Source organism: Calliopsis andreniformis, chromosome 2, assembly GCF_051401765.1.
Source record: "Calliopsis andreniformis isolate RMS-2024a chromosome 2, iyCalAndr_principal, whole genome shotgun sequence".
In the NCBI taxonomy this organism is placed as follows: domain Eukaryota; kingdom Metazoa; phylum Arthropoda; class Insecta; order Hymenoptera; family Andrenidae; genus Calliopsis; species Calliopsis andreniformis.
Window position 1 is genome coordinate 7,054,063 of NC_135063.1, and position 60,948 is coordinate 7,115,010.

The 60,948-nt window shown below is 37.2% G+C and overlaps 1 protein-coding gene across 1 annotated transcript; it reads right to left on the reverse strand.

The window, feature by feature from the left end:
• Positions 1–17,382: 17,382 nt before the first annotated feature.
• Positions 17,383–60,342, reverse strand: LOC143185330 (uncharacterized). The gene is made up of 6 exons (XM_076388280.1): positions 60,017–60,342; positions 34,625–34,754; positions 29,582–29,724; positions 25,344–25,485; positions 20,149–20,263; positions 17,383–18,822 (listed from the first exon to the last, which is right to left on the reverse strand). The coding sequence occupies exons 1-6, from the start codon at positions 60,078–60,080 to the stop codon at positions 18,706–18,708; spliced, it is 711 nt and encodes a 236-aa protein (XP_076244395.1). The 5' UTR covers positions 60,081–60,342; the 3' UTR covers positions 17,383–18,705.
• Positions 60,343–60,948: the final 606 nt, after the last annotated feature.

Genomic DNA, 60,948 nt, shown 5'->3' on the forward strand with positions numbered 1-60,948 from the left:
TCAAAGGTAATGTAGGTAGATATAGAAAGTGGTGATAGAGTTGGTCTACATTTCTTCTTTTAGATATAATGCACAAACGTTTTCTTTGCAAATTTACTCAATTACAGTATTATGAAATATTCGCTAGGTGCAATTTATTAAAAAATTTCTTGGTTAACCATAGAAGGACACGTTTCTATTTATTCGACGTAAGTAAAAGTAAAAATTTTCATTTTTAACTATTTTAATATTAAATTATTTTCCTATTTAAAATAACATTTTTTATTTTCGAGAAATTCTTTCTCCATTCTTCCTTGAATATCTTAAGAAACAGTTTATGCACGATCTGATTCCTGTTCACAGAAGAAAACAAAATTTTTAAGTTATTTCAAAGTGTATGCTAAATAGATCTTCAGGTCAAAAAATTTAGAATTAAAACAAGTGGTAAATCTATTTATTAAAAGATACTCCACTTGATTAAATAAAAATTTTAAACCGTTTATAACTAAACTATATTTTATTAAAACTTACTGCTCGTAAAATCTAGTCGTGGCTATTAATTCACCCTGTACTTTATAAAGTCCTTGATACGTGAATAATTAGAGAATTACTTGAAAATTAAAAATGTAAATGGAAGCTTTCTTCTTCTCTACTGAAATACATACTCTGTGATAATGCTATCGTTTGGGGGACGACCGAAACAGTAGAAGAGGAGGATCCTCTGTGCTTCCATTTCACTGATAATTTTCACAAATGAACGAGCATATTTTATATATTATCACAGCGTAACTGATACAGTATAAATGCGAATTGTTAAAATATGCGGTGGAATGTAGTAACGCCGGTGCTAATATCAGAAAACAAAAGGATGAAATCGTCGACATTGCGAGTCGAGAACGATTTTCCTTTGGGAGCAATCCGAAAAACGGCAATTCTCCGCGATATGGGCTGGATACGTATTCAAATGCACGTCAGGGATTTACAGACCAACTCACAAAACGTGGCTGTATGTTACAGGAATATCCTCTCCGGTTCAAACATCAAAAGAACCTTTATGCATCGTTCAAATTATATTTTTGGAAACAGTTTAACTCATTTAACACATTTAACTGTACAAAATGTTGCAATCCTCAGTGGTAAATTTAAGTAGCGTACAGAGAAATTCAAGAGAAGGAACAGAGCTTTCGGTAATTCCAGCTTGTATATTGCTCAATTTAATTTGGCCCAGAACTTCATTTCAATTTTCAATAGGTATATTTAATAATTTAATTTCGAGATGGTAATCAAATAATCATTTGCACCAGAGGACAATATGATATAATTTAATCCTCTTTTAACAAGTTTGCCTGCACGCGGCATTGAATATTCAAAAAGCGAAATCTCAGAAATTCCCTAAAAGTTTCAATCGCACCAAAGAGCATAAGGCAACTAAATTTTGAAATATCAGACTGTCAACAAAAGTTTCCCCCTCAAAGTGATAAAAATTCGCTTACATAATCTCTTAAGAATTTCCAAGCCATCGATAACAATTTATTAATAATGACTCCTGGTTCATTGTTTCCAAAGCCTCGGGCACCTGAACAAGCTCATAAAAGCTGAAAACGAAAACATATTTCAAACGAGTCATAGCGTAAATCGAGATTTAACGCTGCGCGCGTGCAAGCCGCGATAAATTATCCATTTAAATCGAACAATGCGATACACGACGTGGCTGAACGAACTTCATTACATATTGCCAGCGTTGGCGAACCATTCGAACCGCTAATGATTAATAATCGTACGACAGTGGGGAAACGGTCCTGTTAGCATTCGTTAAAAAACGATAAAAATTCAATCGGTTTTCAAAACACGGAAATTCATCGACCAAAATTCATGGGCACACCTCGTCTCAGCGACCGCCTTATATTTTTTGATTTGTGATTTCGACCAGTTTACGTAATGCGTTTGCCGATAATTCAAAGGAAAAACGATTCCACCTGCGGCCTGCTTCATAAAACCAGCAAACTCATAATACCGTCACTTTTGCCGCGATATATGTGGGTTAAATCTGAGAATTACGTGCCTCTGGGAACACCAGCGCTACACGAGTAACGTCTTTTTACTTTTGCTCGTAGATCGTCACAGTGGCGTTAAACTGCTCAACGAGGTATTAAAAATTTTCGATAAACGCCAAATGCCGCGACGTCCGTAATATTTTTATCAAATTTTTATTATAGGTAAATGCTGAAGTTTAATTTTCGTGTCGCATTTTGGAAAGGCGTAACGTTTTATTTATAGTCAGAAGGTGCTGTTTCCACTGAGCGAATGGAAAATTTCAGTTTATGGATTTTTGGGAATTTTCTCGGCTTTTATGCGGGTATATCGCATTTATCCGCTTTTTTAATTGAAGAAATGAAACTCTGATATTAAATAATAGTTCAAACTAATGAAGTAAAGATATAGGTATTACATTAAATTTTCATTATAAAAGATATTAATGAATAGTAAAATAATAAATGTGTTAAGTAATATAAGCTAATAATATCCAAACGATATGTTTTCTCATGTTCTTAATTTTATTCTAATCAGTGACCACTAGTTTCAATATATTTTGCTAAATCCCTTAAACTACAATTGTTTTCTACCAACTTCATACAACACTCTTCATAGTTTCTACAACTAGAAATACTATCTATAAATCCCTTGTACTCTCTAAATGCTTTCACAAAACTTCACACAAACTCCCTGTGCCAGCTTCCAGCAACACCTCCCCAAGGACTGACTCCAGAACACACTTTCGCCATCCATTTAATGACACCTAATTAGCCCATTTCACATCTGCAACCTTCCCTTTCAATCTCATTAGAGAACAACCCTCTCATGCACCTTCATCTCCACCCTCAAAAGGCGCCCTTTCGGTAGCGCTTTTCCAGATAACGAAAGAATCCCTATTGACAAGAATGGGACCAAATATGCTCTCGTCCTTGAAAGATTACCAACCTCAAAAGACAGCGTTAAATAGAGAAGGGCAGAGAGTTAATATCCCAGAGTTCCGCTGGCATTCAATCTTACTTTTCGCGATCCCATCGCGAGATTACGCTCAATCAAACGCAGCTCGCATCCGATGGAGAGCCGTGACCAGGGCCGATCGATTTTTCCTCGTTACCTGATTGATACCGCCAACTCTGTTCATGTTGGCCCAACTTCGAGATAATGCAGCTCGTTCATCGATCAGCCGAGCATAAAAGATGCAGCAACGTGGGACGCGATGTAACAGGCTCGCCTCGAAAACGCACGCGGGTTCTCGGGACGATCGAAATAGCGAGGTCGGGCACAATCTTCCTTTGAAGCGGCTCGAAAGCTGGAAATTCAACGACGCCCTAACACGACTCGCTCCCATTCAACGGTAGGTTATACTGCACGTCGCTTTTGTGACGCGCGATTTCGGCTAATGCGCGTAATATGCTCGCGATCGTGAAAGACCCAACACCGTTCTTAGAACAATGTGGCGTGGACGAATTCGTGGCGTGGATTACTCTGGATCGCGTATTTCGTTGATTAACTTCTGGGATTGACTGTGGATGCAGGATGAGATTGATAATGATGAGGATTTGGTGAGAAGTTTTGGAAACTTGAATTGGGGAATGTTTGGAAATATTCTGGAGGAGTTCTTTGAGGAGTTTTTCTCACTACCTGTTATTAAATTTCACGTATAAATATCAAAATAGGTAAGAGCTACCTATCTGATCACTTAGTAAGAGATGTCGATACTTCTAATGAAAACATACGTTTAAAGTGAAGAAAAAGGAAGAACTTCTTTACTAACATCGTTTAAATTAATATTTACTAATAAAGAAGAATTTAGTAGCTATATCTAAGGAAGTCGACTCGATACACGATGAATAAATAATGGTTTAAGAGAACTTATTTATTTATTTATTGCATACTGTATTGTATACTGTAGTGAGATGTCTTTATTGTGTGATAAATTTGAGAAAGTAAATCTATTTTATTATTTATTGAAGTGATTGATTACTGGATACAGATCGAGTACCGGAAAAACAACCTTATCAAATTGTTTTAGATATTTAGTTAGTGAATTCTTTAAATATCTCTGTTACTGTTAAAATATATTCAAAGAAATCTACGTAGCTGAAACTTAGAAAGCCTAGAAAGTTTAGAAAATTGTAGGAAGCTCATAAGCAGTAGTAAGAGTAAAAACTTCTTTCTGCAAGTAGTCGAGGTCAGCCATTAGTTCGTCATATGAAACATTCTCCTTATAATTTTAAAATAGATACGAAATATAATTGACTATCACTTCCCAAGTTCTAAAAATAAGTAGAAATATAAATTAATAAGCAATTTTAACAAAATTAAAATAAACTGAAGTTCAGAAATAATTGTGAAGTTAATTGGACCTACAGAGTTTAAGACTCTTCCAGATGAAATAGAAACCAATTTATTACACGTCGCGTTTTTTCCCTACAATTTGTTAGAGATTAATCAGAATACACTATGTTAAATAAATTTATCGAATATGCATCCATGAAAATATTTGCCTTTATGTAACAACACGAACTAATATTTCTCTTCAAGTGAATAGTGGACGCCACAGAATGAAATGTGTATCACAATGTTTTTCCACTTTGCATTCCTCACGTAGTTTTTCGCGCTCATAATTTATTCGTGTGCCCATTAAGAGGCAAAAAATAAAGTTAGCAGTAGGATATTTCAATGTGAACGCGTCTAGGAATGCAGCAAGGATTGGGAGTAAACAAAGCAATGAATGTTTCCTTCGCCAGCCAAGTATGATTCAAGGCGGCGTGGTTTTGAATTTCAAAGCCCTTAATCTGGGAGTCTAACTTTACCATTCCTCTTTTCTGTGAATTTTATTTACTTTCGAGTGGATTCACTGTTTATTATTGTTGACGTAACGCGATCGAATATTTGAACGTTGCTGAGCAAATAGAGGCAGTAAATATCAGACGAACTAGAAAATAAATGAAAAATATAATGAATGTAATGAATATAATGAAATTATAAAAACAGCACACAGCGAAATTTAGAATTTCAAAACATAGAAATCCGGAATATGTTCTGAGAATTGATATCTTATTATTTAAACAAATTTTAAACCATTTTGGGTATAAATAACACTGATTTACATGAAAATAAACGATGCTAACATAATTTCAACGATGGCCCATAAAGTAACAAATCAGATTACGAAATGTAGAAATCAGAAAACAGAGGTCATTAAAACAACACATTAAATTACGAAAGAGGATAAACCAGAAATGAAAATAATCACTGGACCCGTTTTAACAATACTATTAGTGAAACACAAAGCGACAGCTAACGAAGTACGTCTTCGAGTAAAAAATAAACGTAACCAAACAAATAGTATCTACTTGAGAACGAATGCGTAGTAGTTACAGGAAACATTAAAAAATATAACGAGAGTATACAACAGATTGGAACGAATAAAAGAAAAAGTGAAGAAGCTATGGGAGAATACAAAAGGAAAGCTAGCTTTTATGAAGAAAATTCTAAGAAGACAGAAATAGAAGGAAAAAAATACACTGTACTTGTTGAGACACAAGAGACCATACATGCAACTTTCCAAGGTACTTTCTGGACATTCTGTATACTAGAATTACCTCTTGAGACTGTCACGTATTAGAAAGTGGAACAATAGGTCCACTACAGTCTCGTCTGTACACACCCCTGCAGCCACTTCCTGCATATGAATTTTTTAACACATCCACTGCTTGCAGTTTTATACCATCTACTAACTCTATTCGTTGAGATTGCAATCGTGGATTAGTAAACAGAATTCTATTATCTAACTATGTTGATTAAAGAAACCAATTTGCACCTTTCGTTTAACTATCAGTTATAACTCTGGGATATAACTTTATAATTAATATCTGTACCTTATTTTATAACGCTAAAAAGCCGATGACGAGTAAAGCTATTACCATAAATTGAAATTCAATTTAGTAAGAGGAGAGGGTTTTTGTCTCCATATTGTACAAGCTATACATCATTTTTCACGTGACATGTAGAATACATGAAATGAAGAAACATGATCCTACGTCGCATATATCAACGACAGCGTTGCATTAACAGTATTATCAATTTTCATGCCCGTATATTCGCAGGGAAACATAGTTACTGGGTGATTTTTAATAAAATTTTATATGACCAGGCAGATGTATTAAATTAAATTGTACCACTAACTTGCAAATTGTGTAACGTTACTGATTTTTATCAAATGTATTAGTTATTAGATATTGATCAAAATGTACAAGATGTATGATTTTATATTAATAAATATCGTACTATGGCATTCAGTCTATTTTTAATGAAACATGATGCAAAATAGAAAATATCAAAACAAACCACTGTATAAATACTCGCCACAATAATCACTTCGTTGAACCAAACAATTGTTTATAACATTTGCTATTTTATTACTCGTTATTTTAAGATAGATTTACTCAATTAACATTTCACTTGCTCTACTCACAAAATTATACAGAGTATTCAACAACAGGTATTAGAAATCTAAAGGAATGATTCTAAAGAGCTTAATAAAATAAAAATAAACAATAACAAAACTGCGTTCGAGGTTTCATTTCTGCGTTATTAATTGTCAAAGATGCACCTAAACTGTGCGCGAAATGTGTCCGACGTCGACTAGACTTATTCTACTGCCGACGTACATTAGTTAAGTCGGGCGTAGCGATGCCAGTAGAATAAGTCTAGTCGAGCGTCAGACATATTTCCCGCGCACTTTAGACGTATGTTCAACCATTAATATCTCCAAAACGAAGCTTCGAACGCAAATTCTCCATTCTACATTTTCGTTTCATTTTGACACAGAGAATCACCTCTTAAAACTTCTGACGCCTGTCATCGAACATGTTATACATGTATTAATTCTTAACTGCTCTTGTGAGGTCCTGCAAATCCCAAGTGTTTCATAATATGTGGGACTCGCTCCGGGAGTTGATTGTCTTCGTTTATGAGATATAATGAATTTTCTGTTGTAATTACCTTAACAGAAGATTCTTAAAATGGTCACCTTGTATCTGAAGACAAGCCTGCAGACATATTGTTATCGATCTGGTTATTTCTCATTCCTAGTGTTTCTCGAATTTGTTGGAAGCCTTGCTTTATTCTATATAATCTTCTCTTAAGTCACATTGTTTCGTGTATCACTTCACAACTAGTCAATTCTTACTAGTTATCAATTCTTACTCGTAAAGTGTATCGATAATAAATCTTGTAAAAGTATTTCACCAGAGCAGTCAATCGTTAACCAAGTTCCAGACCAAAGTAATTCATTCAGTTATGCACGATTCATATTAATTAAGAAACCACTTGTAGTCAAACATCCCGAGTACTACGAAAGCTGGCACAGATACACTACCACCTTACAGTATCCTCTGAGAATAACAATTTCGGCGTTCGAGTCAGCTTCGAATTGATGGTTGGCCGATTTCCGCGCGGAGGGCGAACGCGAAAATCGCCAGGCAAGGGGATATGCTTTTGTCCGTCGATCACGCGCTGTCGGATTTGTTGTAATACCTCCGGGAAACTCGTAAATTAACAGCAGTCCCGACTTTCGAATGGTGTCACGCTCGCGCGGCAGTATAACGCCGGATAAACCGAAACGCTTTGACGGGGCACGACGCGAGGGGAGCTTGGAAAAAGGTTAACACGCGGGAAAACCGATTTCGGCGACGGATTTCGAGCGTGTCTGAAGCGTATTTTATAGGCACGAACTATTTTCTCGTTTTGTTTGTCGCCTTCCCTCGACGCTCTCTTTCCTCCGCCGATATTGTTTTTTAATATCCGCGCGAGAGGGTCGTCTTCGGACGGATTTAAATCGACAGACGAAAGCTCTTGGAGAATTATTGCCTATCATGTTTCAGCGGGGATTTTTCACGGTTTTCTTTTTCTTCCCTCTGCGTTCGCGACGTTCGTTTTTGTAGGTTTAGTTTAGCTTCAAACGTGGAGTTGTACAGGATGAGAAAGAGTGACAAAGCGAATATCGCAGGAGTGTATTTACCCATCTCTTTCTTGTGGAAGGGACATTTTTTTGGAGTATTGCTTCTTTGATATTTACTCGGTTTTTGTTGAGTGGAATAACGCGAGGCAGTCGTAGATTTTTAACTTGAATTTCTGGATAGAAATTTATTTAAGTTTTCTTAGAAATAATATTAATTTGAAAAAGAAATATTCAGTGAAGAATGCTCAGAATATTTTCCTATTATTAAGCCTCTTTATATTGTCTCAAAAACTAAAATGAAAATCATAACTTGAAATCGAGGAAGAGGAACAGTATCAGTATCATATCGCACAGTATCAGTGCTCCTCTAGATGGATAAGGAAATGAGCGACAGCAATTTAAAGAAAAATAATCGACATTTATTGCGAATGTATTAAGTTATCTTACATTCCGTTCGGAGCATTCGAACTCGCGAACGAGACACGGTTTCGCACGCTTTCTCTCTTTCTCTCTATCGATTACATTACAAATAAATATTCTCGCTTCCACGCTGATCGTGGCATTTCCCCGTCGCGTTAAAAGGATTCCAACGAGCTCCTTCGCATGTCTAATTCCACTTCCGTTCGAACGAAACGGGGTTTCCTTCCTTCTTCGTGCTCGAGGAAACGAAACGACCAGTGTTCGCCCTCTTTCTCTATACAGTTTTTAACGCTAAAACATGGCGACACGAATAAAATGTACAGAGGAGTTTTGTAAACGATAATACCTTTCAGTGATGAAAATATGAACGTGCAAACACGACTCATCCTTTCTCCCCTTCTGTAAACATGCATGTACATGGACAACTCGCGCGCACGCACACTCGTGAAAAGAACTCCGTATCAACGATCGTTAAATATAATTTATGTATGATTAACGCACACGATAAATAGCTTTTCTATTCGTTGCGAGACTCTATCGATTTAATACACATCTTTTTACTTCATACTTTTTTCTCGCCGATCTCTTTTATAGAAATATATTAACATTAATTTTGTTATCTTAATACTTCTCATTCCCGCGAAACAACCTTAGACTCTCTCGCTCGATCCATTTCCTTTAACTTAAGGAGAGATTTAATTTTGTAACGCTTCAACTCTGTAAGTAGTACGTGTCAGTAATAATATTTATGTAAAACAGTGTAACTGTAATTTGGGCTATTTCACGAAATGGAGGCTCTGATGACCAAACGTATTTATATTTTTCTATATTTACTTCAAATGTATCAAATATATCAAATATAGAAAAATTGTTACACAAATTACTGTGTATTTTTAAAGTGTAAATATTTATTTGGGTTAAATGCAATTCTATTAAATAAAACGTAATATCAGTAAAATAAGTCATAGTTCATTGTAGAGGATGTTCTCTTCTTCCATGATGTAAAATAGTCCTACTACTTGTTCACATTTTTATAATTTACTATTAACCACAAAAGTTGACACAAATATTACCACTGATGCGTAGCACTCTCGAACAACAAATAAAAGTAGAATTGAAACATCACAAACTTACAACTCCCCTTGAAGGTAATTTCACAGCGACACGACCCTCAACCCCCTTCCCTCAACTCGACAACCACTATGAAGTAACATTCATTCTTGATAAAATTATATCAACGAACAGCTATTATAATATTCGCAACATAATTCTCTCGACGATAAACTACACACATCGAAAACTTAATGTAATAATATAAATAATGATTCGCGTCTACGCATCCATTCGCTCGAGGACCTCCGACACATGAATCATGATGGCTGACAGAAGTCCACGAACGACTGGAAGATGATGAACGTGAATGCGTATGGATTCTCTTTTAACGCTCTCTCGTGTGATCTTAACGCTTTACTATGTACAGAACACGCTACGAATGATTAAATACGCGCCTGCGACAGAATGGGAATAAGTTGGCGACTTTGTGGAAACTTTTCGTCGTAGAACCACTTGCAACTTCCATACGGGTGCTGTAATTCAAGTTCCGAGGATCTATGAACGTAACTCGTGTGGACGTACCAACTTTTCACGAATTCAGGACTTTCAATGGCGCGTCGTTCTTCGACGAATATACTTGCATTATCCCATGGCTGTGTTCACCTGTATAGACTCTTCATACGTACAAGTGCAATTCGAGTAGCAGTTCGTCGTTTTGTTTCGTGTATTAATATGTTATGAGAACTTGAAATTTGGAAGGTTCATTTAATGGTAAATAATTAAATATGGTGTTGATTTTATATTTATAGAACTAATTTATAACCCCGTTATGGCTATATATATGTACTCTGAACGCTATTTCAAATACAGTCATTTAATAAATTGCATCCATATAGAGATATGTATAGCTTGTGTTTAATTAAATTGGCGATGCATTTGAGGCTGCGCGATCGCGATCAAAAACAATTATACTTATTTTTTTGAAGCTACCAAAGAAATAAGATTTACACGAGTGACTGTTTAGATCTATTGCATTCTTATTTTTTAAAGTGCATATTTTAATTTCTCGAAGTGCATCTCAACAAGAATGATCGTTTATTATATTATGTGTTCATATTTTTCCTCCGCAGTACATAAACGCCTACACTTTAAGGGTGCATCTTCATATAGAACGTAAATGGACAACAATTTTTTCTCTTGGTAAGTATACATAGTTTTAGTAAACGGACGTTATATCGCGATGAGAATTCCAGGTGCATTTTAAAAATAGAGTCCAGTCTCTCCGAGTGCATGTGCACACCTCTTGCAAGTGAACATCTACTTTATTACACCGACACGACCGTGCATTTTACACTTCACGGTGAGTGTTATACACTTCTCAAAACACGAACTGCTTTTTTGAAATAAATATAAATATGTCTCATAATTATTCGAACGATGATAAATTGCAATTCTTTATCCTGAATTATTTATGGAAATATTTAATTTTAACGAATAAATGTATCTTCTTCTCATTTTTATATAATAAAAACGTAGATTAAAGTAAAACTTATCGAAAGTTTTCTTAATTATTCCTGATTAAAGCTTCTGTATTATCAGATTTCACTTTACTTTTTGAATTAATACATGAAACAATAGAAAATAAAAAATAGGTAAACAATTTTACGATTTCAAATAATACTATTATATTGTGACCAGTATATCATTTCAAATTTGATCAATTTCTTACGTTTCCTGATGCATAGACTCATTCAAATGATTATAAGTAATACTACCACAATAAATAAATATCCCTTTTCAACTAAAAGATCCAATAATAATACCCATCTTCAGTCCTGTATCGTGCCTCAACCAGATCTTCACAATATCCATAATACTCTCAAAATTGTTCGCCAATCTATTCACCATCGCAGACGTTTCTAAATTACAAAATATCGATCGGAGACTTTCAACAGTCCTCATTTAGAGTCCCCGATCTTTGAGGCAACGCAAGCCTCATTTAATCGACGTATATTTACTATATACAATGTTAATAATTACCAGTCGAGTGTGTGATCATCCAGACTACAATAATAACGTAGGAGATGATGATATCAAAACTGTTACCAGCGGGATAACAAAAATCAATCGATACCTACAGTGACCAGTAATCATAAAAAGGAACGTTGAGTTAAAAAAGACGACGAAAACTGTAAAGTACCGAAATCCAGGGTACGAAAGCTTCCAGAAGCTTCTCCTTGGATCCAGGTACTTAATAATCTTCGCCCACAATCTGTACACGGTACAAAAATAATTAGAATAGCTGCGACCGTTTCCAACGCCAGACTCGAGGACCACCCTTTTGCTGTTCCGCCCGCCTGATCCTTTTCTCTGCTGCCTCACCACTAAAAATAATTTTCGACTAGAATTTATTCCTCTTTGTTCGCGATGATTATCGTTCTTGTTTCTTCCTCTAGGATAATATACTGTAAGTTTCTCTTTTTCGTTTGTGGTAGCATGGTCGAATTCATACGATAGCGAATGATAGATTTATTGGTGTTCATCAGAAGAATAATCCATGATCTTTGGCTATCGTGTTTTCCTTACGAAAATCGAGTATCTATGTTTCGCTATTATTGTGTCGCAACTGCTATCGTTTGTCGAAACTTCAACTCACAATCAGTGATTAATTAATACATCGAAGACCGTGTTAATTAGAGGATGCCCTCTTCGTAGAAGGAAATTAGGCATTTCGCGTATGCTGAACGTAAATCCACAAAAATTTCCACGCTACTGTAGTTTATAATGATTTTCTATGATGTTCAGACTGGTTACGATGGATGGATGTGATGAACGAGCATGCAAAAGAATATTTAATAATGATAATAATTTTTTTTTGAATCTTCGATACGATTCTTCTTTTTAGAAATTTAAAAGAAACTTAGATAGTTTATTAGAGATAGCAGTGGCTAATAAGATTATTAAAATTAAAAATAAATAGGTGTGGATATAATAAATTAAATGTTCATTTCATAGACTTAATTTCATAGGTCAAGACCGTGTCTCGACGAAATCCTTATTGTTAGTTAATGATTCAGCGTTCAAGAGTTGATGTTCTTTCACGATCGATATCCGTGAAGTACATTACTTAAACTAATGATTAAAGCTTGAGATTCTGCGCCATGGAAAATTTACTTCGTGATTTATTGCCTGTGTACGATTCTTTCCTACGAAGAATCGGATCGACAACTTAATTTGTTAATCATCGAATGTATCGCGAAATGTATGCTTGTTGTATACACTTACACGTTTTTTAATACTTTTTTTTTTAAGTAGATATTCTCATTCTCTGTTCTTCGAATAAAGGTATTTCATTCATAATGTGATGAATGATCTTGAGTGACTAATATCTTTTGTCCTCAGTATAATCGTTTCAGTGTTTCGACTATTATCGCTAACTTCTCTTGTCAGTTATTGAGTACGAAAAATTCGGTGGGGTTCACTATTAAACAGCTAACTAGTGACAATAGTATCAGAGAAATAGTGTCTTCATTTTTGTCCTTCTTTTTAATACTTCTAATTAACAATTACTATGTGCTTGTCAGGCAAGAATTTTATTTTCGAATTAGGAACGTTCTTAAGTAGCAATCGATAATAAATTGAGAGACGATTGACTAGCAAATTTCGAACAATAATTTAAAGAAAATAAATAAAGACACTAAATAAACCTTACGCGATTAAAGTGATTCATGAGGCAAATTGGTAATATTATCGAACGTGATCGTTCAGGCGAACGACAGAAAAGTAATAGAAGTCGACTTAGGACGACTTTATATTTCTCTGGAATAACGCAATGCGATTTCTAGAGGCAATTTATCAAAATTTCGCATAAAATGAATATATCTCAAACTTGATATAGAGTAGCATGGAAAAATAAACCTGTCACAGTTTCGGTTTTAAATTGCTTTCAATGAAAACTAGCAAATTATTAACTCACTAGTGCTACCAATCACGTATTACTGACTTTCTAAATTAACAGATGGAATAAATTTATATAATATGTACCTCAAAACTGAATTAAAGAAGAAATTGTAGTTATTTTAGAAATTCGATTATCACAGATAAAGAGGACTGAAAATTCCCTTCAACAATGAAAACGAATAATGAATTTCTAAAGGAGTTCTCAAATCTGAAAAAGAATCTCAAACATTTCCATTTCAAGAAATCATTTGCAGAGTAAAGTACAAAGTGTATCGCGTAGTTTCTCGTAGAAAGAGAATTCTAGTTCATGTTTCTTGATAGGGGATTCGCCTAACTCGCTCTACAGACAGTACAAAGATGAACAGGTTCCTGTTTCACGATCCCTCTGCAGGACTTTGAAATCGACTTCCCTATTGACTCAACAGATCAACAATAGTGACGCATCAAAGGTAACGATCTATTTGTCACACGCTGCAAGATACGTTGCCAGGTTTATCACATGATGGAAGTGTGCATAAATTACGCACACTAGGTACACTTGTGTCGTGTTGAGAGAATGTCGCACGGTGGATCTCCAATTTGTATGCTGTCTCTACGTCCAGTACTTCGAAAACAGTTGCATGAGAATTAAAATTTTAATTTCTACGCGCAATGCAGTTGCACTTTACAAGTGCAATGCTCTGTTTAAAAAATATGTTACTGAAAACTCCTTTAGTTTCGAGATAAAGTCTTTTCATAATTCTACTAACAGAAATATTAGAATAGACTAATAAAAAATTGTTTCTCGTTATCATCGTATTCTGTCGCCAACAAAATATGATAAAAACTATAATCCACTCACGTAATCTAATACACTTGATAGCAGTAGTATACATTTGGTAGCACTAATAATTTTATCTACTCAATTTTCATTTTTATTATTACTACTCAAAGACGGTTAAAGCATCTGTTCTGTCACCTTCAATCAACATGACAGGTTATTTCTAGCAGTGAAAGAATATCGCGTTAGAACAACAAAAAGGAAAATATAGTTACTTCAGAGATAGAAGATTACCGCTTGATAGACGACGATATTTCCTCCTGCCACGAACAGATCACGTTCTCCGTTAAGATAGGAACGACACGTAGCAAAAGGGCAGAATTTCTCCTTCTTTTGCCAGTGATTTTTCTGTGAGCGTAACACGTGTCGTGCGAAAGTGATTTTTCTCGACTCGCGTGCTGCTTGCTATTTAGAGCGCGTTTGGGGCCGAAGTAGAAACAGTACGTGCGCGAAAATCACACCTCGTTGAAGCAGCTGACATCCGATCTATTGCTTTCCCTTCCTCCACTGTCTACTTCCGCCTCGTCCTTTGTTTGAGACTTTCGACGATCATTCTCGAGAATATTTTAGAAAGCGATATTTCTCGTCAAAAATATTTAATTCGAGTTAGGATTCTCGTTTCCCTTCGTCCTGGTTCATTTCTCGAATACCATAAATACGAAACATGAAACATAGTCGTACATCGCATTGTTTATTTATTCCTGCAATCTTCTCTCAGCGTTTGAATTCTTTATTCAATAACGAGTGTTTCGTCGGCCAAATATCTGCAACTTCGAACAACAAATTTCCTCGGTTTCCTTTTGTTATGCTCTTCCTCAGAACGTAACAGCCACTCTCATTCCTCCCCTTCGAACTGCAACACTCGTTATCGTTCAACCGAGCAACCTTATCGCAGCAAGTAACAATATTCATTCGAAGCTCAGAATCGGCTTCTTTCTTTTCGAATACCATTAACGACGTTTCTGCTACTTTCCCTTGACATTCCATCATTCTTTCACTGCTGCTGCTAAATGGCCTCGAGAAGAAAAATGGGCCACGTCCGCGCCAGTGGCTCGTTAGTCGGTGAATGTTCGAGTGGCATCTTTTGAAATCCATTAATGGAGGAACTTGTACGTATTGTTAAGATACTTCTGCGAAGAATCCAGAAAGTCCTGTCGAGGTAGTCGCAGGCTCATCAGACCGCGCCTGAGACCTCGGATTCCCTTCGACGAAACTTCCATCGAATCACCACACTGGAAGTAATTCCTTTTCAGCGTGGGAATCGACTTCTCGAAAGCTCGACCCGTTATCTTCGCCCCTTGCAGCGATAGCCTCTGCACGTACCGGAAGTCCACTGTCCTCCTCCTGTCAGCCTGACCGCCTGGCGTCCTTCTTCTCGTTTCTACTTCGCTTGCGACGCACGATGCACTCTCCCCTGGAGCGCATAGGGAATAGGGTTCCATTCGATTCTAGCCTTCACGGTGCCTTCGCAGTGAAAGGTAAAGTCGAGGACACAGGGAAGCACACAGTGATGTTGACAATCTGTTTTCTTGTTACTGGCTTGAGAAGTAAGATGAAGGACTGGAAGCTCTTCTTCTTGAGAACGTGTGCCTCTCTTTAAATAGAGGAATCTCTACTTCTGTTATCTGTTTCTAGATCAAGTGCTGCATACTCGGTCCTTAGTCCCTGCAGATTAATATGAATCCCTGGTGCCTTGTCTGGTAACACCAGTAGGAAAGATCGGGGAATTTGGGTCACACTGAAGGAGTCAATTTTTTTAAAGACGAAGGGATGATCCAGGGATTCTGTACTCTTAGAAGGATCCCAGGGTTCTGTGTTTGGTATCTTTTTGAAAATTAGATACCGTAATTCCAGTAAATCCTAGCTATTGTTTGTCTTGGATTCTTGCTGTCTGGTCTTGAAATTGCATGAGAGCAATAAAAGGAACGAGGAATCAAGTAGATCTGGCTCCTAAAGAATAGGAGAAGTTTCCAAGAGTTTCGGGGATTCGGAACGACTATTGTGATCTTGAAGACGAGTAGTCCCGTTAGCAGCCCCCAGGAGCTTAAATTTCAGCAAGGGAACATTTCCCAGGAAACAGTCTGCGGGTATATCTCCATGGGAATAGTTTTGCACGCGATTGTAGGCTATCAGTTCCTTGTCAGCGCCGCCCACCACCCCTCGATTATCCTACCCCGAACGTGTTCACTCGAAGACTGCATAAGCGATCAAGGAACCGAAAGGGTCGGAGCGTGCTGCATCGGAAACAGTTCCCCATCGCCTTCTCATATTTCACGTTCGCCGCCGTGTCGAGGCGTAACATATCGTTTCGAGCCGAACGAGGGTAAGAAATTCATCTCAGCGTGATCGTCGATCCACGTCCAGCAGTCTATTTCGAGGCCTGCCCTAACTAACTCAATGGCCTTCGGCCAAGAGGACAGACAAAACGAATTCCCTTCGCGTTTTCCATCAGCCTCGCCTTTTCTCCTTCGCAATTCCGAATCTCTTTCAGAAACTCCGAGTCTTGCCTCTCCATACGAGTTACGCGATTCCAGGAAACGTGTCTTACCTCCTTGGCCCTCCCTTTCAGTGCCCGACACTTCGCTTCGTTTCTCGAGCATTTGTCCGTTGCTGCAGGGAAAACTCGCTGCGAGGACTCCACTTTGCTAGGATGATAAGATGGAGTATTTCTTGCGGCGATACAAGTTTCGTTTGGCGAAGTTTGGCAGTGCTTGTGACAGTATAGCGATTGTGGTTTTCAATCACTTTTTGGTATTTGTTTATTTGGTGTTAAGTGTCTTTCACTTTTTGGAGATTGCAATATGAAGAATACGTGATACACATTGTGGTATAAAAGTTTTTGTAATAATAGGGAGACTTTATGATTTTTTAGAGAAGTTTGAAATACACTTGTTCCCCTTTTCTATGTTTCCTCTTTTATTCTTGTGTTGTCTGCAAGTGACTCATTGATTCAATTATGGGCCATAAACACTGTAATGTATTTCGATTTAGAAGTCTTCACTTTGAATTTGTTTTCATGTTTTTTATCCATTTTTGAACGTTTAGATCGTCGATGACCAAAATTGGAAAAAAGGTAAGAAGTCTCTATATTTGTAACATATTCACAGATCCATTTAGACAACATAGAAGTAGTCTAATTTGGAATTTTCAATTCAATAGAGATCGAAATCAGGCTCCGATGACAGAACCATCTCACCCAAATCTCGAACGATGACACATTCTCGAAGAATGTCCCCAGACAACTCTGATCGACCTCCAAAGAATAAGAATCGGCATTTTCATCCTCTTTTCGAAGATAAAACTTTCCCTCCATCCGCAAGTCGCTTGAATCTCCGAGACAGACAGCGCATGAATCGATAACGTAATTTTGCGTCACCTCAAGAAAGGAAGACTCAGCTTCTCGAGGTACTCTTGCCTTCCCATAGATTCACTCCCTCTCTCTTCTTGAGATTTTCTATTGAAACCCTCCTTTCGTTGAGAATTTCATCTTCTTCGCGAATCTTATGTGAGAAAATAAATCAGGCTGTTGACGTGTGTTCCTTCCACACTTTGTAGGTCACAGTTTCTTTCTAGCTCAACACTTGGACATGAACTCCAACATCGGACATGCCTAGAATATCTTCTTCCCCTACACTGAAGAAACCGCCTTTGGATTTACCATCTGGGGATTATTTCAACCACTATTCATGGCCTCCCATGTACATCCTGATTTACACGAAACTCCCTTCCCAGACTGCAGCTTAATAACACGATCTTCCACGCTTCCCTTCCGCAGGCGTTGAACACTTCAATAAAAGAATTACTCGGTAAATAAAAGATGAACGCAACGAAAGTACGGCACGTCGTCTTCACCGCCGATGACAATTCATCACACTCTTCTTATCACCGATGTTCGAGTTCCTCAACGTCTTCCTGCGACCATAACTCGATCCCAGGATAGATCGGGACCGATCCAAGCATCGAATCGCGGCGAACACTTCAACAGACACGTTCACCCTCCGACACGTGTCTCCTCATCGCTTGATTAAAATCGCTGCGGCGCTTGGAACCACGTTCCCTCCCTTGGTCTCCCTCGAGTCGAGAGTTTCGCGTCAAGGAGAAACACTTGCTGCACGAGTGCAGGCCGGAAGTTACGTACAGGGAGGCACGTGAGGAACTTTCCTCTCTCTTCAGATAGTGTCGTTGCTCTGGTCGTTCCCTTCCCTTGTTTCATCTCGCCTCAACTCTCCTCTCTAATTCTTTCTCCTTCTCAACCCCCTCTCCTCCGCCATTGTCGATACTCGAGGTGTCAGCTCGCCCGTCGCGTGCCTCTTTCAGTTGGACTCCTTGGCTTGTTCTGTCTCCCGTAGAAAATAAGAAAATACTCTGGCGAATCTGAAGCGGAAAACGAACGGAGGGTCCCCGGGTTTCAGCATGGCGCTCGTGGTGCACGGAAATCGTCCCCTCTTTCCGGCTACGAGTGCTGCTTAACCACTTACGTGAAGTACCTTGCGAGGAGCACCAGCGCCAATGGCACTATTGTTTGCGCCCTGAAGACGCTCGCGTCGCTGCCGATGCCGCACACCTCGTTGGTGAAGGGCGCGCAGGACATCTGGAATATCAAACCATCACATGTTGGCCAGGTTAATTGCGACGTCTGATTGGGACACGGTTTGGGACGTTTGGCACACGAGGATGGTTAGATTTTTAGGTGATTGAAGGAGTTAGAATTGGAACGATGCAAGATATTTTGTATATTTTATATCAAGTTTTCTATAAGTAATGACCTTAGATAGCACACATCTTCAAGACGTCTGTTTTACGTCTGGAGGTCTTACAACATCATTTGGACGTCTTTAAAATATCCGACAGTGTAGGTCTTGAAGACTTTTTACAAATTTGCTTCTGTATTTCATTTCAAATACGTCATTACTTATATGAAAATCTGATAAAAGGATTTACTATATACAGTGATGAAAGCAGAGCTGAAAACTATTGGATGGATTATACATATGACAGGAATATTTCTTGAGACTAGCAACGTGGCAAATTAGAAATCAGAAGATAATAAATGAGTATATTAAACAGAATAAATTGGAATATCTCAAAGACTGATAAATGCATAACTGATAAATGCATAATGATATGAGTTTTTATAAATTATAATTAACTGATACCTATGTGCTTCTACTATATAGTAGAATGAAAAGTCATTTCCTGATTTCTGCATTTACAAATTCACACGAGTTCGAAGTAAGCATAAAGCAATGAACTATACATATAGCACAGTAGACTGATGCAGTCAATTTGCATTCATTATACAGGTTTAAATAAAATCGAACAAGAACAGTACTCAACTTCTACGAGGCTTGATCTTTCATATAATTTAGTATAATCTAATTACTGTCAGTGCATATCAAGGTAGCAAAAAATATATTTCTATTTTTTCCTTACACTGAAAAGACTCCTCAACCCTACTAAACAGTATATAAAGTATACATATGTCTAAATATTATAAGTTCCAGTTCTCCATTTCTACCACACACCTTCCATCCCCTATACTAAATATTGCAACGTTAACAGCACTCTTCGACCATAAAAATGGTAGAAAAAGAGTATGATTCAAAGTCCCGACTCGCAGAAGTTGAATAAAATATTTTCCCACGATTTTAATTTCACATGGAGAGTCGGGGAAGGCGTCGTTGGTACAGTGAATTAGAAAATTCTCCTTAAAATTTGATCACCAACGAACTGCAGCTTCTTCGCCAAGAATGTAACCTCGCAACGAGATACGTACTTATGTATCTTACAATGCAGCTCGAGCTACCCAGATCCATATTTTAAGGAACTCCAGAAACGCTGTAAAGCGCTGAGGGGACCGGGACCGTATCTCGTTGCGGTAACAGTCTCTTCCCAAGCGGTAGCGGCAAATATTTACCTTCAAAAGCGAGGTCGACATTCTGTCAAGGAACTCCTTTATAAATTGAGCTGTGTCATCGCCACAGTGCCGACGGATCCTATGATGGGAACACTCCAGGTACTCCTTGAAGCCGCTGCAACAGACACATTTCAACGTTTCTCATTACTATCGATAATCGATCACTTTTCCTGCTTTATTCCGACATTTCCGCGAACCACTCCTCTGTTTATAATTATTTTTCTTTCCTTTCTCCATTTATTTTCCGACATTGCTGTATTTGATGTTTAATGCGTGCTTGGACCCTGATTGAAGGTTATTAATTATTCTTCGTACTGCCCTTTCAATGTAATAATTTCATAGATGTATAGGCAAATAGGAGGTCGAGATAATACTTGATTGGAAAATAATAAATTTAATGACAAATTTTAGTAAGAAATATTAATAACGAATTCTAACAATAATGCGTGTTTAATTTATTATTCTGGAAATTGATTTAGTTCTCAATCTTTTAAATATTATCCGTGGTTTTTTACAAATTGGGGTACAACTTTTTACGTAACATTCAGTGATTAGTAATTCTTGTTAATTTATGAGTAAGTCCATTGGCATATATAGACCAAAGATATGGTAAAAGATCAATAATTGAATAAAATATAAAGCGAAATAAGTCTATAAAAATGATGGTGTCAAATGCAATATCACAATACAATAAGAATAAAAAATATCTGAAGGATAAAATGAAATGATGTGATATAAAGTGTGAATAGCTACTAGAAATAGAAGAACGAAGAAAAGAAGTAAGTGGAGTATGTGTAATAAAATTTTGACGACATATGTGCATCAGAAAGTCTCGAATATCAGAAATAAAAATTTTAGCGAAAAACATTAGAAAAAGACAATATTGCAGCACACATGAAACATATACATAACACAATTTTCTAAATTATAATTTGATATGCCTTAACGAAAAGCCTGAATTAAAAGCTCCCTTCATTTAAACTTGTTCGATATCTGACACGTGTCTCGTTCCTCGCTCGCCGAAGCAAAATGAATCTTTTTGCAACTGGAGACTGCGATTTCGTATTACAACCGAAAGTATCTCATCTAGAATATTATTCGCGGAACGACGCCACTTCGACAGACACATGTATATCTGGCTTTTAATTAAATGTATTTGCCCGACTTCGTCCTGATCCGTGAAACCACTTTTTTCATTCCACTGGCACTCATTGTAATGGGCTTTGCACAAGGGAACTTCAACTGAAATCGTGCAAAGTCTCTCTTTGCACGAAAAAGATTAATTCTCGGAAAAATATCTAATAATTCTCTTTTTACCTTCTTCTTTCGACTATTTCTGTTATAGAAGTGCCTACACAGAATTTGAATAACTGTGGCTCGCTTAATTAAGACCGTCTTTCAATTTTTAATATTCAAATGCCCATGGATTTTTCTTACAGACAGAGTCATCAAATCTGACTATAGAAAGCTGAACGCTTTTCAGAACTAAAGGTATTTAGAGAAGATAAATAAACATTTTGTTAAGCCACTGAAAATCGAAAAAATCTTTTTATCTAAACAAACTATGAATCTTTGAAAGTTCGAAACTGACATGAGCTTACAAGATAGAAAGCAGACTGATTTGAAGATGGATTTACACGTTGTTGGTATAATACATCAGGTGTCCGCGGTGCCATAAATCGACGTCACAATAAGACAAGCCTGTAATGCCGTCTTCTCTTGGAATAAAACTTCCCATCAGGGTTCGCGTATACGAGGCATTTATCAAAGTGTAGCAGATTGAACGAGACAAGTACTATTGTGTAAAGTCGCGACATTTGAACAACAGCGAGTCGAACGAAATTTCTTTGAATATTCTACATATAATATTTTCAAAGCTATCAATTATAGAAATTATTAGATTCGTGGTTAAATTAATTAGCTATTTAATATAATTTGATTATCTAGATTTGGGTTCCCTTTAAATAAGTCTATCTCTTAATGAAAATAGATTTCATTAGAACGAAGCCAATTATTTATATTATATATAATACTATTTTTATTATTATTATGTATAATAATTATATATAATATTATATAATATATAATAATTTCACTTTTCTATGTTAATTACTGTTACTGTTATATTCATATCTAATTTATAATACGTATATGTAATCAATATTTTATGTTTGTCATTGCATTACTGTACAAGTTATTAATGTACTATTATTACTGCATAATGTATATTCTTAGGTAAATATTTCATTATTTTTCTTAGTGAACGTTTAATAATCTGCGAATTACTACGTAAATATTTACTGTTAACTATTACTTAAAAAACAGATGTTATTTATTCGTACGATGCAACCATCAAACCTCGATGTTTTAAAACACAACCTCGTCAGCAATATTCGAAAAAACGTAAAACGTTAAAAACTGCTTCACCGCATTTACCGACAATATAAAAAGTATCCGACTTTTTCGTTCGAACGGGGCAGCAACAAAATTTGATCCCGATCTCGAGACTCCATAAAATATAAAATTCTTTTGCCGTCCATAACAATATACAGCGCCACGAAATAAAAGAAAGAAAGTAAAGCATTTTTATGGGTGGCGACTTAAAAACTCGACGAAGGAAACGATGGAGGATCATAAACATTGATGTCGAGAATCAATACGCGAGAAGGGGGAGGAAAAATAAAGAAATAATAATAGAAACGCATTTGCGATTGTCCTTTTCTGTGGATCTTCCCTTTCTATTTTGCTACGAACTCCCATGTAAACACGAAAAGAGGGAAGAGGCTTTTCACGATCCCACCCTCCAGATAGAACGTAATGTCATTAGCTTATCTCCGCCACGGTCTGTTGCAGCTTTTGAAATTGTGCATTGCTCGCTGGAAAAAGGAGAAAGGGACTCGGGAATGTGAAGCACAACGAGGAGGAAAAGATAGAGAATGGGAATGGAGAAAGGGAAGATGAGGATGAAGGGCATGAAGAGAAAAGGTAAGAGGGAGGAGTTAAAGTGGGGAAGAAAAAATACAGAATGGGTAAAAAGAGCAGCATTTCGAAACAAAAGAAAGAAGATAATAGCGAATGAAGGAGGGCATATATTGTACCGAAGAAATGGAAAAAATAGAAAGGGTAGAAGGATAGACGGAGAAAAACAAAAAAAAAGGAAGTTCATAGCACAATTGGGAAGTTAAAGATTACACAGTAGAAAAGAAATGGAAATAGTGAAAAAAGAAAACGAAAGATAGTCATAATACACAAGTCCTGAGGGTGATAAAAAAGGAAGAAACGGTAGAACTACGTGAAAGGAAAGAGAAAAGGGTGCACTGAATGAAACAGAGGGAAAAGTAAAATAATAAGTAGAGTAAGGATAAAAAGTATGAGTGACAAAAAGTGAAACAGAAAGGTAGAACACAAGAGCAAAAGAGAATACAGAGAAAATCGAGAGAAAAAATGACACGATAAAGAACAAAATATTTATCATAAGACAAAAAGAGACCCACGAAGAAAGAAAAAAAAGTGGAAAATATGACACTGAGGAATTGTGTAAAGGAGAAATCGGAAGAGGATGCAATTACATAAATAAGAAAATAAAGTCACGGATGAAGCACAAAAGTGCAGACGCGAGTGACACGCAAAGCGACAAAAGAGAGCGAAACAAAAGAGGAAAAAATGTGTGGGTAGAAGAGGAAGAAACGCGGAAAAACGACGAAGATGAGAAAAAGTCAACACTGAGAGTAAAGGGTAGGAAAGAGAAAGTGAGTGAAGGGAAAGCGATAAAGGCTAAGTATGTGAGAAGAGGAAAAAAGGTTTCAAACACATCCTCTGCGTATGAATACGTTTCTTTAACACTCTTATCGCGTAAATTCAATTGCACCCTCCAGCTGCACACGCTCGTTTTTACATTAAATCTTTATGCACGTCCTATGAACGTTTAATGCGCTTAATGGAATGACTTATCCAAAGAATGCACTTTCAAGCCACCGCACGGTACATTTTCAACCTTTAATTCATACCACGATAAAAAAGTGCAGGGACGCGTTAAGACTATGCTCACGAAATTCCTGCTTTAATCAAGCTGCCCTGCGTTGCTCATCTATAATTAGTGATATGACAAATTAGTGACCGACTTATCCAATCATTTCAGGGTAAGGGGTGCTGGTAACAATTATTGACACTGTTTCAGGCTTCTCTCTTTCTGTATTTAGTATATACATAGTAGACATTCGACTCTAGTTTGTTAATTTCTTCTGATCAAAGCAACGAATTGAATTAAAAGTCTATGTAAAAGAGGATCCACTGTGCACGTAGAAAATGCATGGTGCAAAGAATGAAATTTAATCGGCGGATGCAGTCGAGACATCAACAAAAGTCAAGGCTACGGGCATGTGTACATGCAAGCTTATTCAAGTACATATTCTCTGTCGATCCATTAATATTAATTATGATATGCATATAATAGTAACCTGTATCTGGAGCGCAAGGAAAAAACCGTGTCGTGGTAAGGAGACAGGAAACGTTCTGATGCACGGAAATCAAATTATTAAGAAACTTCAAGAAAATAAATAGAAATTCATTTTTATCATTTCTCTTAAACATGAAAAATTTCAGTTTCAAATTATTTTCTATCTTTAATCATTTAATTCGCGAAATTCTTCAATTTCTATATTCCGTACGAACAAAAATATTTCACGTCGAAATGCGTTTAATATTGAAAATATGTCATGCATGAAAATTCCATGTCACATGTTTGTTATTCCAACAAGAGAATAAAGAGCATACAAGTTTAAAACAACATCACCTACATAGTTCATTGAACATTAAACAATAACAGATACTACTATAAAAAAAAAAAATTGCAATTTTCATTTGTCCCTCAGAAAATTCCAGTTCGGGTATGAATAAATAGTGAGGTTCAAAAATTTGGTACGGCTGAACATGCAATCGCAATCTTTCAACTTCGAAGACAGATATAAAAAAAGCAGGAAGAAACACGTGCCATAAAATTTGTAATAATTATTATTTTTCAGTTATTCTATCTGATTTTAAATAAGTATATCGTAATTATACTTGAAGAATATTTTTATTTCAAATAATGACTTATTCAAATTTAAGACTCGTTCCTAAGTAATGAACCAGCAGGAAATTATTCTTGCTTAACAGATTGAAAACAGAGTTTAAGAATATCGAATTTTTTCACTCACCAGCAAAGAGATTTCAGAGATTCGTTCAGGCTCAGCGTGTGGTTCCTTCTTTCAAGCTCCTGGGTTGTTCTCTGGTATTTCTTGCTGCAGAGCTCGTACTCGGGCTGTACTTTCTGTATGCAAGGCGCGTGTTTCAGGAATTCTGTAAACAGAAAAAGGAACAAGTGTATGAAATTAGTGCGGCAAGACCATAATGTTAAAAGAAAAGAAATCGTAGCATACTTCGTGTAATACCCAAGAACTTTGCTACTACAAGATCCAGCAGTTAAATAAATTACTATAAGAGAACGAACAAATCGTCTCAAGCTTTCTCCTCAAATTTTGCCCTTAGGACTGAAAAGCCACTTCTAATTGGCCACTCACTTTACTGACAATAACGACTTAATGAACGACAGATTTAAGGGTTCGAGTTTAATGGTACCTAATGTCCAAATATATTCAAGACCAAAATGTCTCTAGTACAAAGTACAAAAGCTCGTCCCAATTCTTGGTGGAGTTAGTGGAGTTGGGATCAACACTAGTTCTCATGCTCAAATGAGCTCTGCTAAAGTTCTTGTACTAGAGAGTTCTGCATGCTTTCTTACAAGGCCCTACTTAGTCCTAATCTTAGCACTGGCACTGGCGTTAAACCTTCACTAAACAACCATCCCCTTTAGATGTTCTCGAATATTTGCAAACCTAAGTGGAACCCACAGAAATTCTTAGAAGTGCTTCTCAAATTTTGTAATACAACCAAATATCCCCTATATCCGATAAATAATATTTTACAAGATTTTAAGAACACCTTTGTAATTTAATTATCCACATCCACAAATCTTCGTAAAAAAAAGAAAATAAATAAAATTCCTCCACAATTGAAATACATGAACTTGAAAGTCTTCTACAAATAAAAAATTCATAAGTCATTATAAGTGCATAACTGACATAAAAGACAATCGTAGTCACTTTTTCAAATCAAAAGTTTGTTAACCTGCCTGTCCCACAAAATCTAATGAATCTACGACTGTCCTCGCAATTACAGTCGCGCGTTCCATAATGGCTCAGTACAAAATTAACGAGGGATCGTGTCGTCAATGGACGCACCATTCACCGATAAATTATTCACTGATCAGCGCGTCACAGTTGTGTCACGCATTGTCCATCAACACGTCGACCGAAACCTTAAGCAAAAGCAATAACGTTAATAACAGGGACAGACGTTGAAGGTAAATCGAGCAGTCCATCCTTCCTCGAGTCGATTATCAATATTGACGATCGCTTCTCTCGTTTCGCCTTCTTTGGACCACGTCGATCTTCGACGCCCAGTGATGGGCCAGAAAATGAAAGAATTAACTCGCGGTATCGCGAAGGTGCTCGCGGCTGGAACAAGCAAACTCGTTGGACCACGCTCGATATCGATAATCGAGCTCATTACCACTCGCGTGGCCTGGTATCGCTTTTAACGAGGCGCTAATCGCGTAACCGATTTCGAGATATCGGCCAGCTGGATCGATAGTCGGCCAGTGCACCGTGGACCAATGCGACTCGATGATCGCCCTGCTCAATAATACAGCCTGCATCCCCAGGGGGTTGAAACGATATTTAGTGGGACCCAATTCGTGCGCTTGAACTTGTTTTCTTCTTATTGTTTTGCGCAACGAATCGCTGCGGTTGCTGGCTGGATTATTTGAAAATATCGCGAGGAAATATAGATATTTATGGGTAGAGAACAAGTTGAATAAACAAAATCCTGGTGACTGGGGGAATTTAACGTGGGAGAATAATTAAATGAGGCATTGAGAGCGTGTTTAATTGTTTCTGGAGAATGGGAGCAGCGAATAGAGGAAATATTTTCTAATAATGGAAATGGTGAATTCTAAATTTGTTACTAGGTTTTTTAAAATGGTAGTAGATTATTATTATACTTTATAATACTCGATAAGTCATAATGACAAGAAAGGTTCATCAGAACGTCTGATATATAACACTAGAAATGTTTTCGCTGAGAAAGAGAAACCTTCAGACTCACTGGTTTAAACTGATCATCAATTATGTATACATTCAAAGACACTACTCAAAGTTAGAAACGAGATTCTCTCTGTAAGTGAGATTGTTACGCCTTTGAAGTCAAGTCAGTTACAACACACAACTGAATTTGTAGTAAAAGTACTCTGTACTGAAGTACATAGCAGTTTCTTCCCTTTTTGTGCATATTTAATCAAAGCATCAAGATCGAAGACTTTTCTTCTCCAAAGAATCTACTAATTAAATCGAGCACACAATATTACTACCACTTAAAAAAATCTACGTCAAGTATTTCGTACAAAGGGGATGAAATTTATTAACGTTGTCGCGCAGAAACTTGAATTAACCTACGAAGGTAAACACAGAGGCACATTTTGCGTGTATAAATACGCGTTCTCGTAAATATTCGCGAATTTAGCTGAATCTAAGTGTAATTGAGCAAACAAATAAACATTGCACGCGGGGGCGGGCTATGTACAGTTTTCCAGGATGCAGAACAGCGGCGTCGAATTTAAAACGACAGAATTGGGGAAGGAAACGAACTGGAATGAAAATATGAAATTTCACAAAGTGTGACAAATTCGTGCAAAATTCAAGGCAAATTGTTTCGCTGGGAGGTATTACAATTTCCCAATTGCAACGAATTTCGTGATACGTCTGCAATCCAGCGCATAATCTGCTTCGGCTAAATCCATCGGACATTAGACTCAATAATGCATTCAGCACTCTCGAGATTATAGGTGTATCGACAGTAGCTACCTCTGCTATTCAAGGATGAACTATAATTCCCCTCACTCCTATGTACGCTGATTATTTGCGCGAGTAATTACAATTGTAGGTGATATTATAATAGAAAATCAAATAGCTCTTATGAATCACGGGGTGAGTAGAATATAAAAATTAAGATAATAGTAATGCAAAGAAATTGTTAAGTTGAAATGAACTGTAAATGACAAATTTGTGAAACAAATTGAATAAAAGACTGCTTATTCACTTTTCTGTTATTTGTACTCATAAATTTATTGCTCATAAATTACGAAGGAAAATTGTGCTACTTCCTCATTTATTTTAATTGAAATTTTACTGTAGGCATTACAGTAGGTAGTACTGAAAAGAAAAATATAACCACTCCTGGAATATGTACTATCGATACAAGCGTCTGCTGATTTCAGATTTTCATAAAATTATATTAGATTTGTATTCTTGCAATAGTACGTATTCCAAACTTCAACAGCTTCAAATTATTTGTAAACTAAAACAAGACGCACTTCGTATAGTTCTGTTTCTGCCATTTGTCAAGGTACACGTTACTGTCTCGATTTTCGAGGATAATCCAACTAAGATTCGGGGATTTATTGAAAGACCGACGCTGACGGGCGAAGGTGAGCCACGAGGTAGATATTCGGCTCAATAATGCAATTCGGCACTCTTGAGATTACACGAATATCGCGGCTGTTTCTGTCCCCAGATACATTCAAGAGGCGTTCCCCAGCTATCTGAATGGAAACCACGAATATCCAACCACCGTTCGAATTATTAGCAGCTCGCGTGAATTCCGATAAAAATACTTGAATTCGGATTCCAGGATCAAGAGGATGTCCCTCTGCTTCGAGAAAATCTTGCGTTTATAACGAACTCTCTGCCAAGTTAAGATTAATCTCGATCAAATCGAGGAGACGATTGGCGACGAACCATATAAACGAAATTCCTTATTCTAACAAGAGCAAATGTAATAAATTGATCGGAGATAGTACAAGATCTCAACTACTCGTTAATGCATTGGTCGTTTGAGCGTGAAATATCTGGTCATCGGGGATAAATCGAATTTATAGAATTTGTTCTTCTCGAGGCAAGTAAAGATATGTGGATTAAGCATGAGACGATGAATACATTGAAACTCTTAAATTCTTTAGAGTTGAGCAATATTGTAACATTAGAGATTTCTAAATTTTGAAATTTTGAAATTTTCAAGCTTTGAATGTTTGAAATTTTCAAACTTTGAAATTTTGAAATTTTTAGATCTTCAGATTTTTAGATTTTCAAATTTTCAAATTTTCAAATTTTATATTTTCAAATCTTTCTATTCTTCTCTAATTTACTCTGTAGATAACCAGTTTACTTGTAATAACCTCACTAGTTCTAAATTGACTATCAAGGAAAGTTTCATTCAGCTAACCTCCACCCTCAACTACCTTCTAACAACCTTAAAATACAAAACAGAGTGTAAAACTTACCATCCTGATAAGGGCCATCATGACAGAGCTCTATAACCACCTTGTTAGTACCAACGTACATAGAGTTGAATTCCTCCCGTTGTTTTTCTTGCATGCAGTCAAATGTGAACGCCTGGATGCACTTCATGCTGGTCTCCAATTCGCTGCAAGAACGAGAAAGAATCCTTGATGCAGGCATGAAAGCATAATGGTAATTAGGATCTGGAATTGCACGAGTGTCTTCAACGACGAAACTTCGTGGATTTAGTTTAGTTTAGTAAGTAACGAGGGAATGGAGGACCCACTTCGCTGAATCTATTTTCAACGAGGACCAAAGATACACATTGCTCCACGCGACGAAGGAACGTTTCGACTAGAGCTCCCTCATCATCCCCCAGAAAAGAATATTTTGTAATGGGCTCGCGAGACTTTCCTACTTTCCGCGACAGTTAATTGCAGCAACTACGTTCATGACCAAGAACTCCCCTAATTCACGGATCAGACGATGTGGAATCGGGAAGAACGTGGAGTTTAAAGAAATTTCTTTTTTAAATTAAAATATCGAGGGCATACCACTTCCGTGAATTATAATTACATTTTTCTGTTCAATTGAAATTTGAAATTTTAATGGGAAACTCTGTGATTATAGACCATGCTTGGGCCGCCTTTTATTCGTAACGCCACTCGTAAAATGGTTACGTAAATTCAACACGCGAAACAATGCAGACGATAATCCAATAAAAGTGAATTGAAAGGTTCCAACGTGGAAGTTTTACGATCCGCTGCGTTATGGTTCATCATTAAAACTGTGAATAATTTTTCTGGCAAAGGGAACGTATCTAAAATCTACATTCAATTTAATCGTAAAATACTGCATTTACGTATACTATGTAAGAAGATTTATGGAGTTTCTAGAACGATATTTAATAGAACTTTAATACTAAGAGTAGGTACTTTCTTTATTTAAATAATATCCAATACGTTTAATAAATGATACTCAAGTTCCCTTTTTAAAAGGGAAAAGTTTCTTAGAAGATCTTAGGGATCGTCGTCCCTAGAGGATTTTGACGCCTCTTTAACTGCTCGGGAGACGTGAATAACAAAGGTTGTGAGAAACTTGCGCGAAACTTTTGTCACCTATCCTCTGAGCTTTTAAGAAATTGCGTATTCAGGACTGCATTGCTTCGAATAGAGTGAATTCAATTCACGTCGCCTTCAAGTTTGAAAAAAGAAGAGTGTAGACCTTAAACAATGTCTGTCTACGCTGGTACAAATAGATTTATTTAATAGATTCACTCAATCGCATAATTTTGCATTGGTGTGTTAACCCACAAATAATTAGCTTCAATTTAATTAAAATAACCTATTCTGGTAATCCCCCTAATATAATTACTAATATTATCCATTAAAATAATTGTTTAGATACAAGGATAGTAGATTACAAGTAAAATATAACCCAGTTTGTTTAAAACACGAGAATTCATTAATTATCTATAATTACCTGCAACTAATTAACAATATTCGTTTATTTGAGCTTTCTAGTGCAAAGAATAATATTAAAGAATTAAATTACACTAAAAATTACACATAGAAATAAAATTGTTCGATAAGACAATTCGTAAAAGTAATTTTAAAAGCTTCACGAATTTAAACAATTGTTTTTTAAGCATTCATCAGTAAACATATCATTAATTATAATATTTATAATAATACTACATTCATTATTAGAAATTCGATATTTATTGAATTAACACACCAATGCAGAACAGGGTCCATTTGTACCTCATCAATTATTTTACTTCTATAGTTTCACAGATATTCTACTATGTACCGAATACTTCATCCATGTAAATGTAGAAATAAAACAACTGATAAGTCTTCTTGTCAGTAGTTAACAACAATCGACAAACTGTATTCCTGTACTCTGTGGATCTGTATTCTTATAAATTAATTTCCCTCAAATCCACAAATTCTATTTCTAAAAGAACACCGCCCAGCTAAAATTACTTTACTAGAATTGCCTAAGAAACGTTCCTATCCCGGCATTTTATTCGACTGAAAAAAAAAAAGAAGAAAAAAAAACTGAGTCAGTAAAAATGTTCAGCTTCCGGGTGCTGGAGCACACCCCTAAAGTTCTTTCCGGTTCCGTTTATTTCACACCGTTCCGAGATTACTATTGTCGGATACCCGTTCCCGTGGAAAGCAGCGGAGAGAGCAGAAATCGCGGCAAAATTTCCCGGTCATTGGGAAATTTATGGTTTTCCGAAACGGTTCGCGCGACTCCGAAAATCACGCGCGATCGTACGTTCGACCGTTTTATGTACACGTGAGCACGCTATCGTTTCGCCGCCCGATTTCACAGGATTCCCAAAATTCGCTGAACGCCGTGCGAATATTTGCCGTTTCGGTCCCGTTTTCAAGGTGGGCGCGAACTTCACACGCTCAATTCCAGATTTCGTTCAGTGAAACTGCCAATTGCATTCAATGCACTGCGCTTGTAGATAGTATTGTAATTCATTTAGCAAAAGGTACTGTGCAGGGCTGGTGAGGTGGCAGCCGAGACACGTTTTGACATGGTAGTCAATTTCTGTGTGTAGGGGATACGTCAATTCGGTTAATAGTTGTGATTAGTTTGGCCAATGATACGTTGTATCTGAAAGTGTGTGTGAGATCAGGCGATTCTGTCTACTGTGACCATGTGGATCCACATTTTTTCCAGGTGCAACCTTACCAGCTCTGTACAGTACCCACAGTGGCGGACAAAGAAGTTTGAAAAGTAAGTTCAATGAGGAAACAGTGATTTTGGGAAATAAAGTTCTGTACCTGAGAGCCAGACTATTTTAAATACATTTTTTTGAAAATTAAGCTTTTTACAAGATCTTACTGTTTTCTTTTTATTTTATTAGACTATGAACGAAGTGTCTCTCATTCTCTGTCATTTTTATTTTATTAGAATATAGAATGAAGTGTCCCTCATTTCATTTAATTTTATACAATTTTATTATCCAATGACTATACGTGGTATTTAACGACAGGTGTCAGAAATTTTAAAGGGTGATTTTATAGATTAAAATAAGACGAAAATAAACAACACCGATACTACATTTGAGGCTTCCTTTCCAAGTTATTGATTATTAAAGCTGCATTTAAAATGCGCGTAAAATATGTCCGACTTGACTTTCTTCGACTGACGTCAATGTGTTTGACCTGGCTAATGCTCACTCGCAGTAGAATAAGTCTCTAGCCAGACACACTCCATGTGAACTTTAGACGCTGTCCTAATAATGTAATAACTCTCCAATGAAGCCTCAAACGCAAGCTTGTCATACATGATTTTTGTTCTGTCTTAGCATAAAGGATCACCTCTTCAATTTTTTGACACCTCTTGTCAAACATTTTGTATGCAGATTTTCTAATCTTGTTGTATGCATTTCATTTTACAAGTTGTTGGTATCTCGACACCATATTTCAAATACTGCACTGTGGTACTCTTCAAAATAATTATACTCGATATTTTTAACAATATTATAATAACAAAAAACAGCGATTTCATGTTAATACTTTGAAATGATCCTGGGAAAATCACGTAAATAAGAAAAAGCATATCCGTCAGGTGAGCTCGGGTTATTAACGAAATTTAAGGTTGATGGAACAATTTTGATTTTCAACGAAATATTGCCCAGAGCGCTCCACTGTTATTAAATTTTTGTTCAAGTGTTTAATATGCCTCGAATATCGTTCCAATACCTTCAATCTCTATCAGTGACGATATAAATAAATAATTATTAATATCGAAATGCTGCCACAGATTTCATTTATTTCTCTTGAAACCGAAAAACCCTGTATTAATATATTTCCGCGCGAAGAGCGCAACATTTCAAAATTGCATTCGCGAAAAATAAATTCCCTCTAAATGGTCCGTCCATAATTGCTAGTCGTATAAATCTATCTCATAAATAATAATCCCATGGATGCCAGCGATATCGAATTTCGCTATTTACATTCCCATGATAATTTTTATTATACGTTAATCCGCGAGGCGGGATGAAAATTTGCGAGAAAGGGAATCTCTCGTTTCACGTTGGAAATGGATGGAGGACCTTCGCAGAAAGGGTTAATCATCCAAGTTTTCAAAAATTAATCAGGAAAGGCAATCCAAGAGGCTATTTAAAACTCCGAAGAAATCCTGCGGTCCTTCGTTCCTCAAACTTTCCGCGAATTAGCGGACAGACTTATTAGAATTCTCTTTCAGCATTCGAGAGCTCGTTCCCTCGAAGTTCCCCGATCAAGAAAATAAACCAACGGACCGATGGAGCCCGTATGAGTGCGCGGTTAAAAAAGGAATTTAACTTGTATTAAAGTTTCAGTTGATCGATCTAATTATGAGCACATGGTCGACCCCGAAAAATCTGCTCCATGGAAATCGTTCGGGTTTTAACGACAAGGGTAAGCACAAAAGTGTTCTCGCGCGTTGAAGTTCGACGGTGGCTCGATCGAGAGTTTCTGTAAACTTCTGTCGCTAGAAATGAAGGAAAAACTGGAATATCTCGTGAGAAAACGACGAAAGGAGTTAGCGATTAAAATAAAAATTGGGGAGAAAACCTGAGTATGGTAGAATTAAAGTTCAAGAACTTCTTTACTTGTTGTTCAATTCTAGATTACGATAGTTTCTCTGGTGTACTTGCAACACAAAATCCAGTTCTCAATTTCTATGAAATTCAAATATAATTGCGTTAAATTATCATGAATAAAGAATTGAAACTTATAAATCTCTAATTTGTGTGCAAAAAGATTTCTTAAATTTGAATAAAAACCGAATTTCAGAGAAGAAACTTCTTTAACGTTCTACAAAATGAGTCACAGTTATTCAGCATTTGAAATAAATTTTCAAAGTCGCAGAGAAAGATCGCTTCATCAGAAATGTCTCCTAGATCCTAAAACTTTCCTCCAACTGGATCAAAAAGCGGCATGATCGCGAGAAATAATGGACGAAATGAATTCATTTTAAGGTAGGGAGCGAAGTTAAACGATTCGGTTAATAACGAAGAGCTTTTGAAAACTTACGGGCATATTCGCTGCAATTCCTCCTTTTCCATAGCGAAGCCTAGATCGTAGTTGTTAATCCTTTCGAGGGGCCTTCCGCACTTCACCAATCTCTCGTGGCCACACTCTTGGCTTCGACAACTGCCGAGCACTGAAAAGAAAATAACGATATTGTTATTATACAATGAAGACAGGACTGAAGTACTTCCATTGAACTAAATCATTTCTGTGATAACGTACTTAATGTACTGAAGTATTTCGAAACACATTGAAGATTTTAAAAACGATTACTACCTAAAGCTGACTTTTGAAATAAAAATTAACTATATTCTAAATTTTATATATTTTATAAATGTATGTATATTGTAAAGATTCTATTTAAAAATTTACAAATGTTAATTGTACTGTTTTATTATAAAATTTTTGGTATGAAAAAATTGTAGGAAGTCGTCTTTAACTTTAATCCTTCTATTGTTTGATGAGAAAGATTTTATGCTCTTTCTAAAAGAATGGATGGAATAAAGAATTTTAAATGAAATTACTGCACAATGATACAAAACTATCCTTCGAAGTACTTGAAGCTTCTAGCAATTCCATTTAATGTTTTTAAATCGTACCCTCATTTACGTTATTAAGAATTCTAAATCTCTTTTCACGTGGAACAGAAGGACTTTTTACATGGCAAAATTCTCTTGAAAACTAATTTCAAAGTCGCAAATGAATCCGTTGAAACATTTTGCGAAGTCCGTCAGAAATTCTCATTTTTCCAAAAGAAATGACTAAAAATAGAGTTGCTACAATAATTTACTTATTTATTTAATAGTACACCGAACACAGCATTTAATATTTTACGCACAATACATTATAAGCAATTTGGGCAAATGTTCCCAGCACTTGAAAATTGAAATTTCTCCTACAGTTATAAATACAGTTTTAATGAGATGGGGGCACACCGAATTTTAATTGAGCTATTACAAAATTTTTATAAATTTGTTTCTTGTTTATCCTTTTCTTCCATGTAACTTTTAATTAATTTGTCTGTTTGTAACGCAGCGAATTTTATTTCATATTGTTTGGTTGTTGATAGAAACCTGCATCAAAAGTTTAGCACTCATGCTATTGGATGTACCAGATTCATTAGTTGCAAAGAGTTTTTAATTTCGCGAGTACACGTAATTTATAAGTTGTGTTTCAATTTGCAACTGTTTAATTAATGTTTCCTGGCACGACAAACTGTTAATTAATTTAGAAAATGTTTTCTTGCCAATCAATTCGAAATTAAATATGGATGTTTGCTGTCTCACCACTTACAAGTGTAGAATGTAACAAACAATTCATTCGAATATCAAATAAACCTGAGAGGAAATTTTCATGATAACAGTAACAGTTTGTAAATTAATATTTCTAGGAACAGGAACCAGAAATGAAAGGAAAAGAGAAGTAGAAAACGCTTAGTGGATGGTCTTCAGGCGCTTTCAATTTGATATCACGAGTGGTGCTCCTGGCTAATCTCTCCCGTCATCGTCTACCTCGAAAGTTATCATTATTCTTCAAGAGGCAAGGCCACAAAAGGAAAGACGATCTTAAATTCACTCAAACTCACACCACAGCTAATCGCATTGCCTTCTATCGGACCAACTACGTGCCATGGTTGTCAACTCGAAGAGAAGAACCAATTCTTATTCTTTTAATCTTGAAATTAGTTACACTGTCAATATTAAATATCCCAGAAATACGTAATATAAAATAGAAAGACCATTATAAAATGTGATAACAAACAAAAATAAATCTTTATAAAATTTGTGTAACATAGCAGATGAACCATAAAAAATTCCCGCTTTAACACAACTGCTCTACCCTAGAAAATGAATAACTTTTTTCTCAATGTTTAATAATGTAGAAAATATAATCTACCAAACAATTTTCGTACAGAGACAACAATAAGTGATTTGGGTATAATGTTAAAAAATTGAAAGTAGAATTTCTTTAAAACAGTAATTATTTCACAAACGGCAAAAGAATCAAGTGCACCTGATTTCATATTTCATTTTCATTTCTCGTTTCTATTATTCGTCGCTAAGTTACAACACGACAAATCGATGAGTCTCATGGAGCGTGGAACACGTTGTGAGGGAGGACGAGGATAGACAGTGCCAGGACGAGAATAAATCCACGTTAGCCTCGACATCGAGTCGTCGTGCAACGGAGCTGTGTCGCTGTGGACGCACTACTGCGCGTCCGACCAATGCTGGCTTGATCTACTTGAGCCTCGGCTCGTCTTTTTGCAAGGATTAGGCTGGATTACACACGGTCCAACATGGCCACCAGTGTAACGAGAATTTAGCTAACGTAGCAGAGACTACTCCTACGCACGCATCTCAGTGCTTACACGTGTGTAATATGCTCGAGAGATGCTCTACCGACGTTGACGAAAGCTTCTCGAACTTGTCTATCGCTTAGCCTGCTGTTCGAGAGAAGTACAGTTTTCATGATATGAATTTAATTGTAAAGTTAGGATACAGTTGTATACACAAATTCGTAATCTGATGGTCGTTACGAGATTTTGATGAATCAGAGACATATTTTTGCGATATTAACTTGGACGTTTTTCCTTGCAAGTGGTGCTCAAGTTTACTTATGTATATTATAACTGTTGTCAATTAGTTTTTGCTTGTTCAAAAAATACTGTAACCTTCTTGGGAGATTTCAGGATTTGGAAATTTCCTAATATTAATATTTCTTAATTTCTGAACTTTCAAGTTTTCAAATTTCAAATTCCAAAATTTTCAAATTTTCGAATTTTTAAACTTTCAAATTTTCAAGTTACTAAATAATTCAAACTCTTAAACTTCGAAATTATGAAATATTTGAATATTCGGATTTTTATATGGTAATCTAATAGCCGAGACTTTGGAAAAGGTTCTACAAACTGGTAAATATTTTCCAGAAAAGTAAATGAAATAAAAAGATAGTATAATTCCGAAAAATGGAAGAAACAACAATGAGTTCATAACAAGAAAATATTGTACCTCATAATTAGAATTATTTGTATTAAATGGCTTCTGCCTTCGTAAAATAAAATTAAGTTACTAGTACATAGTATTAGTAGACTTCAGAACAATTCATCTCGCTATAAACTCGCTGTCAATAAAACTCCAGCTCGTAACAAAGGTACTCTGTAAACTGATCTCAAGGAACTTACGGACAATCAACTTTATAATTATTTAACTGTAACATAAACCTTCGACACTTTTTTTTCTTAACGATTAATAGTTTCACTGCGCGTTGTAATCGTTTGAAACATCACAACGTTACGAAAGTGATGTTTTAGTCCAGGAAACTTCGAAAGTTCCTTTCTACAACGCGAAGGGCTGTTAATTAAAAATTCAATTAAGAACCCTCGTTACAACTTTTTCTCCCATCTAAACTGTACCGTAAATATCGAAGTATTCGGAGGAGAAGGGAACTTCGCTGGCTCAATTTCAACCACGAGCCCCGCGTGCAGGGGATACAATGTCAAAGTAAAGGGAATTGAAAATGAGAGTCCATGTATAAAATACGGTCCCAGCGTTGTGAATTACATAGAAAAATAACACGAAACGCGGGGTGAATGGCGAAGGAACGGGAAACCACACAGTGAAGTCTATTCGTACCAACCAAACAAAACACCATTAAATTCAAATCAACTTCTTAATTTGAATGAATGGTTTTTTGCAGGCTGCACCACTGGCCCACGAACTTCGTTGCAATAATAACAGAGCTCGTTCGTCATCGTTAAGCATACTGGAAATGCGTTTTCTGTGTTTTTTATCTGGATCCACCGAATTTTTCGTTGGGGAGCCGCGTTACAAGCGGTTCAGGGGCAGGTCAGCAATCGGGAGTCTAAACTCGATGATTTGAATGAGAAAACAATTTTAGATGCTGTTCTCGATATTTAGAAATTCTGTTCTTTTAGGCTACGTGTCCCCGTGAGATTAAAACTATTACCTGTTGCTTCTGAAAGTAGTCTTAGATGGTATATTCATCTGGGAAAGTTACTCTCAGTTACTCGAAGTGTCTGATAGTAAATACACTGTCTGAGAGTACTTTCAAGAGTAACTGGTGATAATATTAATCACTAGTGGACACGTGCCCTTATAAAAGAATATTTAACAGCTAAGGTACATGTCCCAATACCTGAACGATTAAGATGTCAAATGTCCCAATAAGTGAACAACCTAACACTGTACATCCTGATGTTTAAATTATAAGATTCCAGTAGCTAAGTATACTATTTTATGACACTAGCTTCTAGTCTGAATTAGGTATGCATAATACATTAGAATTTAAATCTAAACTTGAATAAAATTAACGTTAGTGTTCAGGTATCAGGATATGGTCAACCACTGGGACATTAACCTTATTTTGTGTTCAACGAGCTACACATTATTATAAATAAAATTCATCAAAATTTCGTGAACACTAACCATATAAAATTCAGTTGATACGAAAGATATCAGCATACTATCTAAAGACCCAAAAACCGAGTAGCAAAGTAGGTCCAGAAAAAGTGACGACCCTTTCATCTATTTCAGTGAGAAATTTGAAACCGTTATTAACACATTAAGCGTGACGTCAGTCCCTGGGAACTAACAGGGAACTTTTCGTTAGGCAGTGTCAGTCCACGGGGACTGACAGCATCAAGGTTAAACAATAAGCGACACGCTATATTACACGAAACGAAAGGTCAAACGAGGGTTGACAAACGGTCGGGAAGATATTTCACGTCGCAGCGTTCTATCTCGGCAAACAAAAGGCTCGAGATAGTTTCCGTGAGTAAGGCCACTTAACACGATCGCATTGTCTCCATAAGAGCAATCATTTCGCCCAGTTATTCGTTACTTCTTGCTGGGAGTAAAAAGCAACGGACTCCGTGGCCGAGTTCCATTTGTCGCTGGACGACAATAAGAAGCAACCCCCGACGACATATCGTACAAAAGCGTTCCGCCATTCTAGAGAGGGAAAAAGCGCGCGTCCGAGCATGAGATACGATTCGTCCCAAGTAAATTCCATTTTGTGCCATGGCCCTGCTGCTATTCGAAAAGTTTCCAGAACGACTAGAGAAGAATGCTCGTAACCGCTCGCGATCACGGTCTAATTTTCGATCTCTCGAGCAAAGAGGAGCCGCGGAATTTCAATGTAAATTTTGGTTTGACTCCTTCCCTTCTCCTATTTTCCACGAGATTGACTATTATCAAATAACGCAGTACACCGACGGAAACCGAGCATGCCGACGAATGGAGATTGCCTACGAGAGATGTAGCTATTGCACACTAGCTAGTCTATGCGAATTTCTGCGCAGTTTGCTAGCCCATACACCGTGCCTTGATTTTTCGATTCCCCGAGCTTCGAGTCGACTGGGTTTTCTGCTCCTTGAGACGAATGGGAAACACGATAGTATGTTGTTTTTTAGGGACACGTGAAGTAGGTTTTTTTATCGCGGAAAGCAATTTTTTAAGGATCGATGCTGGTTTACTGAGTTTACTGAGGAAGTTTGCAGGTATTTGGAGTCTCACCAGTGGTTTATATTTCTCTTTTTACCTCTTCGATCTTTTGATCTAATAATTAAACTGACATTATGGAATTAACAATAAAGTCTTTATAAATTTTGAAGGACATAATTAAAGCACACGTGAAAGAAATTTAAAATAAAAATTTAAAAAATTAAAAGGATAAAGAGTATTCTTCACAAAAAAATTAAAAATGAGAAATATTACAACCACGATGAAAATCACTTACTGACTGCATACATTTAGTAAACATTCTAAATGAAAACGCAGCTCAATTTGAGCTTCAGCAGAGTACCGCTAATTTCTTGCATCAATTTACTTTGCGTTTTCCTCATTAACGACTGCTAATTTCGCGGATTAGCCGGCACACGTTTCAAACGGTCGACGTCGAAAAGCTGGCGCGAGTTCCAGCAGCGAGCGAGCGACTTTTAATTACGAAAATATTCGACTTACGAGTCTGCGAGGAAAAACGGTTGGTCCGTCGCTTATTCGTATCGCTCAGAATACACTTAATTGGCCCTAATGGATTCCTCCATACTTTTCCACAGATTTAAGCGCTTTCAACGGTCGTTCATTCAGTAGCAAACGAAAAAGCTCAGTTCCGTGAAGATGGTCCTTCGACCAGCAAATTAGTTAATTGCACGATTAATTATTCTAATAGAGTGTCATCGTCGACAGCCCGCTGATGCATTTAGAGCGATTATTTAGATGACGTTCTACAAATTTTTGTCGTCCCTGAGGAAGCAGCGGGGTTATTTGAATTTTTAACGGCGACGCGACGAAAATCGAGGCGACGCGAATTAGATGACAGCAGGGGCGCAAACACTGTTAACGTTAACCGAAAAATCGATCGTTTCGGTTTAAAAATTGAGTGAAACAGCTATGTAAAGAAGACGTGAATTCACAGGAAACTAGGCTGTCGATTAGTCGTTGACAGTTTGATGGAGTCGAACAGTTAAACGACTAAACATGTGGCATTCGGTTCCTATTATTACCCCCCAAACGAGATTACACGGGCAAGCACTTACGAACAGCTGTCGATTCGTCGGCGTGCGCGACAAATTTCAAGCGGAATTTAAATTCAACCCCGCGCCTGTTCGAGGAAGCTATTCATGAATAATTTCGGTAAATTTTATTCGAATTGTTTGGGCAAGAACGCGAATCGATTTGGGTCGATTGAAGGTGAACGTTTTGGGAATAATTTTGTTGTAATATTTACATGAGATGTTAGGGTTATGTTGAATAGATTTTTGGATGAATAATAACTTTTAATTTGAAGATTTATTATACATATAAGGAAGAAGGAATTCAAGCAATTAAATCTGGTTCTAACTAGGCTGAAATTGACATATTCTTTCCATTACCGATATTAATATCGAATTTAAATTCTGAAGTGATACTAGATGGAAAACTATTAAGATGATAGGACATCTTATGCTGTCATATCGTAATTGGATACTGAAGTAAAAAAGAATCCCTGGTCAGTTTATTGACCTGGGACTTTCAGTCCCTCGATCGTTTATACAGTACTATCAAGAATTTTCCTTCGAGTTCAGTATCCATTCTCTCGATTCCTTTCACGGCTCATGGATCAAACCATGATTATAGATCAAACCGACTTCAAACCAAAGTAAACCGCTCCGATCTCGTTTTCCGTGTCAAGTCGTATGGAAATCGAGCCAAGCGTTTTCCAAGCGCAGTCTCATGCACATCACAACGCAATAGAACACCCAGGTGCATCATGCAAAATGCACTCACTAGCTGCAGAGTTCCTGCAGTGGTTATATCACACTACAATATAAGTAAATACACAAATAATAAATATAGACTTAATACTAAAAGATACCTATCTGTTCCTCACTATCAAAGCAAAATAAATTGCAGCATAATAATGAAGAAATGAACTGACTATTAACATCATAAACAAGTATATCAGAAAGCCCACGAAGGCAAGTCCTAATGCAAACAAGTAGATACTAGAGAATAATATTCAAACGAACATTAATAAACAAAAATGTCTTCAAAAAGCACAATTTTTCATTCATACCAGCGGAATCTCCTACTGAACTAAATACGAAACTTCGTCATGCAAGCCTCAAGAACGACCAGCAGCAGGAAGAGGAGGCGCACAGAGAATCGACTACTTGCGCATTGATCTCCCAGCCAGATTACCCCGACCGCCTTTATCATAGTTTCCCTCGTACGTTTTCCCTTTATGACTCACGAACAACCCTCTACCGCAGGACCATTCGTCATCTCTGCGATACGGAATCCTAGTTTCCATAGCTTCGCTTTGAAACACAGTTCCAACTCAACCAAGAAAGCGGTCGTCTTCGACACGTTGGCCTCCCCGAGGATCCTTTCACTCGTTATTTTAATGATCGTGCTCGAACAGGAACGACGCTGCTCGTTCTCCCTCCACCGTGGGGAGCGGAATCAATGTTTGCCAGGGGTTGACTGTTCTCGATTAAGAGAAAGGAAGAAAAAAAGAAATGGGAACGGAAGCAGCAGCACGAGAAAAAGAGGAATCGGCGTAGGCAGGAGGGGCGGATAAAATCGAACGGGAGGATCGGAAGAGCACCGTGAAGGTATTTGTCGAAGCATGAGTCACACTGTCGACTCCTCGTTTTTTCCTTCTGTGCTCGATAATTTCCGTCTGTCGACGTCATTAATCCACCTATGCTTTTTTTGGAGGGAGATCGCCTCGGCGATGGACGGTCGACGAAACTCTGCGGAGGGGCGAAATCGATTCCAGATTATCGTTAGAGGACGAGTCGGAGAAAGTTGGAACGAGGGAACATCGTGTCGATACAGAAACGATTATCCTCGAGCAAATAGCGCATTACGCCCTGTTGATGAAGGCGATATTGGTAGAAGTCCCTAGTTTTATCAAATTGAATAAAACTGTTTATACGTATAAAGAAATCGTAAACGTTTCGATATTATTTTAAAATATTACTTTGACATTAGTAATTACCTTCGTATAAGGACATTTAATTAGCGTCAACTTTCCTGGCTTTACGTCGTATTAATCCCTTTTTTTAAAAAAGTACTTCATTAGGGACTTTATCGATGACTAATTCCCTCGAAATTCAAACGTCATACAAATTTTCAGCTTAATTAATATTCAGCGCGTGAAAAATGTTCACTTTGAAAATTTGAACAAAATTAATTCATAACTTCTTGATTACTGAAACTGGGAATGTATTCTCGAGATATTTGTCATATACAGATTTGAAAGCAAATTGGCGAAATAAACTTCACCTTCTATTTAAACTAATTTAGAGCAATCGTGCAGAGAGTAAATGACTGTATTAACTATTAACTAATGCAATTTTCTGCGCAGAGTAAAACATGTGTATCATACTTTTTCATAAAACCGTCGCCTAGTTATGGACAAAAAGAGAAACAGAAATAGGAATCTAATAAATAATGAATGTATTAAATGAATTTTTTCAATTCTGAATGAGCATATCACTAATTACGCAAGCCAAAACTGACGAGTGACGACGTGGATTACTATAACAATGTGTTTCGTGCTTTTCTCTTCATCGAGCCTGACCAGTCCATTTCCTTTTCGTGCAACGCACGTATGTACAACCCTCCGCGAAGTAGACGGGTGTTTTAAAGCGAACACAGAGGTGTTATGGCGTTGGCAAAGGGGCCAAAATTACGAGAACATTATGCGACCAAGCATTAGTTAATTCCACGACTAGCGTGGTTCGCACCCTCTGGTTAGCTTGCCACTTCGACCACCCTGCGGCAACGTGAACAGAGTGGGGAGGGCCGCAAAGGGGACGTCTTCGACGTAGAAAATTTCTGTAGCCACCCCTGGAGCGAACGAAACGAGGGAGTGAAACATGTACGACCTCGTATCGCGTATACGCTTCGTGTGAAAGAAATAATACGCAGCTCTTACCTCCATGAAACTGGGGTGAGCGCTTTTAATATTGGTGTTGTTGCGAAATTGAAACATTTTTAGAGATTTCGCAATTTCAAGGAATCTGGTTACACGAGTAAATAATACTAAATTGAGTCATAGTTTTTTTTTCATTTTTTTTCTGTATTTTGCGTCTATATCGAATGGCAAAATATTTGAATTTTATTCTCTATTTTTTTTTATTATGGAACAGTAATGCGTGATATCTTTGAAAAGAAAGTAGTTCTCAGTATAATGGGAATAAATAAGTAGATTTAATATTTTAAATATCTACTAGTTATACATTCCGTGCAAGAAGAGAAATAATTATTTAGTGGGTACCTGTGGATGTACTTTAATTAATTTTTTAGATATCTAACTGATGTTCACACAGCTAAGTACGTAAAAATTTTATCATTAGTCCTCTCTTGTCAATTTTTGCTTCCGAATGACAAACATTTCATGTTTTCCCAGCCTCGGAATACACACTTTCCAAGAGCCCTCTCTCAAAAATAGAAACAGAATTCAAGCTCTTTGAAGCGTTTTGTTTGCACGCAGCTAAATACACTGTCGCGCTGGGAAAAATGTGTGGACATGGGTTGCACGCGACGCGTTGACACAGCGCAGTTGACAGATAATTTTTACGAGATCCTAATAAAAACGAAAAAAAAAAAAAAAAGAACGAAAATGCATAAAACAGTGCATTTAGATGATAATTACAAATAATCTCAACAAGCACAGATTGAAACTCAAAATGTAATTAAATGATGAATACTAAAATTCTCAGATTTAAATTCTGAATATTGATAGAATAATGATAAAATACTGATACTGATACTTTAATTACGACGAATATCTTTACAATAATTTCGGCAAAGCAAACAGTGAAGAGTTAATACCTCTCATCATGTACGCGAATTAATACAAATGTATGCGACCCCGTTTGGCCGTATAGATGCGACACGCTGGAATGAAATTAACGCTAAAGCTGCATTTAATCCGAAGTAGCCAGCAGTAAAAGCTAAACTTTACGATTCGGGAAACGTAAAAATGCAAAACAGCGAATCATTCTTTTCCCAGGAAAATGGCAGAATAAATCGCCCTCATCCCAGCTCCCCCGCATTATTCTTTTTCTGAGAAAAGCTTTTAAAGGGTACAATTTTTTTGCATCGATGCAATAAACATAAAAGTATAGAAGGAGTTTATTAAGCCACTTACTGCTCGACCAAACTATTAAATTTCACCGAGAACGAGACTGGAAATGGAATTGAAAATGAGGAAAAATGAGATATCTACGCTAAATGCTGAGAATTATAATGTCTTGAATTAGGATAACTGCAAACGCGAGAAGTAATAATTACAAGAAATTTAATACTTCTTAATGAACTGTTAGAAATAAATTGAGCGAAATTTTACTAATTTCTTAAGTAATATAAATTTCAGTTTCAGGTTATTTCATGCCATTTGAACCTACAGTTTCAGATGAGCTGTTCTATTTTTTCTACATTTTATAGCGATAAGAGTGAATTACTGACCTAATTAAAAATGTATTCACACTTAATTTCATGCAATCTCAACTAAATAAACGAAAAATAGATACTAAAACACACAAAAAACATTTTACATACTCCAATAACGTAAATATCTTAAAAACATTTAATCACTTCCCATTTCATCAATTACCAACTAAATTAGCAATCGCAAAAATCACATAATCACAACACTGACGATTCCATCATAACAAAAATATTTTCTATTCGCTATTTCTCGTTAATAACACCACATTAAACTACATAATATCACAAAAGCGTCATAAGAGCATCCCAATTTAACAAATAACAAATGACTGCTGCAAGTTGTCTAGTCATAATTGGTAGCTGCATTGTGTCTCCTGTTTCTGAGCAACCTGGTGATACGATGCCTAACAACGGCGAATACAGGTAAACTCTACCTGGATGCGTAGAATTCGACCAATTAGCGAGATTCTGGCCGATTTCACCGACAGATAAAGCCCTAACAGATTCAGCTGATCGACGAAAGGGAAATACGCCAACGAAGGAAAGTTGCGCCCTGGTTAAGTTTGCTCTGGCGTCTTCTTGGAACTGTGTGCACACCGACGGGGTAGAACATTGCGGTGGAATCATCGTCTCTCCTTCCCTCCATTGACACGGCTTGGAATCCCAGCAAAGTACCGACTAATTATTCCGCAGCGCGAAGGGGATTTTCGAGAACACCTTGTTTGAGGTTTCGCCGGTTGATTTAATGCATCTGGGAGGGGAACTGACGTCGCTGTTTTTCGTCCGACCGCGAATTGAAAAATTTGCATTCCTAGGTGCACTCGAGTTACCCTGTCGCGCAGCAGATTTCGTTCCCTTTTCTTTTTGAACAGGGGATGATAGTTTGCTGATGCCTCTCGACTTTTCTGAGGTCACGATTTTTCCTCTGATATTTAAAGTGAAAAGTTTATGTGGTTTAAAAGCAGTGAAAGATTCGCGATAAACATCTGCGTCTTAGTTTTGGGAGAGTGCACTGTCAAAGATCGACATTACTTTTCTCTAATTACATTTAATTTTGTAAAAATGAAGTTGAACTTTCTTCAGTGAATGATGGTTATTTTTGCCTTCGACTAAACTTGTACAGTATTTCATTTATGAAATGAGATAAATGAAATTTACCTATAGAGCAATAAAACTTGTAAATAAAGTTAAATGGAACTTTTTTAACTTTTTAAGTACATAGGTCGACGAGAAAGAAAATTCGATGCTGTAAATACTTCTCGACTAATTCATTCTTAGTGAAGTACTGATAGCAAAGTACGATTCTGGATATTCCATTATACGTTTGAAATGGAACAGAAATTCTTGTTCATTAGATAGCCTAAGTAGATGAATCGTATTATGAAAAGTAAGAAGCGAAGTTATTTCCACAGACAAATTCCTTATGATAACTGTATCTCACAAAAAGGGCATACAAATTTGAACGAGTTCATTGAATCAATACTGAATAATTGCTCTCGTCTTTCTTATAATAACTATCCACGTGGGTCGTACCTCCAACGAGAAAAGAACTCTAAATGTTTTTCCAGTGTAACTCAAAGCGATAATTATGAAGACGTTGAATTAGAATGATCGGGGATCACGACCTTAATTAAATTTCATCTGTTTCAATTACCATCCTGGGAATTCGTTTCGACGAAGAATCTGCACCAAGATAGCACAGTCTCACCTTATGTACTTATATGCGCTTAATAACGGGAGTAAATTTGTACAAATTACAATTTCAAACAGGTCTCAAGGCGTGATTTTCCATTAAGTAAACGTGATTAAAATGTACAAATGTTCCTGAAATGGTGATATTTTCTAGATTCTTAGAAAAGAGACTATCTAATTTTATCAAATTGGAGATGTTATTATCTCTATATTAAAGACTATTGTGTAACAAGAATTTTGGAGGAAAAGTTCCTTTAGTATCCCCTTTTACTAAAAATACAAATGCTATCTTGTAGATTCAATTTCTTTTTTAAATATACAGTTCTACATTTACATATGATCCTAAAAATATATTATCCTAAATAACCAAACATGACTCTCTAGAAACAATACGATACACGCAGCGTATCGACATAGCGAAATTTAGATCTTGAACAGCGTTTGCGTTTCGAAGCTCGCACCTGCGACCACTCAAGAGCTTTGACAACTTATGGTTCAGAACTTTGCGTTTACTAGCTAGCGAAGTGCACTTTTCTGGCTTGAACACGAATATAGTGGAAGATGTCCTTCGAAGCGATTATGAAAACTAGATGCGACAGGCACGTACTATTAGTGTCTGTACCAGACGTAACTATATATGCGTCGTCTTTATTCAACCACATGCGCGTAACGGTGTAAGAATGAGCTACAATTGATTGTTCAGCTCGAGGTCTTGAGACAGAGAATAGAACTTGTAATAAGCGGGAAATTAAGGAAGAACAACAGCGGAAATTCAATGAGGATCCAAAAGCAAATACAGTAGGACGACCTCGATTAACTGATCTCACGCGAGACTCAAACTTCAGGTACATTTCTAATGGCTAATTTGATTATCTTGTAGATGAAATATAAACAAAAATAGTAGAAAACACAATATTCTAGTAGCCTATGTACTCAGCTACCACTATTCTTAATGAAATAATAAAAGTAAATAATTAAAGAACCCTTCATATAAAACCCAAACAAGAGTGATCCATCTGATATCACAGATGCCATCCAGTTAATTCCTATTTACACTATCAAGCAATTACCACTCCCTTATCACTAATCTCTACCGACAATCTCCAAAGTCGTTCAAGCTTACCCAAAACGCAAATCAGTCGTCTTCTCAAGATGACCCAGTTCGCCTTCAGGACTCCAAAATGGTCCCCCTAGGTCAAGGAATCGAAGGACGGAAAGAAGAAACGAAGACAGAATAGGAAACGAAGCGACCTAGACAAGGTCTAATCACGCGAGCACGTGTGCCAGCGTCACACGCTAGAAGAGGGCAAGACACTTTCGTGGAATCGCTGAATCATGTTTGCACGCATGTAAGTGTACGGCGAAACAGTCCCCGCAAGGCCAGACCACGAGATGCCTCGCGATTGGTCGTGCCGACATCGTACGATGGTCCCGACTCCCGACTCGTTATAAATAAGGTCCATTCCCCTGTCCCCACGACGATCACCCCCCACCTGGCCCAGCGGCGACGTGTCAGCGCGTGCGTTTCAACTGGATACACAATCCCAGGCGACGAACGAGTTCCCCGTAACGTTACAACCTGCGAAAGTGAAGGAGGGGGTCGAGGCGATAGCGTGCCACCAATGCAGCGATGACCATGCCTGAGGACCACCGACGATAACGCACCAGGAAAGTGTATCGGGCTAATGAAACTTTCTAACGCCATCCTCGACGTAGACACTATCGCTGGCTCGTTTGATCTTTCGGAGCCGCGGCTGATAAGACGCGCCAGGAGAGAATCGTGATACCTCGAGAACCTGATACCGAGTGAACGATAATGATGGTGTGTCTGGCGCAAATTTCGAGTTAGGGGCTGATTCTGAAGGGGTTTGAACCCTTTATTATTGGTGGCTAGATTATGGATGTTAAAGCCTTGCCTAGTGGGCTTTGGGTCAAATTGGACCTCTGCATTGTTTTTGGTATAATTATGGAATAATGGGATTATAGTGCACAGATATGGGGAAAGGCAGTTGCTATAGAAAAATGTGAAATGGAGCTTGTCGTATTTTTAGTAGATACATACTGCTTTTCTCCGTTGGCCTGCTTTTATATCCTAATTCCATGGAATTAGAGGAATTACTATTAATTAATGGCAATGTATAATATATAGAACATTTATTTATATTTGTATTAATTAGAATTAAATATGTCAACTGGGTAATAAAGTCCGAAACGTCATAAATTACTGCAAATTGTAATAAATCTAAATAAGTCAATCTACTGTGTATAATATTTGTAAAAAACTTTTAATTTTCATATAATTTTTCATAGTAATAATTTCTAGAATGCTTAATAATCAATGCAGTGACGCCTTATAATGTTTTGCATTGGGTATCGCTCATGTGAGTATGTGACCTAATACTTAAGAAGACCTCCATGTGCACTGTCAAGTATTCATTCGGTAAGAGTAATGACTTTCACAGTGGTATTTAGAACATTTTTTTAATACGTCGACTGGTATGTGTTACATATGGGTGACAATTTTTATATCGTGAGTAACATTAACGTACACAATTATGAATGGAATTAACAAAAAATTATAGCGAGATGCAACTAGAAGAAGGAGAACTCTTTAGAATGAATATAAAAATGAATTAAAAATCAGTTTTTTCAAGTTGTAGTCACTGCCAAAGTGATAGAATTTTTAGTGAATTTAACGTGGCAGTCAACGTGTTAGTAATATGTATATTACATACTAAATTAGGTATTTACAATTATTTATTTTTTAAATACCTAGTAGAATTTCACTTCAAATCTGAAGTGAGTTCAAGTGATTATTTATATGTATGGTTTTCCATGCTAAATTTCTAATTATTAACGTTTATTATGTTTGTTTTCATTTGCTTAATGACTATAACACGAAAATTCTGTCGTAGTTCCTTAATATCTTTACTACTTGCACATTTTTTCAATTTTCTATTCGGTTTTAATTTCAATCGTTACCTCTGTCGAAAAATGCGAGTCTACAATTACAACACACCATCTGTGGACGTGATTTGCAAACGAGCACATTGCGTGCTCGTTTATAAGCGAGGCAACAAGCGGCTTCATTAAATTAATGAAATCTTATTATCACCGAGCCCACTGTCTGACCTACTGGCTCGCACAAAATCCCGATAACGTTGTTATTTCAAGTTACAATCGATAGATGTATTTCCAGACAGCGAGAAGAATTTTAAACCTCTTTTAAATAGAATATTGAAAATCGTTAAGAAATTTCTATGTATTCTCGTACTACATTCGTAGTATATTAAGCAAAAATAGGTGTATTCTATTTTCAAATTACTTCATAAGAAAGGTTTTACTCGTTTTATTTAAATTATCTTCAGCAGGCTAGATATTCGCATAGGTATTCACCCAAACTTTTCTTATTAGTATAACTACCTCGATTTTCTGAAACTTTTGAAAACAACAGTTTACAGACTGACCTCGTTACATTCCCAATATGCATATCGACTTGTACTACTAAAGGAAGTAATAGTCTCAGTTATTATACAACGTATCAATCCATTATAGACTAAACGGAACAGATAACTATTTCTTCTTATCTGTTACGTGATTTTAGTTACAGTGATAAGAAAGGAAATGCACGTCAATATAGTCACGATATACATGTTTAGAGCCTTGTCTATTTATCTTTACAACTACTAACGAGGATAGAGCTACGTAACTCCCCTCCAATGGTCAATTATCACATGTTTACACTTTATCATTTTCTTCGAACGCTTTAAGCACGTTCACATTATTATGCAATTCTCTGATCAATTACATGCAAATTAGTTATTCATTAAAAAGCCATGACTGAAACGGAACAAAAAAGGAAGGATCACAATCAGACACATGATGATTAATTCATTTACGAGTACGAAGATTCGCGTGGCATTGAATATCCATTATCGTTCAGATGAAGCAGACTAAACGTAGACAACTATTCGAGATAAATAATCTGTGTTACATATATACCAGACTATCTGTTTGCCGAACAATAGCACTGGAGTGTCATGAACTTTTTATCTATTTTAAGTCTATTTTAATCCCCTGCAAGATGAGATATAACTCTAACTGTCTCGAAGCAAGTGATGGATCTGAGACCACTTGGAATTGTATTTTGGATCCATTTGCCTCTTCAAAGATCGAATAAGAGTCAAAATGATTCTAAGTGGTCTGGTCCTATCGCTAGTCGCGAGACGCCTCGAAGCAAGTCTCATTGTGTAAGGGATACTTTATGGATACAAGCAAGAAAGAGGATCTAGTTGTGAAACTGAATGGGACATACATACAACTATCGAGGTTCTAAATCACTTTAAAGCGAAAGATTTAAAGTGCTTTTAAGAGTGTATGAATCTACAACTGTTTTTATGCAAATCAGAAAAAATAGATTTTCATACTGAAGATTCATGAGAACCAATTATATGACACACATGACCAATTTTTAGAAGTATCATCTCATTTCAAATACGGCCATCATTTGAAATATCAACTTCCTTTAAAGTGCTCTTTCACGTTTCAAGTATCACCCTCTTTTGAAGCAGCCATCCGTGCACAAAAAATTATTATATCTTCTTTTGAAGTAATGGAATATTGGAACTGATATTCAGAAAGAAAATTTCTAACGCCAAAATCTTTTTAATTTTTTTGTATAAAAAAAAAAAAATAGCAGAATAGAATATTTCTGCATGTACAGAGTCGATTACAAGTCAAATAACATCATTAGTGAAGGCGTAGAAGTGCATTAGGTTAATAAAATCTGTTAATGACCTCGTAATAGTCCGTCTGGGCTCGTAACATGTAAATCGATTCTCTAAAGTGTCGCTTTGTGGTTTACAGAGGCGATAGATGGAAGTGTTTCCCTTACAAATGAACAACTTTAAAAACCTAAATTTTCATTTCCTTTCACAAGCTTTTGCATCGTTTTTTCTGCATAATTACCTGCAATATTATTTATTAAACAATTAGCACGATGAACGCATTATTACGATGAAGGTTCAAAATAACTCGCAGTTAACCTATGCTGTGCATACATACACATTACGCCTTTCAGAGTGAAAATTACTCACTAGGGATGAGTAATTTAATTAGTGCATCGACTGTGTTTATTGCTTCCTTCAGCTATTTTATGCGATGCGCTAATTTCACAAAGAAGCCATTGGCTAAACTAATAATTCCATTAATTTGGTAACTTAAAACATTTACATTGAATAATTTTCATAGAAATCCCTTTTTTTTAGGTTTCAATAGCAATTGTGAAATTGTGAAATTTTTTGTAAAACACTCATTTTGAACCATTAATACTAAAACTCCTGATGCAGACAATACAGCTTGTACCACTTGATTTTTAATGAACTATGACTCACGAAACGGAAATATAATGTATCGAATAGAGATGCATCATCACTTGGGACACGTTTTATATTTCTGTGAGAGAAGAGAAGTGAAAGAGAGACACTTTTTACAGGAGAAATAAAGCAGTAGATAATTGTGAAATGAAGGGAGACAATAAATAGAATAGTTTCACATATCATGAATTCACGCTCACTTTTGTTTCAAGCGTGGAACAATGCAAACAGTGACGGTTTGTTAACTGGGAATATAATAATTATTCCATTGACTAAAGAAAAAGTACACGAAACTGTAATGAAACTGTAAAATACAGGTAATGTATCGTACAGGTTGAATCGTCGTGTTATTAAAATGATACAGACTTTGCAAGTTAGCAAACTCAGAAATTATTTATCAGACAATAGTCGATAGAAACATATATCACAAAAAATACAACTGAATGCACAATACGACAGAGGAAAGCGTACATATGAATTCTGAAAATAAATCTGTTTCAGTTCAGTTATGTGAAGTTAATGTAGTTGGAACAATAAGCAAATTGGAGTTATTACGCCACATCACAAATACGATCATTGATGACGAAGAATATTAACTCGTAATTACATACAATTACAGACATATGCGTTCGTTGTTCGTTGTTATGACAGAAACACGAAAAAGGAAACATGTTCAGCGGAATTTCGCAGGAAAAACAATGCAGATTCGTATAATTCAATTTAAGGGTTTTCCAATTAATTAAAATCTGACATACACATCGATTTCCCAAAATGTTCTCTCTGTTGATCTAGTTTTTATATTTACACAATTATTTAGTATTGAAAATTTATTAAATACTGCAAAATACGCTAAATAATATAAAAATGAATGGAGATAATCTTTAAAATTAGACGAACAAAAAACAAAAGAAAAAATTGTCATATTATCATGTAATCATAAATATAATTAAAATCGATTAGCACATTAATCAACTGCTGTAATAGCAGCCATGGAACTTCTGACCAGGTCAGCGACAGCGTAGCAGCAGACGTTCGTTATCATCATCATAATAGACAAAACGTCGACGATAACGCTGTCATCGCGCATCGTCAGTACATCTCGCGTCAGCTAAATATATAATATTACTTCGTCTAATGACAACGTAATACATAATGATAAAGATAACGTACGGAGCGTCACACAGTTCAGAGGCGGAGCACGACCTTTCCATTAAGTAAATTGTAACCCAGGAAATGAACTAAAAAAACTTTCAGAGCCATTTTTTGTCCCACAAGTTACTGTGAACATGTACTTAATTAATGTAATCACTTTGATAATTGCGCGGTCAGAAGCAAGAATACTCAATTGATTTGCTGTTTTTTAAATGAACTGTTTAAAATATGCTATTCAAAATACAGTATTTAAAAATTCATCACTATTTAATTTTACGCATCTAAATCGATTCTTCATTTTGCCAAATCGATTTCGAGACTTCTAAATGGGATTTTAATAGAAAGTTTCTTCTATTTTCGGGAAATATAGCGTTCAGTTGCATTCTTTACATATATCACATAACTGAGAAAAATTGTACATATGTGTACATAACAAGAACCGTAACATTATACACAGCGAGCCAAGTGTTCTAAACTACTCTCTCAGACACTGTAACTGCCAGAGCCAGCACCTTGTTCAATATTTTATAACTCTCTTTTCAGAATAGCTTCGCTTTAGAGTTCATTGCTCAGAATTGCTATATCTTAGACAGAGTGGAATCACTTAGAATCTCCTACTTTTCTCGGCCACTTCAATCAATGAATTTCAACGACCCTAGACGAATGAGCGTCTCAAGTTTCGCAAGAAACTTTGCTCCAATCCCTCGCATGTACGTAAAATGATCGAGATCGGGACGAGCCTCCAAGTCATTCTTGGCTCCGCTCGACGAAATCTCGACGAAGCAGATGCATGACCCTGCCAACGGGCGACCCTGCTTTTCATGTGCCAAAACTTTCCTGGTCGCGCGATTTCTCTGCGAAACGATCCTGGTTACGCGCAAACTCTAGAGTTAATTATAAAGCCCGATGTTCCGATGAAATGCCTAGACGGAAGTTCGTTATGACTGCTAGTAAAACGCGATGGCGCTACACCAACGATCTTCCGCAGGATTTTTACATCGGAAGCCTGCGATGGAAACGGACGAACGAGTTTAAGCTTTCGATAAAACTTCGACAATATTAAGCAGGAAACGAGTTCGAGATTTGCAGTTCTGAACAGACCCAAGAGTGCTACAGGTGAAAATATTAGTTTCGTGAACTGTGAAAAGGAAGTGGCTTGTTTGAATAGAAGTAACTAGAAGTGCTTGTTTATTCATTATTTTCCAATATTTTTGTAAAACACTGAGATCAGGAGAGTGCTACAGGGTGGAAATATTAGTTTCGTGAACTGTGAAAAGAAATTCTCTTATTTGAATAGAAATAGAAATGCTTGTTTACTCATTATTTTCCATTTTCCATTTCTGTACAATTTTAAGATCAGAGGATCAAAGGTAGTTGAACCAGTAGTCAATCGTTTAATAAAAGATATCGATTCGTTTAATGAATAAATACGTTTAAACTGAAGTAAAAGGGGAGGACTTTTTCAAATAGTCAATTTACATTGTTTAAATTAATGATATTTACTAAGAAAGAAGAACTCAGTAGCTATATTTAAGATATACTCGATACTCGATCAGTACCCAGTAGTCGATCACTTCAATAAATAATGATTTTAAAATACTTATTTATTTGTTTACTTATTTATTGCGTAATAAATTTATTGTGTGATCAATTTCAAAAGGTTCAAGTAACCCTATCTTACTATTCATTGAAATGATCGACTACTAGGTACTGATTGATTATCGGGTCTACTACCTAATCCACTTTTCTATTTTTATTCCTTATAACAAAACTGCGGCTTTGTCAAATTCTTTAACTATAGTAACCCTCAAACTCCACATATTCCCTACTTAACTCATCCAACAACAACGCAGATTGAACGCATAATAGCTCGAGCAAATTCGGATACTCTACAAAACCAAAAACCCTTCAAGCGTTAGAAACATCGCAGTTCGAATTTTACAAATTTCCAGCCGTATTAGAAAGCAAAGGGAACAAATATTTCGGTATACCAGAGCAGGTCGGATCAACTAACCTTTGCAAACTAGATCAAACATCCCGCAGGACCGATGGGAGTTGCCAAGAGGAATCGAAATTTCTGAATCGAACAGCAAGCAGTATGTGAACGGAATCAACGATACAAAGCGACCAGCCGTCGAAAATACCTGAAGATCAAATGGACCACGCAGCTTCGACTTTATTGTTTTCCATATTCGCCGGGGAATTCTTGATGCGCTCGTTGATTGCGAGTCAATGAAAGGAAAATAAAATAGAGAATAAAAAGGCCAAACTAGCACGAAACAGAAAGAACGGGGAGGCGTCGACCTCGCGGCACGAACAATTTGCACGGCCAGCTAAATGGACGAGCTTGTTGCTGGTCGTTATTTATGAACGCTGAAAGCTCCAAGTTTCGACGAACTTTGGAACGCTTGTGTTTAGAGACCGAGTCGGTCGACAATCGCCAGTTGGAGCATCCAAGGCTCATCTGGTACACTGACCTATCCCAATATCCTATCTTAATGAACGGTTTGCCGATGAACCCTCTTAACGTGATTAAATTCCACGCGCTTAGCTTTATCCCTGGCCAGCATCTGCCAAAAGAATTCTGGCTCTGCTAGCAAAACATTTTCGCTGTTCCCTGGCACAGCCTTGCTTCATCGTTCTCAAACGAACTATTCAGCGGGGACGGAAGTAATTTAATAATTCGTCACGAAGAAAGTTCACCCCTGTACGAGAACAGGTACAATGAGGTCAAAGAGCGGAACTAGTGGAAGAAGATAGAAGATGTGTGATTTTCGACCGAAGACTGCAAAAGCTATTTTTCCTTTTTTCAGGAAAGATGGCTCCAAATTTTTCAAACGTAATTGGGAATATGGAACGTGGAAGGTCGAGTAGTTTAGGACGCTAACGGTTTCCTTTGATCTTAAGAGCTCATTGTGTGATGGACAGCAGTTAGAAGCAATTATGCGGTGCTTCCGGGGCATCCCGGATATACGCAGACTGTTTTTCTGAAAAGAATGTCTCGCGCTAGTTAGGAGTTAAACGACTTGCGGTCAAACTTGTTGGACGAGTAAATTATGTGGAATATTTTACGTAATGAGCAGGGGCTTGGGTTTGTGTATTTTTCGCACACACTGAATTTGAAAAGCAATAATTTTCTTGCTTTTATTGAGAGAGAGAGAGAGAGAGTAAACAATTTGCAAGAAGGTAAACTTTATCTTCGATAACTGCATAAGTAATTCGAAGAGCGTGAAGTGTTTGAAAATTTCTACATACTAACAATACTAAATTTATTCATATTCTCTCTTTATGCTTCGTAGCTCCTTAGAATGTATATGAAGTACTTTTCTGTTATTAGACATTACTATTGCCTTCGGAAAATTATTTAGATTTTTTAATATTGTTGTATCTATGTATGATAAGTATATTTATTAAATTTTCATAAGTACTTTAAACATTGAATATTCCATATTTAAGTAAAATAAAACTAGGAAGAACTTGACGCAATAATTCTACCAAAATCTATCAAAACCTGGAGTTCCATAAGATCCCCAATTCCGAAATTAATATTTAAAATCCAAATGACACGATATCTCTCCTTGAACTAATCAATATTCAACGCCACCAAGGTCCCGTCCAACACTGGCATTACCTACCGAGAATGCAAACACGAAACCAAACTCCAAGCTCAAAGAAGCTTGCCGACCTTGAGGAGCCAAAAGTTGGAGTGTTTGGTCTCTAAGCGCTGCTTAGCTTCGCAGAGCGTAACCTATACCGAAAACCACCGCCCTAGTCAATGCAAACATTTGTCAACGATGGTACCGCAGTATTCCAACTCGCTAAACTCGATCCAAGGTTTTGCAATTGACGTTCGGTTCCAGGAAGAATCCGACCCAGGGCATCGTAATCGATTCAGCACGTGGAAAATCGGGTTCTCGTCGAGGGAAACGAGTCTGAAAATCGCGTCATGCGACTTCGCATTCCGCGAAGACCGAGCCTCCGCGGAAAGAGAAAGAAGCGACTGATGACCGGATGTCCGTCTGTGCCTTGGCTGGTGGCGTGCACGCGAGCACTAGCTCGCTACGCGGCTGGTTACGAAAGGAGAACTTACGCTCGGTGGAATGCACCGCAAGAAACCGGCTCTCCTCGTCAGAGAATGGCCAACGCAGAGGAAAGGAGCTCGACGGTGTTTTCGAGCTGTGACCATCCTCTATGCGGATTCGAAATATCCTTGACGTGCTATTTTCTTCGACGACGAGTCGCTAATAGCGATGGGACTGAGACCGATCGGAGCATGAAACCTTTCGTGATTGGATCTGTCTTTTTCAATTTGCAGGGAGTGACCTGTGATGGGTCGAGACGTTGGAGATTACTGAGGGGATGTAGTAGGGTACTTTTGTAGATTTTATAGTTCGTAATTAACCCTTTGTAACTCCATGTTACTTCGAAATTACATACGGGTAATGTATCGAACTTATTTTATTTTTAGGCCTCTAGGTGACGTTCCTATCTCCTGTTTTTTAAATTAAATTGTACATGTATGCTTAACTATATGGATAATCTACCCCCTATAGCTCCGAAAGTACAATTTCTTTTTTTATAAAAGAGTTTGAAATTTGCAAATCGATTGTTAATTCATATGTGAAAGTCAATATTTGGTAGTTCTAGGTAAAATCAATTTTTTGAAAAATTGAAAAATTCATTGAAAAATTTGGAGCTGATTCTGCTTTACAATTTTAATACAATTTGAACACGTGTAACGACGCTGTATTTCTTTATAAAATAAGTTTCACTTTTCAGGATACTTCTGAGAGGTACTCTGAGAACTGTTAAGGTACTAAAAGGGTTGAATGAGAGTTAAAGGAAAACAGAATATTCAAATTAAAATTCTTTCGAATTTTACTCCAATATCCCACAAATTAGATCTCTCTTGGAATAAAGAATCAAAAACACTGTGCCAAAAATCTCCCAAAATTTCTCCTACAAAAATCAAGCATATGCTCAACCTCTTAAATCTTCATTTTCAAACGAAGGCTTCTATATTTAGCATAACAGGCCCTGAAAATGATGATACCACGAAGAAGTAACACATAATTTCGTAATACAACCATTTTTTCGAATTACTTCAGCAATTAAAATTGTTCGAAAGTCACGTAGCATTGGAGGCTCGATTCTATCGCTACATGCCGCCGAGGTAAGGCCAGACGCACGCCCATCTGGTGAGCCAATCAGCGTCTGCGACGTCATCTCGTACGATGTAACGGAGAGACTCACCCACGTGGTAAGCGTCGCGCTATTTTAGTATCGTGCCACGAGAAAATCCACCGATCGCGCACCTCGTCTATCCAACCGAGCATTCTAGAATTTCACGATTAATTACTCGCGCCTGTGCCACATCAACAACAACAAATTTCCCACCATCGGGAAACTCAATTTTTCCCGAGCGTCGTCACGTTTCGCGCGGGACTCTAATAAACGAACCGATGTCGCACAACATATGGCATGCGTGACCCTCAGAGCTCGTTGCAATTGCATTCTCAACAGAGATCTCTAATTGACCAATTAAGCATCTGTTATCTCGATGTTATTTATTACGTTCTTATTTTCGAACTGATTCAGATCCTTTCGCGCGAACGATGAAGTAACACAGCTGGAATAGACGACACGCTAGAGATCGTGATCGTTGACATATAAGATTGTCTCGATGTGGAAACGCTTTAACTGGATTGTTTACGTGTTTAACAGTCGTACGACATACGCTGGACTGAATGGAAAACAAGGCCAGGCAAACAAAACTGCCCCCGTAGGTCAGTTAATGGTTAGTCGTAGGAACGAGTAAACAAATTTACGGTTTCTCAAAGACGCATATGCGGAGAGATCGGATGCTCGGGCTATTAAAATACTGCGAGCAAAACAAGCTAGGAATAGGCCGAAAACAGCTAAAGATAGAGTACGGTGCTACGAACGTCCGTCTAGTATTTCCATCGAGAGTAGGCTCTTCACCTCCAGAGCTCCCTCTCGAATTCAAAAACTCCAATTCTCGGTACCATACCGCAACAAATTCAAACCACGAAAAATCACCCCACCACGCACTGCACAATTCTCCCTCGCTCCATTTCATTCCCGAACTTCCCCACAAACCATCCCCCAACTTCGATACATACTCTCAAGTCACTCGAAAAACCATTCGCTCGATTAAAAATCCTAATAAACAATTACTATGTACTCACAAGAGTAGAACGTAGTAACAAGCAAGGCGAGCCAGGACAGCTGCTTCTCCACCAGATTTCTCATCTCTAAGGGCCCTCGAACAGTCTGTCACAGATGTCCTTCACTAGCCAAAGCACCAGCGCGCCAAGGGCGAAATGAAATAAGTTTGCGCACTGTATAAACAGTCGAACGTCTTATAAACGAGAAATCGTGCGTTTCTCTGCAACAGGGTGTCAGGAAACGAACGTACGCGTTGGACACACGTTTCTCAGCACAATCGGTCAGCCTCGATTCACAGTGGCCAGTGAAACGTCCCCGTTCATCGACAGCCACAAACCGTACCGCGTGACCGGCTATGCACGACTGACTCGAGGAACGCGTTTTGGCGGCACGAAGCTTTAAAGGCGCGCGCTGAGTGCGCGTGCGCGGATCGCTCACGCCACCAGGCTCCATTTGGTGGGGCGCCGTGGCGAGAGCGCGTTTCTTTCTCTCTCGTCCCACCTTCCACGTTTTCTTCGTTGACGTTGCCGCTGTTTCGCCCTGAACCACGGGGCCTGGCGCCGCTATCATTACGGACCCTTTCGTCGAAGCGACGCGCGGGGTCATTAATTGAAAGACTTCGCGGAACGAGGGGCAGGGGGGAGGCAGAGGGCGCTGCGTTCCCCGCCGTGAATGGAATTTAATTAAGAACGGGGTTTCATTGTCGGTGGACAATGACGACAGGGTAATTAGCGGATTTAGGGGGAACGACGATAGGTTTGGTTGTATCGCGCGACGCTGCGCGTTCCTGATCCTCCTGACGCGGTGTGACGCAACGAGCGTTGCGTCGATGCTCGCCTGTCGGAAATTTTGATGAGATCGCTGGGTTATGGGTGATCAATTCAAGCTGTTTGATTTCATTGCTTTGAGAATTAGTTGTTTCGGTTTTCTTTGGTATAAAGTGGTTTGTAAG

What these genes read in the sequence shown, in the direction of transcription:
- LOC143185330 (XM_076388280.1), bottom strand. Translation starts at nt 60,080, where the DNA reads ATGAGAAATCTGGTGGAGAAGCAGCTGTCCTGGCTCGCCTTGCTTGTT. An exon ending in TGTTACTACGTTCTACTCTT is followed by an intron (nt 34,755 to 60,016) that starts GTGAGTACATAG and finishes TTTTCTTTTCAG; the next exon opens with TGCTCGGCAGTTGTCGAAGC. An exon ending in TGATGGCCCTTATCAGGATG is followed by an intron (nt 25,486 to 29,581) that starts GTAAGTTTTACA and finishes TTCTGTTTACAG; the next exon opens with AATTCCTGAAACACGCGCCT.